Source organism: Canis aureus, chromosome 4 (assembly GCF_053574225.1).
Source record: "Canis aureus isolate CA01 chromosome 4, VMU_Caureus_v.1.0, whole genome shotgun sequence".
Lineage (NCBI taxonomy): Eukaryota > Metazoa > Chordata > Mammalia > Carnivora > Canidae > Canis > Canis aureus.
This window is the reverse complement of record NC_135614.1, coordinates 86,928,869-87,000,957: the sequence shown is the minus strand read 5'-3', so window position 1 is coordinate 87,000,957 and position 72,089 is coordinate 86,928,869. Positions and strand designations below refer to the sequence as shown.

The following is a 72,089-nucleotide window of genomic DNA, read 5'->3' as shown; positions in this document are numbered from 1 at the left end:
CAAATTTACATTCAATTGAATCTTGGCTGAGGTTAGTGATTCGATTGAGTATTGCATGACCCTTGTGCAGTCTCTCAAGAAATATTTTTTTGCATATTTTCCATAACTAAAAGGATGGTTAGTATCTGGGAAGTTCTTAGAAATCTTAAATCTAACCAACTATAATTTTATTAAGCTTTTTTCCACCTGCCATCTTTTCTATTAATACTGTTAATAACTAAATATTCCAATCTCTTTGTCCCTTCAAAAATTCTCCCATGAGAAGTCACTAAATTCAGAATTCTTTCTACAGATGGGAAGTGTAGATCACTCCCATCTCTAGTGTTCTAGGACTGGGATACTCTATCAAAATAACAGCACTAATTACTCTGCCCCTTGGTGTAACTTCCCTTAAGATTCTGCTATTGATGAACTAATCCTCTCCTTTATTTTCCCACCCTCCCAGATCACAGATTGATTCTACTAAATAGAGTAAGTCTCTATGCACTTAGGAGAGTATTATAGTAACAGTGGTATCACATATGCTTGAAGGCCAAGTGTTAACAGAGTACATTGTCTTGTAAATCCTTATAGTATTTCTCAACATATTTTTAATTGGTGAAAATAGCATCCTGGAATTATGGAGGAGAAAAGGCCAAAAGAACTATGTAATAAAATAATATGCAAATACTTCCACTCATTGCACCCTTTAATGAGAGTTTGTGTGTGATCCTAATGAGAGTTGTATGAAAGTAAACATGACCTTGGACTCCAGAGTCAGTAGTTTCCTAAGCTGATGTTAGCTCTGGGGATACTTAATAACCAGAGAAAACACTGTGAGTATGATAATTGATTCCATTGCCCTAGTTATTGCTTCCCCAAGTCAGTATGTCTACCCAAAACAAAACAACGAAAAAAACTTCATCTATTTCTCAAGCAAAAATATACACAGTCACACACACCTACATGGATACAACAAGCTATTTAAACACTAGAGAAAAGCTAGATGGATTAGACTTTTTGGCTTACTTTAATATGGCATGCTCATATTCAATGAGAATTTCTATTACCAGTGATTTTTCTTCATTAATTGAATTGTGAACAAAAAGCTCATAGAAGATAGAATCCACTTTTTGTTGATTCTCTTATTCACTCCGTCTGGTTACATTTAATGATCACTCAAATTATAAATGGAAAGTGAAATGCAGGTCAGCCTTTATTTGAAAAGTGAACTATCCGGCAATTTGGGCTCCTAGACAAATAGAAGGTAATATCTTAGTTTAATCACATAGGCTAAGTTTCAGACAGAATATAATTCAAATACACCCATCAATTATGAAATATTGCACATAAATGTTTAGCAAAATGTGTGGAAAGTGCTTGTAAATGCTATTTTTATTATTATATCAATTCTTTCATTTGTACATAATTATTTAATCGATTTTTCCAATGCCAACCCCTTAGTGTTCAGGTCTAGGTTTTACATGATATGTCTCATCCAGTTAAGTAAATCAATATTTTTCTAGCAAGAATTTTGTTTTTCTCTGGTGGATAATAACATTTCCTATGCCTCTTCAGTGAAGGTGCCAGAAGTAACAAAGCAGAAATATATTCCACTGCACAGTTGGGAAAAAGGGAAAGTATAGTGGAGCTCTAGAAAGATATAAGCAATATGGACCTAATCAAGCTGTGGGGTAATTTGAGGAAAATGTAATTATTCTAACAAATACTTTTCAATGGTGCCATTGTAAAATCACTATGCAGTGATAATTTATTCTAATATATGGTGATCATTTAATTTTAAGAAGAGATGAAACTAATAACAGTTGTCAATTGTTCATGCTGCTGATAATGTATACAATGTAATATAGGACCACATACACACACACACACCATTTAAAACATAATTTTGTATTTACAGTGTCAGTTTATATTGAAGAATTAAGAATTAAGTTTGTTTCTAGAGACTTTGTTGTTCTGACTCTTATTAACTTATATATATATATATATATATATATATATATATATATATATATATAATTTTCATGCTGTGAATTCTTAAATTTACTACAGTTTGGGAACAAAATGAGTTATAGAAAAAATTCTCTCATGTTACTCTAATATTGTAAAAACCTTTAAATCAGCTTATCAAACATATTTGTATAAAGAAAAATGAGGTGTGAAGAGATTATAACTTCTTTGATATGTACAAAGGTGTAGTTTTCAAAGGCTAAGTTTAATACCTTTTATTCATATTTCCATAAATCACAGATATTGTTTTTTATTTTTATTTTTATTTTTTAAATTTTTTTTAAATTTTTATTTATTAATGATAGTCACAGAGAGAGAGAGAGAGGCAGAGACACAAGCAGAGGGAGAAGCAGGTTCCATGCACCAGGAGCCTGATGTGGGATTCGATCCCGGGTCTCCAGGATCGCGCCCTGGGCCAAAGGCAGGCGCCAAACCACTGCGCCACCCAGGGATCCTGATATTGTTTTTTAGAATACTCAACAACAACAAAAAGTGTTCAATAAACTTGGCCTTTTGTTCCTACTAATGACTTAGTTTTAATAATTAATATGGAAAAATTTAACTCAATCTAATTTAATTTGGATTTTAATTTAAAATTTGTAGTTAAAAAATAGTCATTTCTGGGCACCCCCGGTGGCGCAGCGGTTTAGCCGCCTACAGCCTGGGGTCTGATCCTGGAGACCCAGGATCGAGTCCAGCGTCAGGCTCCCTGCATGGAGCCTGCTTCTCCCTCTGCCTGTGTCTCTGCCTCTCAGTCTCTCTCTCTCTCTCTCTCTCTCTGAATAAATAAATTTAAAAAAATACTTATAAAAAAATAGTCATTTGATTATCAAAATAGTATTTTTTCAAATACACCACATAAGATGTATTAAATATCTCTAGCACATGTCATCTCTCTTATAAACCCACCCCACAGTTCTTTTTTTTTTTTTTTTTTTTAAGATTTTATTTATTCTTGAGAGACATAGAGAGAAAGGCAGAGACATAGGCAGAAGGAAAAGCTCCCTGCGGGGAACCCAATGGGGGACTGGATCCCAGGACTCTGGGGTCATGACCTGAGCCAAAGGCAGATGCTCAACCACTAAGACACCCAGGTGCCCTCCATTAGAATATTTATTTCAAGAATAGCTAGTTATCAAGCCACAAAAGAGTTAATAATTATCAAACATAGAAATAGTAAAGATTATTTAACCATATCATACTACTTGTAAAATTTAATAGTTGAAATATTTTTTAAAAATCCCTCAAAAAATGAAAGTTTTAAAAATTTAAGTGACACTAGATTCAAGTCAGAAGCAAATCAGAAATATCAGGATATTTGAAAAAAAATAAAAATGAAATTGAATATAGCTAAAGTTTACTCATAGAAGAGTAACCACAAATTTTATTTTATTTTTTTTTCAAATTTTAAATATAAAAACAGAACAACAACAAAAAGAACAAAATTTCTCACAGGGAAAAAGATGTTAACATGCATTTTAAGTTTATATTACTAATTTATTTTTCTTATTCACTAAATAAGACTTGCTTTGTTTAACAAATTTGCAGCTGGGGAAGTTTGCTTTGGTATTTCATTCTTAATTTTCAGTTTCATTGCTTATTGTCAGAGAATATCATATAAATTATTTAAATTTTGGCATCACATTATTACCTCATATATGCTGTTCTGCTAAATTATAAGAGTTTGCTGAAACATCTGTTAATCACTCATATGCTTGAGAAATATTTGTGAACAGAAAGCATCTGTCTATACGTCTTGTGTAGCTTAAGTTCCTTTGTGGGGAGATAAGAACTGTATGATACATACTGAGTAGATGTATGAATAAATAAATTATAAAGTATATTAGAAATATATCATTGAATTTTTTAAGAAAATAATTGAATACACAATAAATAGTTTGCAAATATATGCAGGGGGACCAAGTTAGACCGCTTAGAGAAGATAATACTAAAGCAAGAACTTGACAAGTTCAAGGAGTAAGCCAGGTAAATCTAATGTTTTTATTTTTATTTATTTATTTTTTAATTTTTTTTATTTATTTATGATAGTCACACAAAGAGAGAGAGAGAGGCAGAGACACAGACAGAGGGAGAAGCAGGCTCCATGCACTGGGAGCCCAACGTGGGATTCGACCCGGGGTCTCCAGGATCGTGCCCTGGGCCAAAGGCAGGCGCTAAACCGCTGCGCCACCCAGGAATCCCTAAGCAAGGTAAATCTGTGGGGAATAAGATCCAAGCTAGTTCAAGGCCTTAGAGTGGCTGAATTATAGGGGATAAAAAAATGTGCATAGGGACAAGTAAGTGATGAGGGATATCAGAATGGAATTCAGATATACTGGGTGGTGGTATAGAAACTTTGGAGTATTATTAACCATTATAAGAAATTCAGCTTTTACTGCAACTGAAATGAGTAGTTGAATCTGGGTTTTTGAACAGAAAAGTGACATGATCTGACTTAGAGTTCTGAATGATCACGTTCGTAAGGGAACAAAGCCAAAAGCTGGGAAACCAGGAAGGAGGCTGTGGTAATTACCCAGATGATAATGATGATGTCTTATAGAGGTGAGCAGCAGGGTAATTAGTGAGAGATTCTGATTTATAATAAGACTAATGTCCACGTACAGTAGCAGTTGCCTAGGTGGGAACAAAACCAAGTGGTATCTCAGACTATTAAACAATGATGCACTTTGAGCGACGCACCAGATGAGGCTGAGCAATGACTCAGTACTTTTAGCTAAAGCTCACTCACCAGATCCTCAATGGACCTCAGCTAAGTGTCTTCCCTGGCCAACGAACGACGAGGACTTGTTTGAACCAACCAGTGCAGACTTTCTACCTCACCCAGACTACACATTTCTCAACCCTAATTAACAGATCACAAGCCCTCATCTTTCTGCTCATAAAGTCCTTGATTTTTCTCCCTTTAGTGATCCACTCGGTGAATTTCTTCATTAGTATGTGTTCCCTTGCATGACAAATAAGCAAAGTCAGTTTCAACTTTTAATTCTTCAATGAATTTATATAATTCTTTATTTGTGCTTCGCTTTTGCAGTTATTTATTTAAAGCTATATTTTAAAAGGAGTGCTAATAGAAAAAAAAATTAGTGTCAAGAGAATTTCCTGGTGAAATTGGATGAAATTGGATGAAAAGACAGAGGGAGGTAAGATTTATAGGTTACCCCAAGCTGCTTGAAACGAAAGCGTATTATATTAATCTTTAAAAACATCTGTATGTCAAGAGGGCAACTAACCCATAAGATTTAGGAATATATATTAACCAAAATCATATATAACTCTAGTAAGGCAAGTAGACATCAGACGAGTGAATATAAAGCTAATTTATTAGTCAAGTGCACTAATATTGCTAAATTGTATTGTACTAAATTGTATACATTACTAAAATGTATACAACATTGTATTGCCCTGTTTATGAATTCATCACTTCTTACTCATCTACCAAAGATTTTCCACATGGTATAACTTAGAGGTTGAAATTACAGGCTCAGAAAGAGCCTTATTGCCTATGAGAGAGTGCTGGACTTGAAAAATCAAAAGAACGCAAGTATGACTTAGATTTGTTACCTGAAGAATCAGAATGGTTTTATACATTATGCAGGTCTTCTTCAAGATATAAATTAAGAAACACAAAAAACTCCTAGATCTTCAGCAGCTTTTATTTATTTATTTATTTATTTGAGAGAGAGATACAGAGATAGTGAGAAAGGGCATGAGCCAGGAGCAGGAGGAGAAGCAGACTTAACCAACTGAGCCTCCCAGGTGCCCCATCTTCAACAGCTTTAATCCCTAACACTGTCAAGAAACAACTATTGACCCACTCAGCATTTATGATATTAAAACTAATCCAGGGGACCCTAGGTGGCTCCGTGGCTGAGTGTTTGTCTTTGGCTCAGGATGTGATCCTGGGGTCCTGGGATCAAGTCCTGCATCAGGCTCCCCCTGCAGAGAGCCTGCTTCTCCCTCTGCCTATGTCTCTGCCTCTCTCTGTGTCTCTCATGAATAAATAAATAAAATCCTTAAAAAAAAAAACCTAATCCAGCATCTTTTAGACTTTTTTGGTTTTACAGATAGTATATTTAATTTTATAAATTTTACTAAAGCCCATTTATGCCATTTACTTGCAATATCTCACTACGAAAGGCTCTAGAATCTTCTCAAATTGCCATACTACAGTCACTGGCATTAGTATCCCAGAGACTTCTCATGACATGAGGATTAGCAACCTCCACTCATACCCTCAGCAGTTTCCCGACTATCCATGACGGCTGTAAGTTGCTCAATAACTGCTATTCAAACCCTGACTTCCTCAGTCCCATGCTATCTGCTGTAAGAATGACAGGGCGCTCTACTTTATTCTCCTAGAACAGAGACATTCCCAGGCCTTGAGACCCTGAACTTCCATATTTAACTGCCCATTATGCTTTGAAACTTGAAATCAGTACCCTGCAAGCTAATCAGTCATCGAGTCCTCTTTGCTAACATGTAAATTGTAACTACAAGATGGAGCCAAACCTGAGCCTTCTGTCCGTGCCATTTCCAGAAGAGCATAGCTCCTACCTTCAGTTCCTCGTGAAAGGTCATGGTGCTGGTGGGTGTAAATCCTCTCCTCGACTCTTTGATAGTCCTTTAGATTCAACTAAATGACCACCAAAAGGGATTTGTATACTTAATGGACGAGACCATCACAATGACATGTGTTGGAGCCTGTTGAAGAGCTGTTGGTTTTCACACCTTAACCGGATCAGATGTCCCTGATAAATGATAAGAACCAATGAGCAACAAAATTCTTCAGACTTCAGGAATTTACCTTGGCCCCAAATGCTCATGCAAAACAAAATGAAACAAAACACACGATCCATTTGCAAATGTTTGCATATTCTTCATCCCTTGCCAATGGTCTGGCAGCCACGGTAATTCCTTTTCCAAGCTTGCTACCTCTGGGGTACAGAGCTCTGCAAATCTCTTGCCTCACAGCTGCCTTAATGTAACCCAGGTCGAACAAGTCTCTACCCCTTCTAATACAACTATCAAAGTCCTCTTCAAGGTATAACTTAGGCCTTTCGGAGTCCTAGGCTACCAAGTCACTCATTTAACTTCTCAAAATGCACAATGCTGGGCTCCTAAATAAGGCATTCAATGGAACTCTCATCTCCCTTACCAGCCTCAGGCTACAGGCCTCCTAGTGCACCATAATGACTTAATTAAGCAAGTCCAAATTCAATTAAATAAAACATGACACATTTCCGTTTTCTTTTAAATATCAGGGGTTAAATTTAATAAATTGTCTGACTCTATTATTGATGTTTGCCTATTTAGAGTTTCTAAACCCCATCACTCCTGTTTCCCTTTTGCCCCACATCTGGATCAGCAGATTAGAAAGCATGGGTGTTTCTTTGGTGCTGGTGGGAAACTCAAACCACAAAAGCCATGATCCATGTCAGAGAATCCTTACTCTAGTTCTACCCCCTAAAAGCCAGAAAACCCTAAGCCAGGGACCCTTCCCTGTTCTGTCAAGCTATTTCTGGACAGCTTGGGGGACCTGCCCTGTTCTCCCCAGAAAGCCTCATTATGTGAGTAATACATTTCTTCATACCCTCTTAATGCAGGTGGCATCATTAGTCTCAGTGTGTGAACCAAATTTTGTAGTGATGGGTTCCCTGCTTGTGCAGGCTAACCAGTATAGTCCGCTAGTGTCATAGATTGGGGAAATACTTAAGGTTATGACCTAATTTCTGTTCCTAGGTTGACATACATGGATGATGTGAGGATGGGAGTATTGGTCGGACATCATGCTCTGACATATCCACACAATGAGCATTGCCTAGCAGAGTGATATGTAGGAAGAGGAGACGTACATAGTGAGTCTAATGGAAAAGTTCTCAGGACATATTTTTGAACCACAGAAATCGACCCATTTATGGTAGTATCCTTGTCATAACATTGATAATGAACAAAGTTTATTTCTGATACCATCATTTCTTGAATAGAAACTGTCTATAAAACCATTGTGACGTAAGTACATGCCTTATTCCTCATGATCGTTGCTGCCTAGGTCATCACAAATGAAATATTTCTTAGTGATGATGATTTTGGGAGCCTAAATAAATACTGTTCATCAGAGGCCATCCTTCACAGTCATCCTGCGTCATCTGGGAATGTAATACTAAAATAACAACGAAAAATGAGGAAAAGTTTTGCATTGTGTTTTTTACAGCTCAAATTATTTGCTTTAAGTAGACTAAATAATAGAAATTAATAGGATCTTTTATGTGTAGTGGAAAACAAATAAAAAGCAAATATTTAATAGCCATAACATTTTTATATCTTGCTGTTTACAATAAAAATAAAATGTGAATCTGTAACATTTTGGAGATACTGAGTTTTTTTTTTCTTTTTTAAGCTTATTTTATTTAAATTCAATTAGTTAACATATAGTGTATCATTAGTTTCTAAAGTAGAGTTCAGTTATTCATCTATTGGATATCACATTCAGTGCTCATTCTATCACATGCCTGCCCATCACCTGCTTACCACAGCCCTCCACCCTCCTCCCCTCCTACAACCTTCAGTTTTTTTTCTATAGTTAAGAGTCTCTTATAGTTTGTCTCCCTCTCTGATTTCATCTTATTTTTCTCCCCCTTCCCCTATGATCCTCTACTTTGTTTCTTACATTCCACCTACAAATGAAATCATATCATAATTGTCTTTCTCTGATTGACTTGTTTTGCTTAATATAATATCCTCTAGTTCCATCCACATTGATATAAATGGTAAGATTTCATCCTTTTTGATGACTGTTATTCCATTATATATATATATATATATATATATATATATATATATATATATACCGTATCTTTATCTACTCATCTGTTGATGGACATCTGGGCTTTCTTTCAGAGTTTGGTTAAATACCTAATAGTGCAATTGCTGGGTCATAGGATCACTCCAGTTTTAACTTCTTGAGGAAACTTCATGCTGTTTAGTAAAGTGGCTTGCATTCCCACCAACATGTATGAAAAAGAAGATCCTGAGTTTTATTTATTTATATTTAAAAGAAGACGATAGAGTCAGTGTGAACTTCCTGGTTTAAATTTAAAAATTAGCTTAATCTTAATAAAGCACTAATACTCAAATTACTTTTTAGAACATAATCAGAAAATACAGTAAAATAATTAAAAATATACATCACTGTAAGTTTTATTCCAGGTCACAAACAAGATAGTGACTATTTTTATAGTAGGGCAACTTGACATTATAGTATATTTTAAATTTATTTCTGTTACATTTTTATCTTTCAATGAAAAAATCACATTTAAGATGGCTTGCTCTTCCCATGATGACATTTTTGTTCAATCTTTGTTGAAGTCAAGAATATTTTAATCATTCATATAGTAAACTAATAATTAATATTGACCACTGCCTCATGTATAGCTTTGTATTGAGCATCGTATAAGAGTACACACTATTTGAAATAAACTAAAAACAATAAAGATGTCATGCTAAAAAATAATCCAAAACTAGGGATCATGAGTCTAATTTTAATAATCAGTTTTATCTCTAGAAATGATTGTTTTTGTCAATGTCCCTTTACATTGACCCAGTTAGTACTTTCCACTCTCTAGGTGAGTAAGGTAGGAGATATTAGTATCCTAAATTCATGAGTGAGAAGTGAGTCACCTACACCTCACAGCTAGTATGTGGCAGGTCCAGGTTAAAACCAAGTTCATATGATTCCACATAAAGTACACCTTCGAGTGAACTACACTATATAGATTTACTTAAACAGAAAATTGAGACGAAATATGAAAATCTCTGTGACGTTATAACATTTCTCCAGCCTCTCTCACATCTCAATGCCAAAAAAAAAAAAAAGCATGAAGTACAAATAGAGCAGGATATAATTAACCCGATTTCAAAAACACATAGGATGTACAGAGATAACTTTGTTTCTGTTGGAAATCAGAATTAATTCTATGATTGGAATTATGGAGAATAACATTTTCAATGGGGTGTGTTGGCAAGAGTGAATTTTCCACCATAGACATTGGAAAACTTAACCCATTGATCAAAATTATGCATTCATTTATTTATCTATTCATTCTTGCATTTATTCATTTAATAAATATTGAATGAGATTTTCTTATATATAAGACACTAGGAAGGTATATAAAGATGGAAAAAAATAGATCTTGCTCTCTGAGGAACTAAAGTCCATAGGAAACAAGTAAGCAGAAAATAATACTACTAAAATATTTTACAATCTACATATTCTTTTAGAAAAATATCTATTTTAATTGTTCCAAGGGTGCTTTCAATGTAGAATACATATTATTCCCCCTATTGTACATTTGCCAACACAGACTCTTGCCAAAGGGGTTCCACGTATGACACAGCAGCAGAAGTGAGAACACCAAAACAATTTTTTGAATCCATGACATCAGGCCACGTAGTCTCACCTAATATTTACATCAGGATCCCAGCCGTTCACAGAGAGATAAATTCAACCTCTCAATAATTAAGTTGTGATTTTACAGGTTCTCTATTAATCAGACAAGGCAGGTTTTGTAGAGAAGAAATGTTTTATAATGCCTTTGCTGCACACGATCTTGTTTACAATTTTATATTCAATATATTAATTCCTTATTTCATTTTATTGCAATCTATAAATAAGGCCTTAAATATTTAAGTGCAACAATAGCTAGAAATGTAGTTAATATTCACCATATGGATGCCAACTCATTCCTCTTCTTGTCAGCACTGGATTAAATACCAAAGTAATCTATTATTTATGGCCTAAGGGAAAATCCTGCACTGCTGTAACTTTTAGCAACGTTTCTATTAACCAGCGAGGTGCTCTGTGGGATGATATTGTGTACAAACTCAACACTATCGCACTTCCCTCGACACATTTTTTTTTCTTTTAAGATAATGAGACCATACAAAGGAAAAAGGAAATAAATGTTTTAGGAAGGTATTTACTGTTCTTTTTTTTTTTTTTTTCAAGAGCCTAGTGATTGATTTCATAACTTGTGTCTAACATTAATCCAGAGGATATTTAAAGAAAAGCTTTTTTGTTTCAAGGAATTTTCAGTTTTATGGAGTTAATTTGCGAGGAAAAAAATCCTTTTAATTTATTATCACTAAGCCTAGTAAATATACAGTTCGCTTTGATTACTCTGTCCAGTTAGCACGAGAACTGTGATGTGATCTGGCGACCCGTAAAATCAACCTGACCAGTATTCAATGGCTTTACATACTTCCAGAAATAATACAAACATAGAAACAACATTTCAGAGGACCTACAGCACCTGAGGCTTCTAGACCACCCCATGGTAGATGAAGCAGACACACAACTGTGTTCAAGGACTCTCTGGGGACCATTGTTGGAAGTCCTGACAGTGATTGTGGACAATGGAGCCAGAATGAAATGTGCAAAGTTCTTTCTACGTATTTATTTTTATTTTTTTCTACATATTTTTTTTTTTACTCCACTCTTTTGTTTTTTACCCCTTATGACCTGAGTGTCTCTCTTTTGCCCCCAAGTTTACCTTCCATCATTCCCAGAGTTTGTCGTTACTGTTGTTAGCAGTGTACTTTACATAAACTGAAAACCTCCCCTCTGGTACCATGCCAAATTTATTTCTATCCACGTCACTCTTCCTTTTACCAAAACTCACATTTCTACACATTTGTATGTCCGACTAAGCTTCATTGGGTGTCTCGTCCCAGGTGGGACTGTTCTGCCTATAGCCAAGGTAAAAATAGAGGTTAAAAAAAAAATCATAGAGTCTAGAGACTGAGAAATAGTATTAAATAATTAAGTACATGTTCTTGTTTATTTGCTATTTTGATAAATTTATAATGGAGAAGTCACAGTCCTATGAACAGAAATAAATGAATCAAGTAATTTGATTAAGTTGATTCAGGTGATTTAGCTAGATTTTGTTACCCTAAAGAAGTCTTTGTTTGATCAAATAGGCAACGTCATTTTCCTCTCTCCCTGCCACTGTCTTTAGCATCTAACGATTCTTGTTCAATTATGCATTTGCATATTTATCAAGTTTACCATGGGTCAGACACTGTAGTCCCTGGTTACCAACACTTACTAGTGAATAAATTGCTTTTTATGCTACAGTAAAAGTATCATGGGTGTGAGTATATTCTGCTCTTCTAGAGGCATGTTACTTTCAAAAGATATGCATCCAAAGAGATCAATCAATATTATGTATTTTGCTTATTTTTTTGCTTTCTACCACACACAGAGCTATACAACAAATCCAGACAAAATGGTGGAGAAAAAAAGCACATTTACTTCTGAGATAAATGTTTAAAGAAATGCTAATATCATGATTAATATTTCTATTAGGCAAATATATCAAATTTCTTGTCTACTATCACTAAACACAGCTTACAATTGTTTTCTAGTCCGGATTGGATGAGGACAGTGAGTGAAATTTCCTCACTTGGTCTTCTCTTCCCCATACTACCTTTTATTTGTTTTTGAATTCACTCTCGGTATAATCTCTGCTTATAAAACTACAACAATACTAGTAAATGGAAGGTGAAAGGAAACCAGACACACTAATATAAAAGAGTTATAATAAAATGCAAAAGTGTTGAATTTGAAATGAATTGCAGAGATGTTTTTGTTTTGGTATGCTTTTTGGTGTAAAGATTATTGTGCATTCTATAAACACCTTTGAATATAAAGCATTTTCTTCTGGTGGATGAAATAAAATTGCTTTTCAAGAGTCTTCCAGTTAATCCTCAAATAAATATACAATTCAGTGAATTCCTTCCTACAATCAATATTTATTTGAGGAGCCACTAGCACTAAATACTATTCTAGGTTTGGGCAATAAATAAATGAATAAACCAAAAAAAATTAAAAGAACTAGTTACCTGCAACATTTATTCTAAGATGGAGGAAAGACATAAAGTGTTTAATTTAAATATTATATAAAATTCCATTCAATGGTAAATGCTAAAAGAATACAATACAGAAAAGGGAGATGGGAACTGCGGAAGATTTAGAATTTTTAACTAGTTTTTTTGGGGAAATTATTATAACCAAATAGGTAGAAGGTGAAGGAGCTGGTGGACATGGGGTGAGAATATTCTCAGGAGAGATTGGTACATGCAAAGGCACCAAAAGGGATCATGCTCTCCTGCCCAAGGCAAAGCTTAGAGATCAGCCCAGTTGGATTGGAGCAAGGATATAGGAAAGTGGTAGATGAGTTTAGGGGGTTAATCCTGAGGACACACCTTGTAAGCTTCCTGTAGGCATTTTGCAGACATTGGTTTTTATTATGAGTGATACGGAATCCTACTAGAAGATTTGAGTAGAGGAATTACACGACGGGTTTTAGGTTTTTGTCAGAATCATTTTGGATGCCATACAGGAAGCTATAGCCGAATGAAACAAATGAGTTAGAAGATTGTCACCATATGTTAACTCAGATGGGGTGGTAGCCAAGGAAAGGCGAGGGATTGAGAGAACACAGAGACACAGAGAGAGAAGCCCTCAGGATGTGTGGACAGATTGGATGGGGGTGGGAAGGGTCGTGTGAGACTCAGACTCAAGAGTGACTCCGATCTTTTTGGCAATTGCAAGGTTGGAATTACCATTTCGTGAAATGGGAATTGCAGGAGAAACAACTGTGGGACATATGTGAGATCAGGAAATCCATAATGAACATACTGTTGAGATGCCTTAGAAATCTTAGTAGAGATTACATTTTTCATATACTTGCAAACTCACACTATTTCCAACTGTTGGCAGCTATTATTTTTTGCCTTAGGTTCCTTGACAGGTGGAGGCGGAAGCCCAAACTGGTCAAAGCTGTGGAGGAACTAACATCGTCTTGGAGAAGCCCTCGGAATGGATAAATATTCCTGCACGTTCTCTTCATCCCTCCTGGTGGGACAACCCAGGCATATGCACTTCTCTGATTCTCATCGTTCCCCAATGGGATTTTAAGCTGATTTCTACTGATAACTTGTTTAATAACAAGTTTATTTGCCTCCATTGGTTTCCAAACTTCTCTATTTGCCTAATGCCCCTCACCCTGACCCACCTCCAGGATTTTTTTCCCAAATAAACTACTTGTACTCAAATCCTCATCTCAAGAATTCTTTTTGGGGAATCAATACTAATAAAGGCAGAGTCCAAAGTGTGCATAGTGTTTAATTCAAAGAGATGAGATAAAATCACTAAGCAATAAACCACGAAGAAGAAGAAAGAGAAGAAGAAGAAGAAGAAGAAGAAGAAGAAGAAGAAGAAGAAGAAGAAAAGAAAAGAAAAGAAAAGAAAAGAAACAGTTTGATGTCTGAATTTTGAGGACTCTAGTATAAAGTGACTGGAAAGATGAGGAGGAACCAGCAAAAGAGAGAACAATAGTGACCAGTGATCACAAATATTATGAAAGTGTAATATCCAAGAAGCCAAATGTAGAAACAAAATACAGGGCACCCCGGTGATGCTCCTCATAACTGCAGAGGGTATGAGACTTCGCGGGCAAGGAATAGGTCGGCCCTGGAGAAAAGGAGGCTCATTTATCATAGTATCAGGAGAGAAGGTAAAATTCACGGGTGTAAAGATGCTCAAGGATGGGTAGACATATGGTGGCAAAAAGGAAAAAATGAAAAATGGAAATGGAATGGAAAAAGTCCTTTCTGATCCCATTTATTGTTTAAAGACCTCTTTTTTTAGGCACAATTGTACCATCTGCAAGTAACAGGTTAATTTCTTTCTTTCCAACCTATAATCTTTTTTTTTTCTTTCTTTCTTCTTTCTTTCTTTCTTCCTTTCTTTCTTTCTTTCTTTCTTTCTTTCTTTCTTTCTTTCTTTCTTTCTTTCTTTCTTTCTTTCTTTCTTTCTTTCTTTCTTTCTTTCTTTCTTTCTTTCTTTCTTTCTTTCTTCTTTCTTTCTTTTCTTCCTTTCTTCCTTTCTCCCTTCCCTTCCCTTCCCTTCCCTTCCCTTCCCTTCCCTTCCCTTCCCTTCCCTTCCCTTCCCTTTCCTTTCTTTCTTTGCTTCATTGCTGCAAACTAAAAACTTCTAGTACTATTCTGAGAACAAATGGTGAGAGTAGACATACGTGCTTTGTTCCCAATCTTACTGGGGGGGGGTGGGTACTTTGTCTTTCAACATTAAATGTGATGTTAGCTGCAATTTTTGGTGTAGATACTCTTTACTAATTTGAAGAAATCTCCCTCGATTTCTAACATGCTGAAATTTTTTGTATCAGTAAGTGTTGAATTTTGTCAATTTTTTTTCTGTAACAATTGATAGAATCATGTGATTTGTCTTCTTATTAATTGGTATGGTGGATTCTATTGATTTTTCCAATGTTGAAGCAGACTTGCATTCAAGGAATAAATCCTACTCAGTCATGGTCTATAAACCTTCCTATATGTGGCTGGATTCAGTTACAGCTACTTGTTAAGAAATAGTTTTCTTTTCTTATGATATCCTTGTGTAGTTTTGCTCTCAGGATCATACTAGCCACACAGAATGAGTTGGGGAATGTTCCTCTCCTCTTCCGTATTTGGGAAGAGTTTGTAAAGAATTGGTATTGACTCTTGTTTAAATGTATGGTACAATTTATCAGTAAAGCTATCTGGGCCTGGATTTTTTGAGCGAGAAATTTTGAGAATTTTTTTTTCTGTCTCTAGTACTTACTGATTCATAACTACTTGATGTTATTTCTTAAGCAACTTATTTTTATAGATATAGTTTTTCATTATTTGTTTATATATTTCTCAGTAAATATTTAAACCTTTACCTACATGCTTTAGTACTTTTTAATTAAAGATTTATCTTATCTGTCAATATTGGGGCTATTTTCCAATTTCTTCCTTTGTTAAAAGACATATTTGAGGATAAGGATTCTTTTAATTTATGTTTTTACTTCCTATATTATGGTTCCCTCTAATAGATCTTATTTTTAAAAGTTGATATGTAATTTGCATATCACAAAATTCAGTGATAAAGTGTATTTGACACTTTAAAAATTTTAGTATATTTACAAAGTTATGCACTGTTTTGATATCTTGATAATATTGGCGTCAGAGAATGAGTTGGGAAGTGTTCCCTCATGTACATTTTTTGAAGCCTTTATGGTGAACTGATATTCATTCTTATTACAATATTTGGTAGAATTCCTCATACATACTTGGGCTCTCTTTTGTGGGAACTGAAATCTATCTTTTTTTAATGTGAAGCCTCATTTCAATATACTGAAGCCTGCTCTAAAAAATAATATCTATTAATTAGAAGCAACAAAAAGATGTAGGTCTGATACTTGATCATGTACAGAATTCAAGTTCTTTTTGAAAGTTCACAATGAAAATTATATTTCCAATCTCTTATATCCAGATAATTAATTTCCCTCTTTAGAGGCAGTCATGGTAATGAGTCCTTTCTAAACTATTCTGGAGATCTCTCTCTCTCTCTCTCTCTCTCTCTCGGTATTTTTTTTGTCCAAAAACATGCTACCCCATGATATCGTGAACTTTGCTTTTCTATTTAACTCTATACCTCATGGGTTAGTTCTCATTAGAACCTGTTGATCTACCTTGTTCTATTTCACAGTTTTCCAATGAATCAATGTGGCTTGATTGATTAAACCAAATTGCCTAGAAATAACACTTATGCGTATGCTAATTTTTGACACTAAAATCATAAAATTTAGCATTTGGATAACCTTTGACATCAACCTTAGGAAACTCAGTCTGTTCATTGGTTTTGAGTGTAGCCTCCAGAGCTGAAGCTGTTAGAATTTGAATCCTGCTTTCCTCACTTACCCTTGACTTATATGGTATTAATCCAGTTTTTTTAATGTCTCTATGCCTCAATTTCCTTATTTGCATCATGCCACCTATCTCATAGAGAGGATACAAGGGTTAAATACCCTGGTATATAGAGAGCTTATAGACCCATGGTAGGCATCTATATAGATCTGTATATACTGCTAGTTGTAGTATTTAAAACACATGGAAATTATGACTATTTCTCTTAAGGAGTGTTTATCTCTGTATTGTTTTTGAAAAATCTCAATTTATTCTGGAACCCATAATACATGTTTGAATCAGATTTTTCTTAAAATTCTGTTTCTTGTTTTTCTTCTTTTCTTTCTATTTTCCTTGTTGCTTTTGTGTGATATTCTAGAAGAGAAGGGAAAAAATTGTATTTTAGGCTACATCAAACATATATACAAACCTTTCTAAGGCATTAAATATGTTGACATCAGTAATTACTTTGTCACAAATGATTTAATTTCTATCTTGTGTACCTTAATTAATCTAGAACACTTAAATATCTTCTCTTTTGATCTTTATATAACTAATTTATATATGTGCATTCATGTATAACTCAATCAATATTTATTAAGGTGATATTGTAAGGACTCATAATGGGAGCTATATTATTATCTCTTTGCTGTACACTTTTCCTATAACCAACATTTAGAATAATTTGTACAGATATATGCTACTTTTTGCAAATAAAAATTGGTAAGCGATCATAAACTCAAAATATTCATATTTAGATTTACTCTGAGGGATTTTTTTCTATTTCCACTCAACTACTGCTTATCCAAAATTTCCCTCCCCCCCCCCTTTTTCTTTGGAACTCATTCAGTTGTGTATAGTAATAAGAAGGCTATCCTTCAAAAAGAGAACATGCCAATTCATCTTTTTTCAAGAGGGTACCATTCTGCAACTTAGTCTAAAATAAGATAGCCCCTTCCTAGCTGTGGGTAAGAGACAGGAACCTAGTATTCATATTCATGGAAGATAAGGGTGCTGAAGCTCTCAGTTTAACTATCTCCTTTTGTGCTTAAAGCAAAACCTTACTTCCTTCTCAGGGTTTGCAGCTGAAATTAATCTGCAGGTCCTTCAGCTTGTGTATTTGTTGTAGTGCTTTACGTCTATCGATTCTGTTCTCTAACATTATTGCCTTCTACCGAGACCATTGTTTCTAGGTAAAGACTGCATTTGTGTAATAAAGAAGTGGTAAAAGATCATCAATATGGAGCTTAAGAGCATCACAGAATCCAACATTAAAGTAGGAGGATGAGAATTCATGATCTTCATACTTAGCCATTTCCCATGGTCCCCTCCACTAGATTTTTATTGGAGAAAATAAAATATACAAGACAGCTGTTGTAGAAATACTATAGTGTATATTGAATATAATATCTTCATTTGTAGTCAAATTACATAAGTTCTTGAAGCTTCTAAACTCCTCTGGAAAAAAAATGTCATAAGGATAGTTAATCCATATGATTAACTTTTAAAAGTTATTTTAAAGTTATTAAAAGTTATTTTAAACGTTATTAAAAACACACACGTATTACAATGTACTTAGTTAATCCCTTTCAATTAAGGTACTGTAATACTTAAATGTCATATTGACTAATGTTATTTCTTCAGGTATTTGAAAACTGAACAAACATGGGCTTTCCAACAAAACATAACCAAGTTTAATCATGAGTACTACCCTATATTAATTTATCTAAGCTTTCATTGCAGTGTGTAAAAAGGAAACTATCTTTTCAATATTTCAAAGAATTTCTGCCCATGGGGCTCTTTACTGGCCCTCATTTGAATATAACTAAGTAAAACTGAGTCAAGCAGCATGAAAACACAGATAAATATTGCCAAGTACTAACTGACACCTAAGGGGGCGTTTGAAGTTCACTGCCACATTTGGAGGGGAAAAAAAGCAGTGAAAACAACTCTCTCTGTCTCTACACACACACACACACACACACACACACACACATCACTGTTCTAATTAATGACTCTAAAGTTAATTTTTCTTTTTAGCAAAATATGTGCAAAATGAGGTTTATTAGCATATCACTTTATCATGGGAGAGCTATGGAAATAAAATTCACAAATTTGATCATCATAAGAATCTAAAAACAAATTCATAGAATATATGATCATATAGGGTTGATGAAAAACAAACTTTTGTATTTAGAGAAGAAAATGTATGCATTTTTTAGATTGTAAATTTATTTTAAAATGTAAGCTCTCTGACAAGGTGAACTAGTTCTTATTCAACAAAGCCCAGCAGGATGCCTTGACAATAGTAAATACTTTACAAAAATAGCTGTTATGTGAATAAATGAACTGCTAACTATCATAAGGGAGAAAATGCAAGGAGACTGCAGTTTTGCAAATATTAAACGTTTGCATATTAATATTCTAGTTAAGCTATATTTTCTTGCAGCTTTCCTGACCCTATCCCTTCTCCTCTCCATAACCCAAAAAGAAAGAAGATTTCATTCTTGACTTTCTTAGTGATATAGAAGACATAGTGTCCAGACACTGTTGATAAAAGAAAAAAAAAAGGAATGTTTCATCTTTTTAACTATCACTTTTGCCTCTGATTTTAGTAGAAGAAAGCCCCCCAAAACCTGATATTCTATGCAGTGTTTTATATGAGAATTTTCTACTAGGTGTGAATAAAAAGGACAACAAGCTACCTCTTCCGTTCTTGGTGGGTTATAAACAGAAAAAGGAAGAGAGAAATATACAATATACCAGATGCCAAGCTCCTTGTTCCTTCTATTCAGCAGAAGGTAGTTGTAGGGTCAAGAGATGCTTTGGAATCTCAGAATGTGAATAAGATGGAATGAAAACATGATTAAGAGTGTTGTTTCATGGGGTCTTTGGAAGGGAGACTTTAGCAAAACTCCCTGTGACCAATAATAAATGATTATTATTGTGGTTTAATAGCTATGTATAACTATTGGCTGAAAGTATTTGAATATAATTGGTGTATGGCTTGAGTTCAGTGTGAAGAGAACAAAAGTTCTCATAGATGATCACAATGAGATGTCTAATTGCTGAAAGTTACAGTATCTAGCAAGAGGATTCAGGGTCAGAAAGAAGAGATTCAATGAATTAAGGATTTCAAGATCACGAGTAATAAGCTAAAGTCACAGAGCAACGGTGAGCAGAAGTCCAACAAACTCAGAGATCTACAAGAACATAGTCATGATTAGCAGCCACAATTCTGAATCTTGAATAATTATTTATTCATAATCTGAGACCAGAATGAGCAAGAACATACCTTTTGTTTCTGAAAACCCTGCCTTCTGTATCACAAGGTCACAAAAGCCACATTCAATCTCATATGTATTACATCATCTTGCATAGTATAATGGGAATGGAGAGCCAATAAGTTAGCCAAGCAAATACTTTTCAAAATTCCTACTAGTGATTTGTACTAATTTAGTGCTTTTCTCTTTTTTTATCCTGGTGGTGGTGACTATACAGGAGATTAGATCAATTATAAATAATAAGTTACATGTCCTCCCACATCTGAATGTAGTTTGAGTAAATTGTTTAATCTTATAACACTAGCCAACTAATCTGATTACTGATTTACTAATATATGACCTTATTGATATAAGAATACAAGTGTAATCAAAGTGCTTTAGAGATTAGAATCCTAGATAGTGGAAAAATTTTATTAATAAACTATTCTTCTCACCGAAGTAGTACCATGTACTTACCAATAGGTCCCATGGAGACGAATGGAAAAATTCTTATTAAGAAAGTTAAGACTAATAATTAGGGACACAAATATACATTTGGATTTTATAATAGGATGTTGTCATCAAAGGAACAGAGAAAGAGAACCAACTAGGGTGGATTGGACCAAAGGTCTCCCTCAAAGGATAAAATTGTTCAAGGTAATGAGAGTTTTCACAGTCCATATGCTTTAACCAATTTATCTTTGATTTACTCCAAACTAAAAAAGATTTCTAGGGACGCCTGGGTGGCTCAGCGGTTGAGCATCTGCCTTTGGCTCAGGGCGTGATCCTGGAGTCTCAGGATTGAGTCTCACATCGGACTCCCTGCTTGGAGCCTGCTTCTACCTCTGTCTGTGTCTCTGCCTCTCTCTCTGTGTCTCTCATGAATACATAAATAAAATCTTAAAAAACATTTCTTCTTCCTAAACTTATAATTTCAACATAAAAAGTGCTATAGTTCTAAGCTACTAAGGTATAAAAATTCAACCTCTAGGATTTATCTGATAGATACATGATGTAGTAATGAATCTTATTTATATAGTTATTCTAGCCCAACACAAGGCAAATATTGTAGCAAATCATGGCTCCTAAATTATTATTGTAGCAATTTAATAGCTATATCTAATATATACGGTAAATTCATTTTGAGCTATTTTTTTTAATTTCTTAGGAATAGAGATCGGTTTTAGAAATGAAATATTGGAAAAGGCTATTTTTTTCCAATTCTGTTTAAAGTGATATATGATATGTTGGATTTCTACCAAGACTGGAAAAGTGCAGGTGATGGTTATTTAAAGTGTCAATTTCTTTTATTAGATTAAGTCTATAAGAGAAATCTGAGGTGTTTAATTCTAGAGCTGCTCAGATGGCAATCATCTTAGAGCAAAGGGTTTCATTTTAGGATCTTCTTATTGATCAGTATCTTAACTTCATGATAAAACTTGGTATTGCAATTGGGAGGGATCATAAAGAAAGATTATATGGTTCTGTAATTTCTACTTCACTAAACACATATGAATTCAGGTTGAAATCTAGGGGAAAATTGAAGAGTAATCTTTTGAGTAGCAATTAATAAATTTTTATTAAAATACTTTTCAATTATTTTAATTAAATTGTATTTAACTAGAATTTAATTTCCATTTTTATAGGATATTTTTGGCCTTTGAATTAAAAAGGAAAAGACTGGACACAAATGCGTGTTCCTTCTAAGTCCCAGATAACCAATCCAAATGAAAACAAAGACAATCACATACTTACAAAGACAGAAATTAAAAATGATAATAATAGAAATGAAAAGAACGAGAGGATCCAGTAGATGAGATTTAAATATTAATATGGATATTTATCAGACTGATGATGCTGAAAGAGTGAATCACAAATAAAATATGCGTTGGGAGAGACTCACAGGAAGAAGATGAAGTCACAAAATAAAATATGGGTAGGGAGAGATCACAGGAAGAAAGCTCAACCCTCCAGAATTCTGGAAAGAGTCAAGACTTCACCGGTAAGGAAGCAGGTAGACTTGAGGATTTGCTGTGATCACTTGATATTGAAAGGAGCCGACAGTGGGTGTTGTATGTAAGTGTTGAATCACTATCTGCTATACGTGAAACTAAATTTACACTGCATCTTAACTAACTGGCATTTAAATAAAAAATTGGAAGGAAAAAAAAAGAAAAAAACGAAGGAGCCAAAGTAATATTTTCTTAATATTTTATGTTCATGTTGTTCCTGGCTTGAAGTATTATTTTGAGTCAGGCTACAGCAGGTCAAAATCGGGACTCCTCCTCTTTGTGGAAATCTCTCCCTCCCTCTCTCTCTCATTCTCTCTTTCTTCCTTGGTGGGATTTTAAAGTACTTGCAAAGGTTAGCTCTTTCAATACCAAGACTAAATACAGAAGCCTGTATTGTTTAAATTGTTTTTTAAAGAATGCTTGCCACCGCCTTTCCTCATTATTCCATGTTAATAAAATAATTGCACATGGCAAATTATATCAGTAGTAATTTCCACTGAACAAGCCCAGCATGTCATTTAGAATAAATTAACTCCTAGATTGCTTGTTTCTGGAGTACAAGAAAGTTAATTGCTAGGAATCTTTCTATTTTAAAGCCACTTGCAAACCATGAAAAGCTTAAAAAGAATACAATGGATGGTTCTTTTAAACACCAAGATAGTTTTCTAGAAAGTGAGCTTTCTCATGCCAGAATCTTGCACATCTATAAATTGTAGAGTACACAATGGCTTCAATAAATGTAATTACATGCTGTGCAGCTCAAAAATTTAAAAACACATTGTTTTAAAATTGTTAAAAAGTATGAAAACATGTTTTTAAGCTAATTATATGGTTTTCATAACAAGTGAATATGTTTTGATGCAAATAAATGTTACCAGAAATTTTTGTTGTGAGAATTTTTCTTAGTCTATTTTTTATTGCATCATTTTTTGTTTTGCTATGTTCTATCATCTAATGTTAAATTGCTTTGAGATAAAATATTTCATCAGACCCATACAATAAAAAAGTATGATTTCCTTGCATAATAACATTAACCATCCAATATGATTTAATTTCTACTCTTTTCACAAAAGAATAAATTTTAAAAATTTCAAAAAAATCGAGTCAATATCTGAATGATAGGTAGTGGTAAGGGAAGTAGGATCAAATTTATTAAGTTCAAACATCTCTGCAAAGTAAAGGATATTATTCTATAGCCAGTCTCTGTATTAAAACTTGTTTCCAATCCTACACACAATCTAAACTTAATTTAAGGTTTCACATACTGTTGCTAGAACATCCTCATAGTATCTTTGACATTGCACAATTAGGCATCTTCTTTCCTCATGCATTTGTGTCAAGATCTAGTTGCAGGGTAAATATTTTCAGATATGTTGTGTTAATTTTTTTCTATTATTTCTCTCACTCTATGCTATACTAAAAGGGTTATTCCTATCTACTTAAAGAGATGTCAACTAGAAAATTATATAAGCTTAAAATTTCAAGAAGTTGAATGAAGGATGAAATTCACATATCCCTTTCTTTTTAAATTTTTGAGAAAAAAAAAATCCCATTTGAAAGGGTACTCCTGAGGATACTAGAAAGGACCCAGAGTTTACATGTAATACAATGTCATGCTACTGATTTTAACAATAACTTAATCTATTTTAGTCTATTTTAGAGGTTAAAGTTAGTTCAATAAAATATTTACCAAGCTGTCTTATTTATTTATTCCTGAGAGACACAGAGAGAGAGGCAGAGACACAGGCAGAGGGAGAAGCAGGCTCCATGCAGGAAGCCTGACACGGGACTCAATCCCAGGACTTCAGGGTCATTCCCTGAGTGGAAAGCAGATGCTCAACTGCTGAGCCACCCCGGTGTCCCTACAATTAATTTTGTAAAATATTTTATTTATTTTTTTGAGAGAGACAGGGAGTGACACAGGTAGTGAGAGAGGGCAAGAGACCAGGGAGGAGAGGTGGAAGCATGCCCCCTCCCTCCAAGGAGCCCACTGGGGGCCTAGATCCCAGGGTCCTGGGATCAAGACCTGAGTCAAAGGCACACACTTAACTGACTGAGCCACCTAGGTGCCCCAGTATACACTTAATTAATAGTAGAATTGATAAAAAAAAGATTGTATGTAACTGTGAAGAAGATAATTTCAGTTCCCAGTAAATGGAATATGCCACTTTTGGTTAATAAAACAAGTTCTGTGAATTTCATCTTACTTATTTCTATTAGAAGTATAAAAGTAGAAAAACCCAAGAGTAAATCTTAGGAAAAAATAAATCAGCAATTGTGCAGAGAAGCTGATCCCACACCAATTAGAAGCATGAGCCTGGTTTTAAGTCATATGAATTTGAATGAGTAGCAAGGAGTCACCATGACCTATCTCATATTCCCTTGAAATGATACAGCTGTGAAATATGATGTCATTCTAAGCCAACTCAACTATCTTTTTTCTTGGTGGAAGTTAATTTTTTTTCTTTTATTATCTTCATCCACTTCTATTTTTCCTGTTTCCCTTGAGTTTTGTGAAAATATTAACTCTCTTTTCCTAACTTAGTGCATCCGTATAGACTATATTTTTTTGTAGGAAATTTCTTTAGCATAGATTCTAAAATCTACAGATTAGGTATTCCAAAAAAGTGATTTTGTAATCAAAATATGTCACCACACCATATGAAACCTTATGTAAAATACAAATAACAAACTCTATTAAACTGTCTAAAAATGGGATATTATGTAAAATATAATTTACATAATAGTTCTGTTTTCCTTTCCAAAAATGTAATGCTATATAAAGACATGTTCAGAGGACACATAATATATTGCTTAAATTCAGGATATCAAGATTCTCAACGGAGATATCTTTTTTTAAAAGATTATTTATTTACTTATTCGTGAGAGACACACAGAGAGAGGCAGAGACATAGGCAGAGGGAGAAGCAGGCTCCATGCAGGGAGCCTGAAGCGGGACTCGATCCCAGGACCCCAGGTCATGGCCTGAGCTGAAGGCAGATTCTCAACCACTGAGCCACCCAGGGTCCCAGAGATATCTTCATATATATATAGATACACACATAAATTGGTGTTTGTAGCAATCAGATTATTGGAAGAAAGAAAGGTATTAAGTACACCTAAAATTTTAACTTAAGGCAGTTTTTAAAGGGACCAGTTACAGAATTATGGGCCAACAAGGAAATGGCGAAGTACTTGTGGAGAGTGATAGTAGGAAACCATTAGTACCAGTAGGTCCGAGGGAGCAGGGTATGCTCTGGAGTCTCTGGCCATAGATGGAGATGGACAAACACAGTCACCATGAACATAATGGTCTGACGGGTGCAATCATGTGAAATCAATACTCCATTGTCTCCCTTAATACCTAATACCTAGTAGGTTCTCTCTTCGCCCCCCTCATTTGTGTTCTCTCTCTTTCTCTTTCTCTCTCTCTCTCTCTCTCTCTCTCTCTCTCCATCTCTGTCCTTCTCTGTCCCTACAATCTCCTGGCACTCCCTTCTATTGTCCCAATCCAGTTGGGAGCTAGAGACGGGTATCTGAGTAATGTAGTCTATAGAAGCCCATCTACAGCATCTACAGGACATTGGACATTGATCAGAATGGACAAGGGTAGACAAAGGACATGAAAGAGGAAACAAAAATTATATAATTATATAACACAACATTGACTTAAAATTTTACTTGGAGAATACTGGCTTCTTTGTAAAGAGATGATGCCTTCAGGCCTCCAACAGTAACAGCTGTATTACCATATATGTTGGGGTATTGGAAATGAACTACGGTGGTCTCAGAAACGTTTCTTAGCACAGCAGTCAAGGAAGCAAACCTAATGAACAGAGTTAATTCTTCTGAGATGATTTTATATCAGAGATATTCTGACAGAATTAGTATACCTCATGATCTTCAGAGTCATAAAGAACCTAAATTTGACAAAGCAACAGACATAAATGGAACAGATATAAATTCCATTGGCTAGCCTGAAAACCTGTAAGGTCAAAGTAGAGTAAGGCACCTAGCAGGACTAGAGGGAAAATATTCTCAGGAAACTCTGCCTTCGGTGCGTCAGCAACTTCAGGAACCAACAGAAGTTTGTGGGGGTTTGGTGTGGAAATCAAATCCATAGCTAGAGGTGATGACACGGGATATAGAGCTCTTGTTTATTTTGGATTTATCGTGATCTACTGTAAATCCACTTTCTTGGTAATTTCGCTAGTAGTAGTAGTAGTTTTCCATGATGACTTATTTCAAATGTTTAGTTCCATGAATCTCAAATGTCATGGTGAAATAAACTTTAAAATTATAAATCACCCAATTCCACAAGGATTTATTGAACAAGTACCATAAATAACTCACTACTCTAGAGAAGATGAATATAAAGGTGGATATTTATAGCCAATGCCTGTAGGTAAAAGTGCAAAATTAATGACTAACATACTGAGAATCTACTCTGAATCAAAGTGACCTTTAGCATGTTCTGCACAGTATATAACTGCTATAAAGAAACTACTATGTAGACATTCTAACATTCTCAAGGCACAGATGAGGAGGCTGGTACGAAGAGCCCAATGCCCTGCTCAAGAACACAGGGTTAGTGGGAAGGCTAGCAATCTAGTTCTAGAACCCATGTTCTAATCATTATGTTACACTATCTCCCCATTAGTGATCTTTATACGCTAGGACAGATTGAGTCAAATCAAACTTTTGGTATATGATGGATCAGGAATACTTTCCAAGAGGTTGAAATTCTTATGTGCTTTTTGAAACAAAATTCTTATATGCTTTTTGAGACGATGAGTTGGACACCCTTCTCCCTGATTATGTCCTGACATTTCCACGATTCCTTCTCATGTGATGTTAGTGTTCTGGAAGATTCAGTCCTCCCACTGCCCTCGTTCAGTCAGAGGAAGTCATTCTGTAGTTTCCCTGGTTGCTCTGGTCCCAAATCAGTCCATCAAACATGAGTGAGAAGTCTACAACCTCATATCTCTGTTTTCAGTCCAGCTTTGCCACGCTCCATTGTAAGAGGCTCAGGACTCTACGTTTTGATGTCTCAAAGTGCTGCATTTTCACCATGTCTGGAACTGAAATACCTCCTCAAACCTACTCTGAATTTACAACAATGAAAACAACTGCTAGTACTACTACCATTAATACAACCCACACGAAGGCCTGTGGTAAAATTCCATTAAATCAGGATCTATGTCTGTCTTTTTTCACTTCTGAATTTATACAATTCAGTACAGATCCTGAAATATATTCTGTACATATTCAAAAGTATTTACTGAATCACAAATGAAAAAAATGCAGAAAAGATGAAGCAAAATGGATGCCAATAGTACCTGTATCTACTGCATATACTTAATATACCTAAACTATACATGTTTACCTCTCAGGTTTCCTGTCTACAAACCATAGACATCAACTGAGTATTTTGGCTCACAGGCATGTTTAATCCATGTCTGTTTTAAATACCTACAGTACTTTGTGTTTTCCTTACTGGACACTGACTGGTACACTGGAAGACCATTCAACACCACAGGAGGTGTCCGAAGAAGCCTGGGGACCTCAGTATCGTTTCTGACATCTGTATGCCTGGTACCATGGCACTTTGCTCATGAGTCCCCTCAGCTAAAGTGGAGATGACTGACAACTACAAAATGAGAGAATCCTGTTAGATGTGCGCAACACATGGTTTTGTACCCTAGCTAAAGCCCAGCTCCCAATAGGCAGCTACAGTTGCATGAATTTTTCTTTCTTTTTAAAGATTTTATTTATTTATTCATGAGAGACACAGAGAGAGAGGCAGAGACACAGGCAGAGGGAGAACAGGGAGACAGACATGGGACTCATTCCTGGGACCCCAGAATCACACCCTGGGCTGAAGGCGGCGCTAAACTGCTGAGCCACCCAGGCTGCTGCAGAATTTTTGTTCTGATGGTCAGTTGCTTATTATCTATTAGAGCCAAAGGACAAGCCAGAAGCAGTTTCTTATGAGAATAGGGTGTTTTTTTTTACCAAACAAGGTATGGCTTTTCTCCAAAAACACAGGCACTTGACGTGGGCATATCCTATCACAGCTCACCCCAGACTCTACACTGCATACTGCATGGCATTTTGCCACACACGATTTGAGTAGAGCTGGATCAAATTGGTCATAAAGGCCAAGTGAAAAATTTCTTTGAATTGCACCCTAGACCAGTTCAATAAATCTTTCTTACCCTAGGGCCTATTCAAAGTCTTAAATAGGTCAGAGCTGCACAACCAAACATTGCAAACATTCCCTTAAAAATCAGTAAGGCCCTCAAATAATCGTTCTTCTTTCTTTATGATAGGAGAGTCAGTACAAAGTGGAGCATCAGGTTCTTTACTTTGGCTTGACAAAGCACTTTCCAACTTGGTAGCCGGCCCACTCACTGTGGGAAGGGGCATATTTCCATTTTCTACCACGCATATCCTCAAGGAAGGTAGCTGGAGTACTTCATATTTTTTGTCTATCAGGTCCTAGAAACACAATATCATTTATAAAGTGGATTCTGTGATATTCTGGTAAGACAATCAATTTCTCTCTTTAGTAAAACACAGAGAGTGGTATCAACTTAAGTCACAGCAAAGGAGTACTGTGACCTATGTTAATTGGCTTCCTATGTCCTCAAGTTGTACATCGAGTGCCAGGAACTGCATTAACTTGCTTCAGGAAAGGGATAACAATGAGAAATTGTCAGAAGCAGTATTGTTGCATGGTTTCAGATTCTGACTTCAGTAGTTTTAATGAACTACTGTAGGTTGTCACTTTGTTTTCTTTCGTTGTTCGTTGCTATCACACCGACCAGTGTTTTTTAAGTCCATGTGCCGTACGGACTGTATATTGATGATTGCCATTGGTTCCATGAGCCTCACCTTCGATCTGAAATTTATTTAAGGTAACATTTGCCATGTTCTGGTACGAGATAGGGGCTTGAGCCAGCATAACAGCAGTAGAGGCAGTGAGATGGGGTCAATGCTGTGGGGCTTTGAGAAGAGATTTCTGGTCATTTGTATATGAAAATCCAATGGGACCTTTGTGCAACCAATAGCATATGTCTGATAACTGATGATGCCTACAACAAAAATGAACTGGTGATAATAGATTATATAAATTGGATCTTTACTAAATACTGGCTATAGGCAGAGTGTCACATGTATTATGCCCATGATTCATCCTCTCTAGAAGTTTACAAGTTGTGCTGTTAAAATTCAACCAATGAAAAGCTAAGTAGATTTGCATGAGCTCAACATGGGTAGAACCTGGTAATATAGAAGTGGCTTCTAGTCTTTCAGATCCAAATAAAGCATTGTCCTGATGTGTATGTATGTATGTATGTATGTATGTATTTGTAGACAACATTTGTCTAAGCCATTTAATTCCCAATGCTTAATGGTGGCTTTCCTGAAACTCGCAAAATAAGTTTACATTTTTTTTTTCATTTTCCTTTTTTTGTGCAGGAAAAAAGCCACTTTTACTTCTTAGAAAATATTATAAAACTCATGCTTTTATTGTATTATTACTATGTCTAAAATCAAAAAGCTAAGTTAACGAGAAATCTTCTGGTATAAATAGATCTCATTCTCCATGACTTTACTGCATATAATAAGATTCATGTGAAACAGAGGAATAATTGTGTACAATGCAGCAAATCTAGGTGTGTATTAAGTGCTTGGAATGTTCTTCCTCATATACAAAATGATCATAATTAGAAGACAGTATCATCTAACTATTATTTTTTTTAATAATAGCACTATTAAAAAATGTTTGAGTACACTGAGGGGGGCACTTGATGGGATGAGCACTAGGTGTTATTCTGTATGTACACCAATAAAAAATAAATTTATTTTATTTTATTTTATTATTTAAAAAACATTCTTTTTTTTTATAAATTTTTATTTATTTATGATAATCTCACAGAGAGAGAGAGAGAGGCAGAGACACAGGCAGAGGGAGAAGCAGGCTCCATGCACCGGGAGCCCGATGTGGGATTCGATCCCGGGTCTCCAGGATCGTGCCCTGGGCCAAAGGCAGGCTCCAAACCGCTGCGCCACCCAAGGATCCCTATTTAAAAAACATTCTTAAAAAAACAAAAAAATGTTTGAGTGATGAGATAAAAAATCAAACTTCTCATAAATACATACATCAAAATATTAGTACAACCATCATTTTAGAATAACAGAATTTTGATTCAATGTGAATACAATAATTTAGAAAATGACCAAAACCAACTAGAAATTCAAGTTAACTTAAGACAGTTATCTGGAAAAGGAAATAGAATCATAGCTTATAAATAAACAGAAATGAAAGTCTAGCTGCCTATTTATTAAATAAATATTTCTTACACACTTGTTTTCTGTGAGATACTAATTTGGATGCTGGAGATAAGGTGCTAAAGTTGAGACAAAGTTAGTCACTGACCTCAGTGAACTTTCCTTTGGTAGCAGAAGACATAAAACACCCAAGTAAACAAAGAGATAAATAAGTGAACTTCACATTGTGGAAAATCCTGGGACATAAATAAAACTGAGTTTAGGAAGGGGAACATTTAAGAAAATACGTGATGAGAAGCAACTGTGAAAAGATACAGAGGCTAAGTGTTGCACACTAGAAAAATGGGTAATGCCTGTGACTCAGAGGTGCAAGCTTTCCTGCCGTGTTAAGCACTGAAGGACAACTAGTATGGATGGGTGTCATGAGTGAGGCTCAGGGCTGGTTGGCAAGGCTCTTGAGGAAGGAGAGATTATATCTATCCTAGGTGATTTCATAGGCTGGTTATGGTAAGACATTTCAAATTCATTCTAATTTTAAAGGGGAACCTTGGTGCTTTTGCTGCAAAGAACTCTCAATTTCAGTAAATTGATACGGCTGTTCTATAGAGAATTTGGAACTGCAGATGGACCAAGAAAGAAATCGGGAAGGCCTCATAGAAGGCTATTGCCACAGTCCCAGTATGACCCAGTGGCTTGAGCCAACATAACAGTAGTAGAGGTAGTGATACGGGGTCAGATGCTGTCACACATTGAGAAAAGAGATTTCTGGTCATTTGCATATGAGAAGGGAGAAGGAAACAAAAACCTGTGATTTTGATCAGAACTAAAAATATGGTGCTACCATACAAATGAGAAATAATGTGAGAACAGGTTATGAGGTGGAGTCAAAATTTTTAGCTGTATGATGTTTACCCCAGAATGTCCATTTCTAACCAGATTCATACAGAAGCACCCCCACCCAGGTAAATAAATGGTGATAAGTTTATGTTTTGTTAAATATAAGGCCACTAAAGTTTTGAAAGGGATCATTTGGTATCTTGCAAAATGTAAAAATCATAAAACCAACTGTTTTTGGCTTATCAAATTTTGAGTAAACAATTATATCATGTTACCCGAGAAACAGGCAAAGAGTCGGCCACATTTGGGATGAAACCTGAAAGGAAAGGCCGTGGATATTGGGTCCATGAGTCAGGTTTCAGAGCAGAGGAGGTGTGTATGAATTGGGAAGGTGAGTAGGGACCAGTCTCCACCACAGAACAGACCAGGAACAGATGATGTGAGCACTAGCACAAGGGGATGGCGAGGTGCAGAACACAGATGGGTAAAGAGGGAGTCTGGCCCGGAATTGCACAACGAAGAGTCAAAGGGGGTGACATGGGACCGAGGTTCACTCCACCAGGTGTCTTTCCAGTGTTCTAGCAGGTGTACTTTGCAATATTCCCCACGGACTTGAGCGAGGTAGATCCTATCCACAGTGTCCTTTCAAAGCTGCCAAGTGACTCATGTAGACCTTATAATTCTCAAAGTCTCAAACTGTGAAATGGACCGTTTCGACAATGCCGTGGGAGACATTTTATCAGTTTAGATTCTTAACGACAGAAAATCTCCCAAATCCCACAAAGTCATAGTGTGGCTGTCACATTTTGCCTTGCTTCAATATCACCCAATTATCTGCAAAAGTTAACCCTCTAGAGAGAAATTTCAAACACTTTCATCAACACATAGGCAAGGGATACCTAATTAACATGAAATGCCAGTGTAGATTTCTGGGACTTCACTTGACATGGTCACTGAGCATTGCACAATGGGCTCTGAGCAAACACAGGTGTTCACAAAGTGTTAGCTCTCCGGGACACACGGCCTAGATAAGCGTTCAAAAACAATTCTCTGTAACCAGATCAAGTCATAGATCCTTTACAAAAAGTCCTCTGTCTTCATTCTGGAAAATGGATTTATTCGCACTATGGCCTCTCTTATCCTCCCTCCAATATCACATCTATGTGAGGTATACATTTTTGTTTGAGGAAATGCAATGAGGAAAAGGGTCCCATCTACACACTGTGCTCGGGAATGGATATATATTTTTTTAATTCAGAAAAATTATTCCACTCTAAAATTCCCCACCCAATAGAAAATACATTTTATTGGAATCTACTTGTAAATACGTGTGCTCTTTCTCCTTATTTAAGTAATATTTTAGAGCACACACGATGGAAATATAAAAGCTAGTTATAGAAAATGGAGAATTTGATCCATTATAAACCACAGGTAATTACGAAAAGAAAAACAAAGATTTTAAAGGTCAAGGAAACAGCCATCTGCTTAACAACCTGGCCATCTGTGAAAGATAATTCAAGGCCAGTTAAAAGCTAGGAAAGCACAAACGGCTACCCTGAAAGATGTCTCATATGTTAGTCTGTATCTAAACTCAAAGTATAAAGCACAGACTGGGTGAACATTAATATCATCCATTTTTATCTTTAAATCGATTTAAATTTGCCTTGTTAATTAGAGATAACATCCAGTTTCTCATAATTAAATTACCATGAAGAGGCAATAAAGTGAAAAAAATCATATTAAATTCCATATTCATTATCGTTAGAAAATAATCTACTATCTGATATTTTTGATGTAATTGGATATTTATAAAAGTATACATTTGACTCACAGGTTGTACTATATTTTCATTGTATTTTTAAAATGTAGGTTTACATAAGACATTTGTAAAAGCATTTAAGAGGAAAACTGAGTTAACTAATCAGCCACATGATAAAAAGTAACCCCCCCATTGATCCCTTCCCAGGACATTCAATCAGACCAAATAAGTAGATACATGCCTAAATAAAAAATAAACATAAATGTGGGGCTGGTATTTTGAATGGCTGGATTTGAAATTATACATTATTTTAAAACACCTTAAAACCTTTGAAATTTCTTAAGCAAGAATAAGGTTCATTCTTCCATTTGTACATTTCTCTTATTAGATCCTTTAAGTGATGTTTACTATAAAAAAATGATATGGTTTCTGCACTTCTAAACATATTCCTAGCATTTGTAACTTTTCTTTATGGCCTACAGCTATCATTTTTCTTCCATTATTAACCCCAGTTATTTACTGATGTTCTTAAAGAATATCCATTATTTATTTGAGGGTGAATTAGCCTAACAAATAAACAATGAATTATTCCATAATTGTTAGTTTCTAGGTGAATCTTAGTTCATTAAACAACAAAATCACACCATTTTAGAGCATCCTTCAGTACCAGCAAGTACGAGGCACCCAGTCTGCACTGGCTATAGTAGTGAACCGCGAGACAGGGCTCTTATTCTCATGGAGCTTGCCTTCTAAAGGGAAGATTCAAGGGATCAATGAATGATTTTGAGATTAAATAGGAAAATCAGTATTTTTAAAATACTAAGAATTATGATCCAAAGATAAAGCATGAATTTCTCTTTTCTTATCTGTTATTTTCTCAATTAAGTCTAGATACATGTGCAGTTTTTTAAAATATGTTATTTATTTATTCATGAGACACATACAGAGAGAGAGAGAGAGAGAGAGAGAGAGGCAGAGACACAGGCAGAGGGAGAAGCAGGCTCCACGCAGGGAGCCTGATGTGGGACTGGATCCCTGGTCTCCAGGATCACACACCGGGCTGAAGGCTAAGCTACCAAGGCTGCCCCCAATCAATTTTTTATGACTAATTTTGTTACATCTTACTAAAGAAATCTTTCAAGACCCCAATGTATTAAAGATTTCAACTCTACTAATCAGTATTTCTAAGGTTTTTGTGTTTTTCTGTTATTGTTGGTGTTTTCGTCTTTAAGACTTTATTCCATCTGAAGTTGATCTTTGAGTAGAGGATGCATTGCTGAATCAAGGCCATGGTTTTTTCTATGTCATGTTTTTCCAGCTCCAATTTTTTTTTCAACTGTCCCTTCTTTCCTCCTTGACCTGACAACCACCTTTTGTCATCTACCAAACTTGCCTGTTTATGAGATGTCTATTTTACTCCATTGATTAATCCTGAGTTAATGCCACAATATCAACCTTAATACTGCTTCATACTAAATCCTGGTATGATGAATTGCCAGTTGTCCATTTTGGTCCCTTTCAGAAATTACCGCTCTATACTAATATTTTATATATTTAAGAATTTTCTTGTATATTTATTATTTTTATTTTTGAGAGAGGGAGAGAGAAGAGGGAGGGGTGGGGCTGAGGGAGAGGGAGAATCTCAAGCACGCTCCACACTCAGCGCAGAGCCCCACACAAGGCCTGATCTCACGACCTTGAGATCATGACCTCAGCTGAAATCAAGAGTCAGCTACTTCACAGACTAAGCCACCCAGATGGCCCCTGAGAATTTTCTTAATAAGCCTCATGAATTATTGCATTTTGAAGCCTACACAGCATTAAATATATTTAAATTTAGGGAAAATCCATAGCTCCAATGTATTCTTTGTATTCATAATGTAGTATATATCTTTCTTCAGTTATGTCTTTACAGTATCTTTCAATAAAGTTTTATAATTTTACCTGATTGAAGTCTTACAGTTGCTCTTATATCATAAAAATTAAAATAAAATAACAAGAAACATAGAGCTCTGAATCTAGAATTTTATTACGTTTTGATTGAATATTTGTTATGCTGAATTTGTGGAAAGCTTAGAATGTTTATGTGGCACATTGGTACTTATAAGAAGGCAACTAAAATACATTATTTTATTTTCACCAGAATTTTTTTTTAAAGAGCATGAGTATAAATAAAAGTATCCACTTTTTTCTAGCACCTAGTTATATATACACCAGAAAATCCAGAAATAATCATAACTCCTTAATTTGTCTTTTCTTTATTTTATCATTTATTTATTATGTAGTAATTTACTGAGAAAGTCCTACATATTTAACATCATCATAAACATATATGTATTACATTACAACAATAACACCTACATATTGTAATATCGGAATCTTATTTAACTTTCTTGCTCTTAAAGTATATATTTTATACACATTATTTAATTAAAAAGAAAGTAACTCTGGGCATAAGCCCATGTAAATGAATAAAAGTAGTTTACTGGTGAAATATGTGACCTCTCTGTCTCTCTATATATATATGCACATATATGCGCATAGATGTGCATATATATGCACATATACATTTAGATATTCAAATATATATGGAAAAATGAGGAACAAAGCAAAATTCTTGCAAGGATAAAGTGTTCAGAAAATGAAACTCTGTTGCTAGTTGAGTTTGGAGAAGAAAGGGTCTGGCTAGGAAAAAAATGAAATGCATCTGAGAATGGGTAGACATTTATGTATTTTATAAATACCCATTTAGGTATTTTATTTATGTTTGTTATGTTTGTATTATTACAAAAGCTTCATGAGTTTGATGGACACATACATAGGCATGTTGTTAATGATAGTCTCAGGCTCTTTGGAAAAAAAAAATAGCTAATTGCTGACAAAGTATGTTTATGACCTAGAAATGACACCGCCACTGGTGATTAAGACTTACATGTAAGACCAGCTCGTGCCTGTAATTTGAAACTTGCTTGAGCATCAGATACCTTTTATGTGTGTAGAAAAGCCAGGAAAGTAATTGCTAATTTGCTAAAAGTAGAACCTTTTAGCAAAAGCAAGTTCAGCATTTTGAGTTTTTTTTTTTTTTTTTTTCTAACTGGTGTACATTTTCTCTCTACTCAGCTGAGACAAATGAAAAAAAAGACAGAGGTCTGACTCAGCATTTGTGCTCAGATTCATTAGTGTTATGAACTGAAGAGGAGGGAAATCTAAACCATTTCTCCTCTCTGCTTAAAAATTCAAATGCTTTAAGATAAAAATATTTCCAGAGTATATTAAAGTACACAGGGGGGAAAAAAGGTAGTAATTATTAAGCTAAATTTTTCCTGGCGTTAATGCAATGGTTTATAACTAGATACCCCATTTCTCTTAAGATTTAGGTAATATTTGGGGAAATTTTCCATCACTTAGGGAGCAATTTAGAAAATTCTATTTCCAGGACATGCACTCAGAGATTATGTTTTAATTGGTCTGTTATGAAGACTAGCATCATATTTCCAAGAGCTGCCAATGCATTTCTACTGCTCAGCCAAGGTTGAGAACTATTATTTGAACATATCCCCCTACTGTTCTGACTTATTTTGGAAGTCATTAATTTCCGTAGGCCATTAGGACATTAGAGACAGCTGTAGATTAGCTAAACCCACATGCCTAATCTCTGATAATGAATCAGCAAAAGATTATTTGTCTTTGGCTTTTGAATTTGAGATTCATATTCAAGCAGAGACACGCCAAGGAGCCCTACATAAAAGCAATTATATGATCAATCTGACTTCCATTCCTGACTTAGCCCTACTGTCAGCAGCTTGAGACATACTCTGATGACAAAGAGAGTGGGGAAGCCATAAATCTTTTGTAAAAATGTTATCAAGGATGAGCCCTATTTAGCGTACTTACTACCTGATGAGTGTCACTTTCCCTCTCATCTTGGGTAAAATGGAGTCTCGTGGGGGAAGAATCACAATTTTACCTCCTAAGATGTATAATTTCCCATCTATATCTTCTCTATATTCTTCACTTGAAGACAGCCGGCCACAAAGAAAATGTCTAAAAGACCCTTACATTTTGGGGATTCTAGAAGTAAAAATAGTATCCACAGCATCTGTAGAGAAATGCCAAGAAGAACGTGATGGAAGAAAAGGCATATTTTTTACTTTTAAGATATGAAAAATGGGGCAACCCCGGTGGCTCAGGGGTTTAGTGCCACCTTCGGCCTGGGGTGTGATCCTGGAGACCCGGGATCAAGTCCCATGTCAGGCTCCCTGCATGGAGCCTGCTTCTCCATCTGCCCGTGTCTCTGCCTCTCTCTCTCTCTGTGTCTCTCATGAATAAATAAATAAAATCTTTAAAAAAATAAAATAAAATATGAAAAAGGCTTAGGAGATGAACATGAGGATACTTTCTTCTGAACATGATACAAATAACCATAACCACTGACAGGTGCTATTTCCACACTATTGTTTGCTGTGGGCTTGTAGGATTTGTCTTCCCAGAACCCACCCCTAACATACAAATACAAATGCCTTTAGGGGCTGTTTCTCCTTCCTGTGGTTTCACTAGAGACCACTTAGTCATGAAGTCATGATACTATCGTGCAGTGGCCACAGGGGAGGGTCTAGGACCAGACCAACACGCTCAGTGTCCTTCTCTGTGGGTTAAGAGCAAGCAATGAGACACATCTTAGCAGGCTCTTACTGGATCCCGAGCATTGCTAATTCCCAGATAATGCACTCTCTTCTGTAAGTTTCTTGACTATTATAGAATCTCCACCGTTTGCTTCTGCCAATTTGAGCTGTTATTCTACTACTTGCAACCCAAAGAGTCCTGATCACTGTGGTAATTCAAAAGCACACACCATTTCATACCAGATTCAGGTGGATGATAAACAGTATAGGAATAAAAGATCGTGGCTTTTTCACTCACCAGCCATAAAAGACATTTAAGCAAGAGCTTTAATTCCTGCTAATTCTTCATGTTTTCATGCCTGCAGTAGAGGTTCCATGAGCACTTTGCTTGAGGTATCGTCACGAATGCTAGATGGAACTCCACACGTAGCGCACAAGGACTGGCACTTCAAAAGATGTAAAGATGTTAGGGATTTTATTGTTCACAGAACTCATACTTCAGTAATACATTCCTGACCTTCACACGTGAGGAAACAAGCTCAGAGAGGTTAAAGAACTTGTCCGATGTTCTCATAAGGTAGAAGTACTTAAGAATTGAAAGTGTACGTGGCTCGTACAAGCCCCTAAATCTGTATGTTTTTTGTTTGCTTTATTTTGAACTCAAGCATGAATGTAGGCCCACAGATATAAACATATAAAGTAGAGTCGTTTACGCGAGTGAATACACACGGTAGCAATTTCTAAATGTGGAGTAAGCACGCCTATGTAACCTCTGCCCTTATAAGGAAATAGAACTCTTCCAGTGCCCCAAAGCAGCCCTTAGGGGGCCTGCCACAAATTCTCGCTTGGGATAACTAGCCATCATGCCTTCGTCTTCCCTGTTGTTAAACCTTATATGAGTTAAATCATACAATATTTATTATTGTGCATCAAGATCTTTTCCAAGATTTATCCACACCATATGTAAGATTAGTTGGTCCCCTTAAGGCCTATTTAGTATCACAGTGAACAGATATTCCAAAATGTACTTACTGAGTGTACTTAAGATAAATATATTTTTCCAGATGGGGGATACCACAAATACTGCTTTTATGAGTATCCCCACATATACATTGGTCTGTGTTTTTATGCATTGTTGTTATATTCAGAGTGAAATTTCTGAGTCACGGGTTAACCATGTGTTCATTATAGCGGATTTGTCGAACTATTGACTTCCCCCACCAATAATGTATGTTAGTTCTAATTGTTCCATTTCCTCACCAACACATAGTATTTTCAGCCCCAACCTCACTATACCATATACACCATGTGTTCATCTTCCAGTGATTGTGTGGTGACACGTCATCTCAAGGTTTACTATTCCTCTTGTACATTCATTGACATTTTAGCTATTCTTATTTGGTAAACTGCCATTTACAGCTTCTTGATGATTTAGGTTTATTTTTTTTTCTTTTTCCTTTTTTTAAGATGTTATTTATTTATTCCTGAGAGACATAGAGAGAGAGGCAGAGACACAGGCAGAGGGGACAAGCAGGCTGCTCATGGGGACCTGATGCGGGACTCAATCCTAGGACCCCGGGGTCACAACCTGAGCCAAAAGCTGATACTCAACCACTGAGCCTCCTGGGCATCTCGACCATTTAGGTTTCTGTTTTCTAATTTATCTGAAAACATTTGCATATATTCTCAATATGATCTGGATATTAGCATTTTCTTTGTGATACTTACTCCAAAAATATTTTTTTCTATTCTCTGGCTTTTTTTTTTTTTTTTCCCTTAAGAGTGTAATTTCATGAACAGAGGTTTTTATCTTTAATATTCAATTCATCAATCTTTTCCTTTTGGTGTCCAGTTCAAGAAGCCTTTGACAGTCTTATGGTCATGAAATATATTTTATCTTCAAATATCTATAATTTACTGTTTTATATTTCATATTTTGTCCCATAGTCTACTGAATTTATTGTTGTTGGTTTGCATGTGTGGTGTGGGATAAAATACCTCTCCTTTCATATAGATAGACAATGAACCTAGACAACTTATTGATGAGATTAGCCTTTTTCCATTGTCATACAAGGCCATCTCTTTCTCTCTCTTTCTTTTTCTTTCTTTCTTTCTTTCTTTCTTTCTTTCTTTCTTTCTTTCTTTCTTTCTTTTTCTTCTTCTTCTTCTTCTTCTTCTTCTTCTTCTTCTTCTTCTTCCTTCCTTTCCTCTTTCTTTCTTTCTTTCTTTCTTTCTTTCTTTCTTTCTTTCTTTCTTCTTTCTTTCTTTCTTCTTTCTTTCTTCTTTTTCTCTTTCTTATAAATCAAGGGCTCACATAAGAATAGGTATATTTGTGGACTAACAATTATAATTTTTAAAAATCTCTTTATCCTTATACCAATGCACATTCATAAAATTATTGTTGAATTATGTCTTGATATATGGTGACATATACCATCCAGCATTGTCTTGTTTAAAGACTCACCTGTGATATTATACTGTAGTTCATGACCCAGGGTCCTCCACCAGTATGTAAAACCCTGGATGAAAATATTAAATAGATACCAATTAGATTGATATAGTTTGATTGCCAGAACAAGAGACCTTCAACATCATTAAATTGCTACCAGTAGCCTCGAGCAGTAAGTCAATAGCCTCTGAAGGACTAGCAGAGGGAAAATTGGCATTTTTTTTTCTCTAACTGCACTTTTAAAAAAGCAGTGTTACTAAAACTAATTTTTCTTAAACTTATTTTTCTGTTACATCAGAAATTTAATTTTTAAGACATAAAAAAAGACCCTTTTTGTTCTCCTTCACTACTTTAATCTATCAAAAATTATATCTAAAACTACTGTATCTCCGATAGCTAGAGCAGAGTAGAAACCATGACAGGTGCTGTATGCTCTATAAATATTTGTTCAAAAATGAATAAACATAGGCCAATTTAAAAAAATTATTTAGGTCCATAAGTGTTAAGAACTTACCAACAAAAATGCAAACAAAGGTGCTGATTTATTCTATAAATGCACTAGTGCTATTAAATGACAAACTTCCCCAAAGTACAGAACTCCAATAGTTATGTAAATAACTTGTGGATGGAGTGCGTGGTTTCCCTTCAGGCAGATATGCAAACATGATTCATATTCTATAAGATGCCACCTCCAGCCTTCCTGAGCACATAATGAAGTATAGAAGACAGAAAATTATAATTTCATTTATATTAGCAGTTAGGGAATGAGGAGGGGACTCAAATGACAGAGTTATGAGGGAAATAAAGCACTCAAATTCATTGTGTTAATCTCAGACTAGACTAGTATTTCTCTAAATTCTGGTTCTAAAATTTTGGCTACACACACACACACACACACACACACACGCACACACGGAGACGATAGGCAGAGTGGTCCTTCCGTATATGTAGGGAATACTTTGCAGATGCAATTAGGTTTATGGAACCTAAAAGAAAGGGACCGTTCCCCTGGATGACACCGTTGGACCCAATCTAATCTCATGATCCTTAAAAGCAGAGAACTTTCTCCTGCAGGAGGTGAGAATGATGAGGCAGGAGGGGAGTGACTCGCTGGTGCTGACCAGGAGGATGGAGCCCATGAGGCAGGGAGGGAATGCAAATGGCTGAGAATAATTCCCGGTGGGCAGCCAGCAAAAGAACAGGACCTCAGTCCTACGACACTTGGAACCGAGTTCTACCAACAACCCAAATTTTCTTGACGTAGATTCTTCTTCACAGCTCCCAGATAAACTCTAGGCCAGGCAACTCCTTGATTTCTATCTTGAGGGACCCTGAGCACAGAAACTAGTTGAGCCCAGCAGGATTTACCTGGAATTTCTGAGCACCGGAACTGCAAAATAATTGGTGTTGTTTTAAGCCACTAAATTTGTGAGAATTTGCTACATCAGCAATAGAAAATGAATATGATATCCATCCAAAGTCAAGTTTTACTGTGACCTGAGTGTTTGTTTCAAGATCTAGGTTCCATCTGTACTATTTCTCTCTCTTTCTGAACACATGTATCATGCCTGACTTTACTATAGTTCCTCTAATACTTAAATCCATAAAAGTGTTATGCTCCCTAATTTCCATAGTTCTAAGATGTCCAACAGAGAAAGAGATCTCTTTACTGAGCAACGCCATATGAGTGGAAATGGAAAGTTACGCTGGGTGGCTTCTCGTGGTTATTTTGCGACCAAATCAAACTACATCATCCAGGTTGGGTTATAGCGACAGTGGTATCCGGCTCTTGTCCTTAATGTGAGGCATATTTTATGGCATTTCAGGACCCAACAGGACATCTCTCTACTATCCTTTAATTTTTCCAGTGTTTTGTCTGAGAGACATCAGCTTCTCCCTCCATCCTCCCTGCCAATGCACCACATAGAATCCCATCTTCCCATGCTATAGTATACACTTTGACTTGCTACCTAACTCTGTCTATTACTTAATTCCATCATCCCGTCTTCCCAAGCTCCTGTTAAAAAAAACAAAACGAAAAAAAACTTCCACCCAGAAAAATGACCAGTGCTTGCAGACTCCCCAACTGTCTGTGGAAGTAGAATATAAAGTATCTATAAATATGAATAGTATAGATGTATATAGTGTTTACATATGTAGTATTTATATTCATTACCATACATAGTTTAGTATTTCTATATAGTATACATAGTGCATGTATAAATACCATATCACATAATTTAGTATATTAATATGTATTCACATGACAAATTAATATCATAATTTATAATAATAACTTATATTCTTTGATAATCAGTAATATTGTTTATTAATATTATGCTTTGATATTTGGAATGATAATTAAAACAACAGCACAGCTTAAAATCAATGGCATCCTGAATTTGATGAAGTATGAGTATGAATGGGTATTTATTTACGTACTTATTTTTATAGATTTTTTAAAAGTTATTTATTCATAAGAGACACAAAGAGAGAAGCAGAGACATAGGCAGAGGGAGAAGCAGGGAGCCCGATGTAGGACTCGATCCCGGGACTCCAGGATCACACCCTGGGCCAAAGGCAGACGCTTAATCACGGAGCCACCCAGGTGCTCCTGAATGTGTATCTAATAGACAATGAACATGTGCATGAGAATATTATGTATATATGCACATATACATATGTGTGTCCTCAGAAGAGAGAGTTTACTAACAGAATGTTCACACATTGATAACAGGTAACAAAAGCATCTGCTTCCTGAATTTAGCAGCAGTACTGCTTTACCAGTGGACTGGAATGATTAGGGCAAGTATTCTTATGCTATGGTGAGAGTCATTTTTGCTCCAGGAAATATTCTTTGGCCTTCTGAGCAAGTTATTCATATATGGAGCATGGGGAAATATTCTGAGATGGAAGCAAAACCTAGTCTTCCTATTATTGTACAATTTTTCATCCATGGAGAAGTGACTGTTAAACATTTGAGCCCAAATATAAATTCTGGAGGCAGGAGAGAATGTATCTAATAAAGAACATAAAAAAGAACACGGGATCTTTAAGGCCGAGGAAGAGAAAGCAATCAGGAAGAATTAGTTGTGAGCTTTGAAGGGGAAGAAAGCTATGTACCAGAGAATCCAAAGAAATGAGTTTCTAATGAGGACTGTCATTCAAATGCTACGTTTAACTTGACTCTCTCCTAAGGGATGTATTTAATGAGAAATCCAATATCAGTAATCAATATTTTTAAGTTATGCACAAGTGCATGACCAGATCTTAGAAGTTATTAAGGCAAAAAACAATGTACAAAATATGTAAAGAGCTAGGCTTATGACCCTGACTTCTGAATGCTGTAGATTTTGAAACTAAAATTGACAGGTTAAACACGGAACATCAGCTCCAAGTTTCTAAAATATGTCATTTACTATAGGGAATAAAATAACCCTAAAATACTTCAGTCAAAAATCTTTAATATAATAAAATTGTTTAAATATGTCATTTATCCATTAGGCTGTCAGACAACACTCCCACACACAATGAAATGCCCGCTGTTTCTTTTTTATTATTTATTTATTTATTTATTTATTTATTTATTTATTTATTTTTGAAATGCCTGCTTTTTGACAGCTGGATTTTTGTCGGGAGAGCTCCACATCACAAAGGCTAAAACAAATGCCCTAAGTATATTGCACAGAAGATACTTCCAGGAAAACTAATCTGGGATTAATTTAAATAAATTCCACATCTGAAATTGTGGGGAAAAAATACATATACATAAACTCTTAAGCAATTTATTTGTTAGTGAAGAAAAGTGAGAATTAGATGATAATAAAGTAGATATTAATATGATTGAGTAAAATTCATAGCACAAAATTGGAATGAAAAGAGAGGAATATGATTAATTTCTTGACAGAAGGATTATTTGACTTAGAAGCAAAGATACAATTTTTTTGATAAATAGAAACACATTTATTGATAATAAAACAAATTGCTTTTTCTAGAAGTAATATATAATTCATTCCTAACATACCTTTGCAAGAGAGCCATGCTGAGAAATATGATCTGTCATTAGAGAGCTAATTAGAGTCCTCCCCACCCCAGACAGCCATAAGGGTTGCATTCTAAGATCCCCAATGGATGCCTGAAAACCATGGACAGTATTGAACCTTACATATTTTGTGTTGTTTTTCTTATGCGCACATGCCTATGATAAAGTTTAATTTGTAAATTAGGCACAGTAAGAGGTTAACAATCAAATAATAAAATAGAATGATTTTATATAACAATGTTCTGTAATAAATGTTACGTGAATGTGGTCTCTTTCATTCTCTCTCAAAATAGCTTATGACTCACCTTTCTTCTTTTTGTGATGATGCAAGATGATAAAATGCCTGTGTGATATGAGGAAGTGAGAAGAATGACATAGGCATTGTGATGTAGTGTTAGGCTACTACTCGCCTTCTGAGGATACATTGGAAATAGGATCATCCGCTTCTGGACCACAGTTGACTGTGGGTAACTAAAACCAAGGCAGGTGAAATAATGGAGGAGGGCTACTGTAAATAAAAACATTTGACTATTTCAAATTGGGCTCAAAGTATCAGTAATAACCCCAAACAACACCATCAGCCCCACCAACACCACCATAAACGTATCGCTTATTTAAGTTTGTTGTGACATATGTTCACTATTGGGCACTTCCCATGGAAAGTGGATAAATTGTGCCGCAAATTTGCAAGGGAAATTCTATTACTGTTATTTAACGGATTGAAGAACTAAAACTCAAAATGTTTAAGTGATCTTCCCAAGATCGCATAGTTTAAAAAAAAAAAAAAAGATGGTTACAGAGTTTTGAGACAGATGCATCTCATTTCATAGCCAATTGTCTTTCCATCGAAATATATAGAAAATGTCCATCTGTTTGATGCATGGTGTAAAGCAGTATGGATTTGGAACTGAAATTTTATTTTAGGACTTGCTATGAAATGATTTTGTGATAGTCTTAAATATTTGGCTTATTTTCTTCAGTTCTAAGCTTTTTTACCTATAAAAAATTCAAGAAGTTGGTATAAAATACACCCACTTGAATACATTCTACCCTTTTCTCTAAGCTCTAAATTTGACAAACCTTCCATTTACTTAGTCAATGAGTGTTTGAAATATCATTGTTATTTTTTGACTGTTGTAGGTGCTAAAAATTTGTGGTTGTGAAGACCATCAAAAGCCGGGAGTTTATGACTCACTTGATTATAAATGGTATGAAATAAATAAATACATTACATAATAATATTAGTCATATGTATGGGTGCGTATACCTGCATGTATACGATAGATGTATCTTCCATGTATATACTACCGATATCATACATGTGAGATAAAGTAAAATCAGGTTGTGAAACAGACTGTGATAGATGGGGAGTATTTAAAGGTGTATGAAGATGGCTTCTCTGAGGAGATATTTGCGTAGACTGTAACAAAGTGAGGTGATGCTCTGGAAAAGAACTGAGGAATATCTCAAAAGCAAGAGAACCACAAAGGAACAAGCGCTAAAGCAAGAGTGAGCTCCTTGCATTTTGGGATTAGCATGAAACCCTGGGTGGCCAGATAGGAAGGAGCATCTGGAGGGACACCCACTTTTCATCTATTTTACTGGAATCACCCAAATTTGTACTAATATTTTATTTCACTTTGATATTGAAATAATCTCCCTGAATTCGTCCTGCTTCCATGAGTGCCCCACTTCAATCAATTCATTAGCAATAGACATGTGTTCAAGTCAAATTCTTTTCTCTATTCAAAATTTTCCAGTGGATTATAATCATATGCAGAATAAACAACAAACTGCTTAAAATGAGCTAATGGCATCTACATGTCTACCTATTGTAGGACTTGCTGATGAGTAAGTAACGAAGTGTAAGTGAAGGAAGAGTCAGGGAGGCTCCGAGATTTTGATCTCACTAGATAAATGACAAGGTCATTAATTCAGATGTGGAAGATCAAGAGAACCATCTTAGAGAAGAGTATTAGGCACTAAAGATCACATGTTGGACCAATTATGGAGGAATTCTTAGTTGTAATCCAAGTATGCAGGAGAAATAAAGAAAGACAGTCAAATCAAGGAGCAAATATTTTCTAAAATGAAGAATTCCCTGGAAAAGTTATTAATTAGTACAGTGATAAGAAATAATATGTATATAGTCTCAAGCAACATCTTAGAGTAGGGTTTTTGAAAACAAAAAATATCCAAGAAGTAGCAATGCATTCTAAGGAATTTACCTATGCCACCCTCAGCCACATGGAGAACAAAAGCACCTATAGGCACTCATACACACACACACACACACACACTCACACACGCACGTGTTTGCACACACACGCATGCACAGCTAAGACTTCAAAAAAAGGAAACTGTTGCCCTCAGGACATAATAACTAGGTTCCAATTAAAGCAAAAGTTAAAGGGGGATTTATAAAACGGATGGAGATCATTGTAAGAATTGATTGTACTTAAGGCAGATTTTAAATTCCAGAAATGAGAGGGATTATTTGAGAAAAAGAAAGGAGTATTAGACCAAGTCAAACTAGGATATGTAAGTGCTCTGCAGGGAAGAGAATCTTGCATATCTGGTCCAAACTGTGGTAAATGAGCATAAATGTCCTCTTAGGCAGAGTGTTTAAGGAGGACAGAGTGGAAGGTAGACTCCTTCTGAGGTTGATGTATGGGTAGGGACTGAGGTGGGGAGGGTTTGGGGGGGTCTGGGGTGGGGAGGAAAGATAGCACAGCAGGAGTGCTGAGAGAGCCTCAGGAAGGTGTGAATGCATGTCTTAACATTGTTCCTTTTAGTTGCCCATACTTCCCTTTCATGGTAGAAAATGCAAATGTATTCCCTTCAATTATCTTTCAAGGACCAACAAGCTACGGGCTTTTAAGACAAATTAACTAGAGAATCTTGAAGATGGGAATTAACATCGAATCCAACATGGTATTAGATATATAAATAGAATAAATGCATCTTTCACTGTGAATTGAATGTTACATTTTGGTGCTCCTCTCTTTTATGTGGTTTCCGTTACTATAGAAACTTCCTCTGTGGAGCCATATATCTATTTTAATCTCGTCAAGCCTTTCCTGAGGGGGGAAAAATCATTAACAGTAAAAAAAAGAAGAACGATTCCATGGAAAAATCTTACAGAATTACAAAGGAAGGCCTAAGGAAGCAAGTATTATATCTATGGTCGTGTTTACATAGGATCCTATGTAACTGCTATCTGGAAGCAAGCTAAGCACTTCACATTTCTGCATGTGAAATGAGAAAAATAGTGCTCTTTCCTCTCTCGAAATCATTTGCAACATGCAATTGTCAAAAGTTGGTGACTGACTTCACTCCGTGTGGCAACGCGCTGTGTAAATTACACGTGTCTTGGAGTAGGATAACTCAGGGCATTAGGATCCAGCATAGTGTAGCAGTGAGGTGGAGCCTGCTGACCTGCTAACCCTGGGGACTTGCCCTCTGTTTAATTTCTTTCTCACTCAACCCTCATCAGTAAAATGTATATACCAGATGTAATACCTATATCGCAGGCTTAATGTGGGAGTTAATAAATGTAAAGCACTTAAAACTTTATAATAAATTATAGAACCTCAATAAATATTTATTACTCTAGATGATATGACCCTTACAGAGTTCAATAAAATATATCACTTTAATGATCCATATATAAATAATCATAGATTTTTATCAACAGTATGGTAAGAAATATAAATACACTTGGATATCATTTTTGTCAGTTATTTATAATTGTAACGGGCTAAAAATCCCATTTTTGGCGGGAGAGAGCCAAAAATGCACAACATTGAGTCAATGTTCTGAATGAAGAGATTAGGCAACTGCAGCAAGCCACTATTTTTTAAATTGTGAAATGACACTCAATGGAATATTCTCATCAATATCCAGAAAGACATATTATCATTATTAAGAAGGAATCTAAAAATTACAGATGAGCTGTCAGTGGCTGAATGAAATTCTGAAGGAATTATTTCAAAAATATGCTTTTTGAAAGAAAGGAAGTAACATGAAGAAAATGAGAGGGAGAGGAAATAGCAATGAGCTTATGCATGATTATGATTATCATCACAGGATGATAGTGAATCTTCAACCTGAGATATTAATGTGGGGCAAGGCTCTTTAGCCACCTTTATCAGAATTTTGTAGAGGGAATAGGCCAAAAATGGAACACAAAACCTATACCTGTCCTGTTACTCAATAAGCCTTCATGACACTTGACCATCTTACAGTCTAGGCTTGGGGGTAAAAAGAGAACAGGATGGTTCGCAAGACAACAAAAAATTCTAGTCACCACATAATCCACTGGCTGCTCTGTTGTAAGTTAGAAGTGTCCATATGGGAAATGTTTGCACTGCAAGGTTGGATCTTTGATTTCCTTACCTAGATCTTCTAAAACTATTGCATAAATACCAAAATGCATTCACGAGTAAGCCGCAAAAGCTGTTTGCAATTTTGTATTTTAGAAACACAAAATTAAAGGAAATAAGAGAGGAGGTGGATTATGTTTTAATTTTCCTATTTGAAGACGAGGATGAATAGGGTGAAACAGGCCTTCCTCTTGCATGGAAACATCCAGTCTCTTAGTTCATTCTGTCGTCTGCTCTTCTCCCAGCATCTACTGCGATGACACATAATATTAATGTTGGCTCCATAAAATTTCTTGAAAGAAAGGAGGAAATCATGAAAGAATAAGTAAGGTAAAAAAGAAAGGAAAAGAAAAGGAAAGGGTGGAGAGAGGGAGAAAATGGACTCTCCTTTACAACAGAACACTTGCTATTTTCCTGATTTCCAGTAGACTTTGAGCACTATGTCAGGTCACAGCTTTTGAATCCAGCCAGCGACCTAAGCAACTGCACCCATGCAATCCCAGACAAATTACTTAACTTTGCTACCACCAATCTCCTCTGAAATGTATATAATATAAATACATAAGTAATAATAGTTGTAGCAAAGCAATGTTTTGTGGATTAAATGACGTAACTCCAGCAAAGAGCTGCGCATACCATCAAACTGTCTGAGGAAGCGTGTAATAGAAGGTACAATGATAATAAAATCACAGAGCAATTGAGGCAAAAACACAATGATGATTTAAAAAGCTATGGAGTGAGAAGGAAATAACTCCGCCAGAGAACCTAGCCCAGGAAGAGCAACTGGAAATGAGCAGAGATCTTTGTGCTAGGTTCCGTGACAGGAAAGGCAAGACCATAAACATGCTGAGTTTCATGGGTCTAATTATCCTATAAAAGGATGCTTACCAAACCATCAGGGGAAGACAGCGTTTTCATAGAATAATAAAGTCTGCGTGAAATTTTCATATGGGGCCCCGAAATGACAAAATGGATCATGTCTTCAAAAGTACTGTCAAGATGCAAATGGAGACAGTCGTCACAAGACTCTTAACATTTAAACAAAGACCATAATCCTAAAACCGGGTTCTGTGTAATTGTTATTATAGAAGCTAGAGTATTGTCATTATGTGACATCCTAGTAAAAAACTTGTCAAATCTAATGTCCCATAAATGGGTTCGGGAAGAGAGAGTTTAATATTTTTCATATAAAGAACTAAAACTCGGTTATGTTTTGGCATTTTAAATGCAATATCCTTTAAACAACAAGAGTAATACGTTCTACACATTGTACAATGCCCTATGTAAAATTATAAGCTGATGAGTTTTCATGACTCTCATTGCTCGTTCATAACATCTCTGTGTAATGATAGAGTTTGCTTTTTCAGTCGTGATACAGAGGAGGAAAGGAAGAAGTCTATCCAGGGTCTGTTTCATCTCTTATTTCTCATTAACATGAATACAACTGACAGCTTTGCCTTCACGTGCGTGTGTATGGGAACCTGGCGCAGGATGAGAGCGGCATTCAACGTTAAAGGAAAATCGTGCCACCATCGTAGCACAGCATGGGTTCTGCTTGGGGTTTGCATCTGACCCCGATTGCAGCTCCCTGGGAATTCCACTGAAATCCACTGTTTGCACATAACAAATACTGGAAGGTTTTCATATGCAGACAAACGATTGCGTCTGGAGTCTTTGCAGTTGGTGACTTTGCCCTATCATTATAGATAAGGGGGTGATGACATGAGCGGCGACGCAACCATGAGAACAAGTTCACTTATTACAATTTGCAAAGATTTTTTTTATTATAAATTTGAGGTTCTTTCAGGTTTCTGGTTTGCTCTGATCACTTGTGTCAATTCCACTGAGCATATGAAATGCTATTTTTATAGTATTTATATCTCTTAAAACACAGATATCCACACAGTACCCTTTATTTAGCTCCCAGAGGAAATAACGATTAAAGGCTTTACAGAATATCATGATTTATTTTGGTTCATCACAAAGTAAATGGGATGGCGTTTAGGCAGGGCACAGGGGAGTGGCAAATTTCTAAGGTCTACAGAGCTCGTACAGTACACGGATGAGAGAAAAAAAAACATTATTATTCAGAAAAATAGTGTCTCATTTTTTTGAGTTCCCAAATGAAAAATATCCATATATGTCTTGAAATCCCCAAGATTGAAGTTTGAATGAGAAATTAATGTGAGATGGGATTAGAAAATGATTGTCTCTTAGTGACAAATGACAGCTCTGTGAAATACGGTACATTCAGGCTGTTGCTACAGTGACTTATATATTCTTTTTTCCCCCATTATTTACTTCTGTAGAAATAGGAATGTACATATTTCTTCTTGCTAACTTCTAGGGTTTAAATATTGGGAGAAGCAAGTTGTTGTCACGAGAAGAAAAGATGGCAAACAATCATGTAGAGTGTGATATTTGATAGCCCGGGAGCAAAGTAATGGTTGAGTCAGCGCACATAAATCTCCCAAATCTTATTCCCACAAGAAAAAGACGCTGCCAAAATCCAAGGCCTGGGCTAGCTGCGCCTGCCATTATTGATTTCTCTCTAAGCGTCAGCAGCTCATTATCTGGATACATAGTGTTAATGATACCTCCTGTCCTTCCATTTTCCTCACCATTGGAAGACATGCTTCCTCCTGCAATACCCCAGGGTCCCTTTATTATCAAGTAAGACGGAGTTGTATCCTGAAAACCTAATGGAAGGGTGGTGGGTGACTCACTCTTCCACCTGCACCTGTAATTGATGCAACAGAATTCGTCTTGAGACTTTCAGAATGGACGCAGTGATTGACCACACCCCCGCATCAGAGCTGAACATTGATTCATACTGCACCTGTTCTGAAAAAACTTCGGAGGCACTTCAAGAATTCACATAAAAATTAAACAAAAAATAGGTGCTGAGATTGGAAAGATGAGAATTGGAGCAGGAAAGAAATAAGGTGGAGGCAAGAAATAGAAACATGCACAACATGAATGAACATGTGAATGATGGGAAATATTCCGGAGGTAAGGTGAGGGAGTACCAATTATACCTGGCCCTCTGTGTGCGTCTGTGTGTGCATACGTATCACTAAGATCTCTACACCTATATTGTAAATTTTTAATTCTTAATACGGTTCTCTACAGCTCTGCACATTTTTTTTAACCATTTTGTCCTTTGACTAACGAGGGTTCAGACATAATAAAGCCATTGTTTGAAACTTATTCCTAATAATAATTCCTTTTTTAACACATCAAGAAACAGTTTCAAAGTTGCGTTAAGACACACAAATGCTTAAGACCAACGCGGTCTCAGAAATCTAACGCGTGTGAAAAGGACGTGGAGTTTTAGCTCTTCTCTTGCATTTACTCTCTGAAGTATTTTGGTTCCACATTTCCCGTGTTTGTCGTAAGGTGCTGATCTTATTTAAAGTGCTTAGTCTGCGATCGATGTTATTTTCCCAATTATGGAAGATAAACCATTTGCACATATTTCATCAAAAATAGCATTCAGCACGAGGCAAGCATCTATTGCTTTAAATGAAAACATACATGAAGTCGAATATAGAAACATTACACTTGAGATAGAGCTTACTCCCCTGGAATAGATCAATCTGTATTATCTTGGTTTGGTTTAAAAAAGGGGAAAGGAAAGAAGGACTCTGCGCTCTATGTGCATACGGTAGGTGATATACCATTACGAGTTACATTGCCTTATATGAAAGCCTAATTTGAAAATATATCTGAATATCCGCTTACATGAACCATGGTACATATCATGGAAGAATTTTAGGAGTCATTGGTGAGATGCTCTTTAGTGAGTATGACTGAGTTCTCACACGAATTGAGATCTGGGGAGCAATACTTGCTCCGCGTATTACCCTACACGTTGGACACCCCCCACGCCTTAGCCTCTTTACCCTGAAGTGAGGGAGAAGAGGAAGTATTCACTGTCACAGGTGAGGGCAGAGGTCGGGGTGGTCGCAGTGGCAGCGGTGGCGGTAGCAGTGGTGTTCCTCACCTTCAGGTTGTCACAGACCACTTAGGGACCGAAGGAAATGCTCATGACACAGCATAAACTGAAAAAAGCAGATGTTGGGACAGGTCAGGGCCTTGTCAGATTTCAGAAAGACTCACTTCCTTGAGCCAGAATACACTTGGAATATACTGCTTTAAAGCATAAGAAATATGTGTACATCCTTTAAAGCATAATAATACGAATATCACTTCAATATCAGAAAGCCAGCCCCGCTGAAGGCTCTGTGTGTATGTTATCATTTTTTTTTCTCCCTTTGCTATGAAAATGTCAAGTGACATGTTGACATTATACTTTCTTCAGTCATCAGTTAATGATAGGATTTGTTCACATGTCAAAGCAATTCAGTGCAACAAAGCACAGCTGCTATTTTTTTTTTTTTTTTGCTTTTTTTTTTTCTTCTAACGGGCTTACTAGGGACCAATGGCCAAGGTCTTTGCTCACTAACAGGTGGTTTTTGTAGATGGTGTTTTGAAACTATTTATTACCTCCAATGAGATGTAAACTGTGGATCACGAAGCCATCCAAAATCCTGACTCTGTTCCATCCCTTGAGGCAAGTTCAATGGACACATCATCCTGTGCTCTCCTATATGCATAGCAACGAGAAACTAGAATTTCTAGAAAAAAGTGAGTCTCCACGGATACTGTGTTAAATACTTCACGATATGCGTTACCCTTGTTGGAACGTGTATGGTCATTCCTGATGTAATTTAGATAATAGCCACTTTTAAGATATACCTTCTTAGGCATTATAGCAATTTTTTTTTTTTTAAATAAATACTTGTTAAGTCTCAGGGGACCTTCAGAGAGATTTGGCTTAGGTTCCACAGGGAACCTCCTTATCTATACATGTAAACAAAGACGCAGAAATAGACTCAGGGACGTAGCATGTTTGTGAGAGATGCAAGCCGGGATATTGGCTCAATTCAAACCTTCCCTAAGGCAAGGTTTATCCCATAAAGTCAGATGTTTCTCTAGTTCAGCTTAAGTGGTGGAGTCACGTGGCAACATCTAAACACTTTTGCAATTTGCTGAGCTCCACAACTCCAAAATTAATTAATTTTAACAAAACTCTAATCTGTGGGGAAGTCACATTATTTTGAATTTTGTGGATAATTTATATTGAATTGTGATTGAAATTTTACAATACGCTAATGCAAATTGACATGCTAATTCTCATTAAATGCAACTGGCACTGCACATAAACTTGACCCAAAGGGAAAATAGCAGACTATTAACAACAGTTGTATCTTGATGATAGGATTAAATATAATTTCTATTTTTTTATACAGCATTTTTAAAATTTAGAGTGAACTGATATTTTCAAATTAACTGTGTAAATTAAAACATTTTATTAGATGTTCGCTAAGTAGAGAGATAAATCTAAATAGAATTTGAGAGTAGCCTAGCTAGGATTATCAGTATATTATATTCTATGAAATACTTGCACACACACACACACACACACACACATAGAAGCCAACATGTCATGAGAAATGTCACTTTTCAGCGATGATTTTTGGAAATGTTAATCATTATCTCGTTTAGATATTCAGTACCTCACTTTTAAACATGATAATCTTTATGCTTCCTGTTTGTTTCTGAAATATTTTTCCCTCCATTAAATCCTACAACCAGTGCCCAGATTCCAAAGTAAACAAGTCATGTCTATGAACACTATTTCTAGCAGATGACAACAGTGATTATTTGTGCCATCCTGAAAATGTTAAGACACTTGCTTTCATTATTTTCCTTAAAGTGATGTCATCTTCCTCTGTAGAGGTACACAAATTGCTGTGTTTCTATGTCAGAATGTAGAAATTATATTTCCGCAGACATAATCTCATACCCACAGAGTTAAATAGTCCATAATGAAAAAATTCTTAGATATTGGGCTTCAAAATGCAGTTAGTGGGGGTCTGTTTCAAATCCTATTCATTATAACGTACTGAGGAGACAACAGAAACATGTTACATTAAGGATTTCATAGGGAAGATACAGTGATGGCAGAAAAAGGTTTCGAAAGAATCGATGGGTTGGGAGATTTGCTGCTAGGAGAACTCTCCCTCTCATCCCCTGGAGAGCCACCTGGAAACCAAATCAAGAGATTCTAAAAAAAAAACAAAAAACAAAAAAAAAAAAAACAAAACAAAAAAAAACAAACAAAAAAACAAGAGATTCTTCAGTTAACCTTTTCCCCTAAACTGACGTGGTCCGGGATCTGCTTGGGAACCTCCCACTGGATGTTAAGGACATAGCAGTTTCCTCTCCATGTTTCCCGGCCTTCTCTGCTGTGAACAGTGGAAGACTCCATCTGTGACTACCCTTGGATCCTCTGCTAGACACCTGCACTCATCCGTCCCCTGGGAGAAGCTCCTAGCACAGGGTAGGACGTCGCAATTAATTGTAAAATTCTTTGCATTTGAACAAAATGAGAGGAGCATTCCAGACACTCAGACAAATACCTAGACTAAAACATTTTTTCTCCTAATTTCCTCCTATTCACAAACCTACATACCGACCCTGCTTTCTCATGGTCCTAACCTGGATCTAACACCTATCCTGGATTAAATAACCTCTGTGTGTGTTTTTGTTTGTTTTTGTTTTGTTTTGTTTTGTTTTGTTGTTTTTCGTAATCAAGAGAACCACCTTTACTACCCATTATCTGGCATTATATTAATATACAGCTTCTTTTTTTTTTTTCCCTCTTCCCAGTGGAAGCCCAATCTCATGGGCTCTTAGGGGCTCTGTTGGGACTGGCAGGAAAGTCCTGGGATGGGAAATACCTGGTTGCCTCTGCTTCTGAAGGCCCTTCCTCCTAAGACTTGCCTGTAAGGAATCTGGCTCCTACCACCCACTGTCCCAGTACGCTAGAGCGGCCCTCCCCCTAGAGTCACAGTACGGTGGTGACTCACCTCGGGGCCCCCACTTGGTTCCAAGAGTAGGTCTCTGGCCTAAAGTCTGTGCAGGCCAGGGCACGCCTGAGGCCAGAATGTGGGAGTGAACCCCACATGCACCAGCTTCAAATCCAGCCTTCCAGGAGCTCAAGGGCCAGGGGCAGCCACTTGGGCTTCCGGCACTGAAGCCTGGGTCCCCAGTCTGACATTTGCCAGAGTCCCAGGCCAGACAAACACGCCGCTCCATTCCAGTGCATGGCATGTCCAACACGTGCACTTTTCTTCATATACCTCAACCATAACGTTTTGCCACAGTTTGGATGCAGAAGCAGGCGTGACAATGTGACAGTTTTCTCTTCAGCCAGGCATTGAACAGAAAGGCAAAAACTTAAAACAGTGACATTATGCTCATCATCTTTGTTTGTGTTAGAAGAATGTAGTTATTTAAAAAAAAAATCCAAATGACAACCACTTATCATTGATTCTCTGCATGTAGGTGACAGCGGTTTGGATTTAAAAATTGAGTACGAGGTAGAAAACTGTAAGAGCATAAACAAACAATGACAGATAAAGATGCTTCATTCTTCCAGTTGAATTAAGAGAAGACATTCCCCTCCTCTTTTTTTCTTAGATCATTCCGTCTGTGTCTTCGAAATATGTGCAAACATTTTAAAAGCTAAATAAACCTCTGCCAGCGTTAGAGCCCAGGGATATCTTCTTCAGGAGCCGAGAATCATCTCTTTGTCATATAATCATCAAGGGAGCTAGAGACCCTATGTCTCAGCTCCTGATTTCTGTGGGAGCCTCACTCCAACTTACAATATGGTGTTTTGTTTATATATATTTTTCCATTGCACAAAGCCAATTAGTTAACGCAGATGGTCAACCCCGATTACCCAGAATCTAGGAGGATCTATGGGTGGAAAAATGTGCCACTGAGTCCTCTTAGTGTAGGGTTAGTCATTGTTTGTCTTGAGGACATGTATGGAACTGGTCGCAGCTGTCTGACGACATAAAAGGGTGACATGTCCTTCTGCCTTGGGTTCGCATCCTGGCTTACCGTGTATTCAATAATGAAATTATTTTCTTTCTTTTTTTTTTTAATTTATTTTTTATTGGTGTTCAATTTACTAACATACAGAATAACCCCCAGTGCCCGTCACCCATTCACTCCCACCCCCCGCCCTTCTCCCCTTCCATCACCCCTAGTTCGTTTCCCAGAGTTAGGAGTCTTTATGTTCTGTCTCCCTTTCTGATATTTCCCACACATTTCTTCTCCCTTCCCTTATATTCCCTTTCACTATTATGTATATTCCCCAAATGAATGAGAACATATAATGTTTGTTCTTTCTCTTCTACCGCTGGAGACTTTTGGGGGGTTGGGTGGGGAGAGATTTTGTTTTAATCACATTTCTCCAACTTAAGAAAATCTTTATGGGATTTAGCTGCAATCCTTTTCTGTTGTCTATTATGCAGGAGCTTAGTGTTCCTGGATTTCAGAGGAAGTATGTTGTCGTGGGAGGAAGTGAGCAGGTGAGGCTAGACTTCTAATTCCGCTAGGCTGGGCTCATCAGTACTCAAAGGGCTGCTTCAATGCACCGTGAGCATTCCTCTTCTCTTTCTCTCCTCCTTTTTTTTATCTGACAGTTCCATTTCTTTTGTCCTTATGGCCCCTGTCCTGCTCCCATTGAGCTTTATATTTTCTGCCTTTGCTCTTCTGTACTGCCTTGGAAAGTTCTACTAGTTGTCAGATTTACCATAACCCAAGACTCCATCACCCACATCCATGGATTGGATGATGCAAATACCCTTACCCTATCGGCTGCTTATCCTAAATTGATCACCCCCAATTTTTGTGAGTACCTCTTAGCTCTTTGGGGGTGTATATGTGGCCTGTCTCCCAGCCACAGGTGTACATGCTGCCCATTCGCTTGGGTCTGCTTTCTTCTTCACAGACATCGGTACCACGCCGGACTGGTGGCATAACCAGTCATCTGTCAGTGAGGTACTTGGTCTAATTATTGTATTTAGCTCCTCTGTGATGGGTTGACACCACTGTCATCTGTGCTGTACCTTCAAATCGTTGGTTTTCTTGCAGGGGGGGATTATTATAATTTGCTTCCGAAATTTAATAGTTTCTTCATATTTTACATTTGTCTCTTAATTTCTCTTTTACTGTCTTTTGCCATTTTTTTTTTCCTAGTGAAAACTCAGGTCACTGAATTTTTCCTCACATAGGAAATGTGATTTCCATCCCCAAAGGCCAGAAAAATTCATTTTTTATTATAAACATTCTGTAAACATTGTTGGCTTATTTACCTAATTCCATTCTTTTTTTTTTCCTAATTCCATCCTAAAATTCAGTGACATCTCTATCTTAGAAAAAATTTTCCAACCCAGAAATCTCTTTTATTTCCTCTATTTCATACTTTACTCCTTTCAGCATCATTACTTTCTCAAGGTACCTCCACGTCACTGACTCTGACCTCAGGGTCATAAGTTATTGCTTTGGTTCTGTGGACCTCTACTGTACTTTATATCACTACTGCTTTTTAATATTATTTAATTTTTTCCTATACCCTTCCAGCTCATGTGTCATATCCTGTTGTGCTTTTATCATAATAAAGATTATTTTGCAATGTCTATGTGGTCTATGATATTTGTTAAAGGCAAAGTAAAATAAGAATTCTTATACACATTCAATACATGACAAATATTGTATTTAACCTAGGAATTAATGAAGGAACCAGGAAGATATTACAATTGGCTCAGAGTCAATTTTTTTTTCAGAGTCAAATTTAAAACACACACACACACACACACACACACACACACTCACCATTAGTGGCCTTAAAATAAATTTACAGGGGACGGCTGGGTGGCTCAGTGGGGTAAATGTCTGCCTTCGGCTCAGGTCATGATTGCAGGGTGTTGGGATTGAGCCCCACGTGGGGCTCCCTCCTTAGTGGAGAGTCTGCTTCTCTCTCTCCCTCTGACCCTCCCTCCATCCTCATGCTCTCTTTCTCTCTCTCTCTCTCCTTAAGTTAATAAATATCTTTAAAAATAAAGATAAATAAATTTACAAATTAGAACAAAATTTGTGGGCATTCACAGGGCAATAATCCACTGAATACTACTGGCTGTGATATGCATTTCTAAATACAATGAAAAGCAGAGATAATTCAGAAAAGTACAATAGACAGGAAATTGAATAAACTTTTGCTCATTTTTGAGGCTTCTTACAATTTGGGAAAAAATGAAGAACTATTGGCCTTAACATTTTTAGTTTCTCAAAATAATAGTTCCTCTGAACATTTTTCTTGCTGGTGATTATCCCTTCCCCTTTTCTTGTCTTAACATATATGGTGTATTCTGTGCAGATTGGGATAGGAAAATATTAAATAATGTCATTTTCCTCCCATATTTCACGTTAGTTAATTTAAATTTCTATGTTATTTCTGTGTCTTATATTAATTTTATTTTACTAGCTGTTAGAAGGAGACATGGAGGAGGGAAAAACATGCTACTACTGTTTTTCTTTTTTAAGAATGTGTTTTTAAGTAATGTGTTTTTAAGTAATTCCCAACGTGGGACTTGAACTTAAAACCATGAGGTCAAGAGAGTTAGTTACAGGCTCCATCTACTGAGCCAGTCAGGAGTCAGTGTTTAACCTCACAATAAAAGACAGCAGCCAATACAGGAATTTACATTCTGTTTCTTATTTTTAGAAAGCTCATTTCGCCACTCGCTCTTTAGTTGTTAGCCATTGGAAGACTACTCTATTGACTCTCTAGCCATGGCTCTTTTGTACCAGAAAATTTCTATTTTATTAGAAGCAATAAAAGTTACTCAAAGATATTATGAGCGCTGAGGCACTGAAGCCATGTCCAACAGGATTAATGAAGATAAAATTATAGAAAATGTATAGCTTATATTTTAGAGGGCTGTTTTTCCCTGACTAGCTCTTGCTTCTTTTCAGGCCCCACTAACAAGTACACTAGTGTTTCCGCAGAAGCCTGGACTCAAGGTCAACTGATACGGTCCCAGCCTATGAAGAAGCAAGGCCCTACATTTTAAGTCCTTAGTCTGAATGATCTTAGACCACAGAACAGCCCTAGCCTACCTACCGCAGACAAAGAACTTGCCAGCCTTAGCCAGCCTCAACCAGCTTGAGCCCAGTCACCAAGTCAACGTTCCATACATGAGCCCAGGTGTGTCTCACAGTTACCTCTGCTACATTATGATGTTAAAGTGTCTGCCTTAGGAGGACCACACGCTTTATTGACATAACATAGGGTGCACAGGGTGTACATGTAGGTGTCTTCTCCAAATATGTCTGTATAAACTTGCACCTACCTTTACCTGCGATGACTAAGTTCCCCTTTCTAAATATTCATCTTGTATCCTAAATGAAAAGAACCCACTCACCTCTGCTCAGGGAGTCATGGCTTTGGAAATTATTCCCTGTGATCTCCTTATTTACTGGAAAATAAAGATTACTTTGTGCAACCACTCCACTTGCTGTAGCCTCTATAAGTAACTCACTAAGGAGCGGAGTCACATGTCCGCTTACAAGCTGGAAACTGTCTTTCAGGGGTGCATGTAAGAAGTATCCTTTAATTTAAAAATAACAATTCTCTTCTTGTTTAAGTCACAGGTCTTCGGGATTGACAGCTCTAATTACTCCTCATGAGTAGATGAGTCCCCTTGTGTTTTTGGAGAGGAAGGGATCATTCAGATATTGAGGTAAGGCGGTACCTGATTCCTTAGCTACCGAGTAAGTGTTGGGAGGACAGCCTGTGGTTTTTAAGATGTCACAGAAATTAATTCAACGGACCACCCTTCTGTAGTACAAGTCTATATAATTCTTCCCTTTTCCCCTACCCACTCCAAATTACTTTCATGCAGCCCAGGACTAGAAATGCATTTTAAGGTACACACGCTCTACAGATAAAACAGATTTATTCAACTGCACTGCACATTTAATATCTGCCCTACCAAAATATTTATACTCTATCTGAGAAAAAACACTCATAGGAGTTGTTTAAAAAGCTTTGAATCATGAAGTTGTGAAACATTTGGATTATGTGGATTAAAAAAATATATAAATTCAATAAAATAAAATCCCCAAAGCCATTTTCCCTACCCTAAGTAAATGTTTTCCAAGATTCATAAATAGTTTTTAAGCATAACAATGTTCATATAGCTTCTTTTGCTACGGAAGAGTATCTGCTAAAATTTATCAGGAAAGAAGAAAAGAACTCAGGGTGATTTGGGATCATGTAGTAACAAAGGAATGATGGTAAAATATTGCCTGTTTAAAATCAAGTGGGAAAATGAATTTACACAGATGCACACACACATACACGTATGCACACTGACCAAAGGATGTTTGAAAAATTCCTATGAAATCCAATTTGTTATTGCAGAAGATGAAGAGTGAAAGCAGATTTTACATGTCTTCAAACATATATTTTTATACTGTTCTTTTTATATATAAATAGTTAGAATTAATCTATGATTATAAATGTCATTATTCAAAGATTTCTACATTTCCATTTCATTTTACTTTGATTTTAATCATCTGAACAAAAGAAATTGATGACTTTAGTAAAACAACTTTGATACAGGTAAGATATTACTCATATACAAAGGTGGAGAGATAGGCTAATATCATGAACACACACTCACAATCACACTTATGTGGTTTGCCTCCAATTCTGCTGTAGAAGCAGTGACACAAATTGCAAAGGGTTGCCCATAATTGTAGCAAATACTTTGTAGAAACAAGCTCTTCAGAACAGCATATGGCACTTTAATTCAAATTCACTGTAGGGTAAGCAAAATGCTTCACAGTGGATTATAATGGAAAAGAAATAGGTATCTGAAGGTGTTTAGTATAGGAAAATACTTTTGTGTAAGAAGATATAGCTATACTTAAACACATGAGGTACACTGAATATATTTCCTCTTTGGGAGGAAAAATCCTAGGAGAATCTTAGTTTTATCATTACACATTTAGATGCACTTCTTTCCTTTAAATTCTATTTTCTTACCTTTATTCTTTCCCTCTTTTTATTTTATTATTATTTTTTGTTTGTTTGTTTTCACCGGGCATACATCTAGGTGCTAGGGACATAGCACTCACCCTTAGGAAGTGTCTATTCCATCAGCCGATAACCATGATTTGTGTGAATCCAATAATTGAAGACATAAAATCACAGTAACATCAGGTGGGTTTGTATTAATTAATATATATTTTTTCTGGAATAAAAAGTGCAAGTGAAGTAATATTATTTAAGGTCTCTATGCTTTTATTTTTTACATGAAAAATGAGGCTGGCTGCTGCCCTACCAACTTGGCAGAGTTGCTATGAGCTCCGCTTCAGAAAAACACCATTAAATGTATATTTACTTTGGGTGATTATAATACACGGGTGATGAGTTATAATAATAACTAGCCATAAAGCGTTGCATACCTCTCCCAATAGAGCCCCATTTCAGAAATATATGTGAACCTTTTTCGTTTTTTCATCTAATGGATTAAAAACAAAACAACCCCTCAATTCTCTACAACTTTCTTTTTCTTTTTCTTTTCATGATACTCGTCTTAACGTGCATACTTAGTCAGGCAGCTAAACTTCAAAAGCCAGTGAGAAAAGATAGCTGCGGTTAGGATTCAGCTAATCACGTAGGTAGTATTGAAATGTCAATCAATGCCAAATGTGATGACTTCTTCACTTATCTTGTTTCTTTAAGATATTTACACAGAAGATACATATTTCTCTATTAATTATTTTGAGCACATAATACTGGTTTTCAGGTCAGTTGTCAGTTGTTACCTCTCCTTTTGCCTGAGCTTCAGGAAGCATCAAGAGATGCTCTATATGGGTTTAGTTGCTGTTGACCATGACATTTGCAAAAATAATGTGTCGAAGGTCTATGCAGCTGTTAACTGTGGTTTTCTTACTGGCTGAGAAAAAAACTAAAGAATACTGGCAAATGCAATTGAATTCAATCATCCAATTTCTGCAAAATGATCTTATCTCTATCACTGGACTTTTTCCTTGGTAGTTGAAGGCGTGTAGATATTTCCTTACAAAGTGGAAACTACAGTATATGCTAAAGCAACCTCCCTACCCTAATCTTGACCATGTGGAAAACATGACAATTAAGTGAGTAATCTTTTTAAATCTAGTTTGCACATTTTGTAGATGTGATTTCACCAAATTAAAAAAGTACCTTCCTTTTTCTATTTTGTCCCTGGACAATAGTATATCTCCTACAAAGTTGTCTTCTAGTAGCCATATGGAACGCTAGGTAAGTAGATAGAAAGATAGAAAGGTATATATGTTCATATATATATGAATATATATATGAAAAGTAAATGTAATACCAATGTCTTGATATTATTTCTTATATTTTAAAAATGTTTGCATTGAACATATTTCTAGAAAATGCCAACTTGTTGTAGTCTTATAATGTGCCGTTTGTTTTCCATTATGGATTCAGGAAATGTTGGGTAAACTATGTACAAATGCTTTTGGAGCTCTATAATTCAGTCTGTTTTGAACATTACTTGATAAGAAAAAAAAAAAACATTTGGAGACCACTTGGTTAATGAAGTTCATGGACATTTATTTAATGTGAAATATTTAAAGAGATAATTACTTGTTATGAAAAAATACTGAAGTATTCACAGATAAAATGTCACAAATATAGGAATTAGATGATTTATGGCTATAATATACTTCTCTGATGTAGAAGTAATGATTTTATTATACAAAAATTAAAAACAAAAAAATTTCTGAAGCAGTAAAATACTGTACAAGATCATAAATATGTATTATTAATATTTTGGTGTATTTCTAAAATGAAAGTCACACAGTATATCCAGGTTTTAACAGACTTTCTCCTGGGAACATATTACAGATAATTACATATACTCCCAGATTATGAATTTTAATTATTGTGTAGCATCTCATCCTTTACACATATCATAATTTATTTAAATTATTTATCTTGATGCTATACATCTGTTTCTGATATTTTCCTCCTAAAATACATAATGAGGTGAGAATCACAATTATAAAATGGTTTATATGCTTCTTAGGGTAAATCCTTTAGATACATTTTTGCAAGTACAGGTATTGTAACAAAGGGTTATTTGACAATTATTTTCAAATTACTCTTCAGAGAAGGGAGCAGCATATTAGGAAATCAGAAACAATAGAATTGTTTGCAAAAACTTAATTATAAAAAAGTCAGACAAATTTTGATTTAGTGCATTCTCTACACACTAGGTATTACTTGTTAATTTAAAGTAATATATTTAATTGTATTTATTAAATTATATATTAATCAGAGTTTCTCAGAAAGTGGAATCTGAGGCAAACATCTCTGGTGCTGTCATCTCATTAATCAGAATCCAGAGAAGAGGACAAGAGGAGGATGGCCCAACAGGAGATCACTTTAACAAAGTGGATGCCCCTCTAAGTGAGCAATTGTCCCAACCATAGGCATGTGCCATGGTAGCTTAGTAAAGTACACCTGAGGAACACTGATCATGGGAAAGAAAGGGAGAAGGATGTATCCACCGGCTCTGCTCTTCCATTGGTAAAACATTCTCTTGTCATTAACTCCTCCAACCTGCCACGTGACATATGAGTGGATACCTAGGGCTTCCTGTAATAGCATCAAGAGTGGTATTTAGGAAATTTGATGAGAGTCATGATGAACTGGACAGAAGTCAGGTGTAGTCAGGTTGAACCTGTGTCCAGAAAGAACTAGCTAGGGCAAAACTAGCTACCTGGGGCAGCTGCCACAAGACTGGTAAGGCAAAGTATATATGAAATGCTGTATTTGAGGTTTCTGATGCAGTTTAGCCCTTGTACCCCTAGGACCCACGTTTCCTTTATTATAGTGGGCTCCCATGGTATATCTGGATACCATTTTAATGAGGATATGAGGTCTGCAATTGTTTTACAAGAGTAAAAGTAACAGTTTAATTAACCACAGCATCTTTTCTGTTTTTCAAATATTTTATTTATTTATTTTATTTATTAACTTATTTGAGAGAGAGAGAGCGCACGTGAGTGCTTGCACACATGAGAGGGGGAAGGGGCAGAGAGAGAGAAGAAGCAGACTCCTTGTGGAGCAGAGGGCCCAACAGGGGGCTGGATCCCAGGACTTGGAGATCATGACCTGATCTCCAAGGCAGACGCTTAACTTACTGAGCCACCCAGGCACCCGACCACAGCATCTTTTCAAGGGTGGTAACCATATGCAATAGATCCCTGGAAGACTTTCGGAAGCCTCATTCCTCATCATTGCAGCTGGTTACAGGTGTTAATAAAGATCTGTCATCTCCATTTTTCTCCACCACAGGTTCTAAATTACCCTAAATCTTGGTCGTTGAATTGTACAGCCTGGGTTATTTGCTATTAGGGATATTTAGACCTTAATCCCTGGAAGAACACAATCCTCCATTATCTTTACTTAAATGTGCATATTTTGAATCTTCTTGAATGTTTAAGGGACACGTGGAATTTAAGAGTCTAAGGCTTCTCATCCATATGCCTATTCCAGCTTTGAGTCATGTTTCTTTTCCAGTGTAGCCTGGCTTTGACATAAGAGATCTGTCAACATTTCTTTGCATATCAACTATACTTATATTCTGAAGCTGGCCCTGATTTTCAGCACAAACTTCTCAATAGCTATAGAAGGTGAATCTGCTTAAAAGTCACCTTAAAGATCTTATGACTTTCATAAAAAAAGAATGAAATCTTGCTACTTACAATGACGCAGATGGAGATAGCATTATGCTAACAGAAACAAGTCAGTCAGAGAAAGACAAATACCATATGATTTCTCTCATATGGGGAATTTAAGAAACAAAACAAATGATCATCGGGGGAGAAAAGAAAGAGGCAAAGCAAGACACAAACTCAACTATAGAGACCATCTGGTGATGGTTACCAGAGGGGAGGTGGGGGTGCGTGGGTTAGTTGATGGGGGTTAAAGAGTGCACTTGTGATATGCACCAGGTGTTGTATGGAAGTGCTGAATCTCTAAATTGTTCACCAGAAACTAATATTACTCTGTATGTTAACTAACTGGAATTTAAATAAAAGCTTTAAAAAATCTTATGGGTTTCTCATTTAGTTGAATTTTGTTGCTTCCAGAGTAACATTTTTCATTTCTAAGACTTTCAATAAGCAAATGGAAGCCATCCTTATATTTATTTCTCCCGTGCCGGTAAAGTGCACAGTGATTGGACACTACAATTGTTCATTTCCCTCCTTAGACCATCCAACTTATGCACAGGTAAAAGCCACACAAGTCATGATGCCCTTGAATACCAGCGTTTATCGCCACACACCTCCTCCATGAACATCCCGATTGCTCTTCTGCTTGTTCATAATTCAGGTACAAACTCTTATCCTGAGGATCTGCTTTCTAGAACCATCGCTGATGCTGTCTTTGCATAGGTTACCTACTAAGCAGAACATGAAACAAATGACATATGTGCCATTACTTTGCTTGAATGTATAATTTCAAGGTGTAAGGGTCAAAGATACAATTTTGAGCTGTTCACGGTGTTACATGATCCCAGTGAAACTGCATAAAATGCATGTCAGGACTCTCATTTGGAAAAGAGAAAGGAGCAGAACTTTTCCTCTGGTTCTCACTTCCTAGTCCGCCAACTTTCATCTCGCATTGGCATTAAAAGCTCACAATCTCAGAGTGTGCATGTGAGGATGCTAAGCAAGTTCTCACCATGATGCCAAAAGAAACCCTGTAACAAGAAGCATGTGACACTGAATCACAGTGCGGCATGCCGAGTGGTGACTGGGGCTCTCGGTGGGGGCCATGTGGAGATGCTTGCTGCGTGATGTCTGCAACAAGAGAGGAGTTTGGAAGAGAGGACCAGAAATAATGCAAGAGGGGTCTCCTACAGGTGGTCTGCGAGTTGAGCGTTCTATACTGCAGAACCAAGAATTGAGTCTGGGCTGTCTTGTGCTGATGATGATCCATTGATGTGCATCACTTAGTCAAATTCGTAAATCCCATCCCGAGGCAATCTCTATTTGGAAGTGAGACTAGGAAGTGAGAACCAGAGGAAAAGTTCTTCTCCTTTCTCTTCTCCAAATAAGAGTCCTGACATGCATTTTATGCAGTTTCACTGGGATCATGTAACACCGTGAACAGCTCAAAATTGTATCTTTGACCCTTACACCTTGAAATTATGCATTCAAGCAAAGTAATGGCACATGTGTCATTTGTTTCATGTTCTGCTTAGTAGCTAACCTATGCAAAGACAGCATCAGCGATGGTTCTAGAAAGCAGATCCTCAGGATAAGAGTTTGTACCTGAATTATGAACAAGCAGAAGAGCAATCGGGATGTTCATGGAGGAGGTGTGTGGCGATAAATGCTGGCATTCAATGGCATCATGACTTGTGTGGCTTTTACCTGTGCATAAGTAGGATGGTCTATGGAGGGAAGTGAACAATTGTGATGGCGTGGTCCAGTTACATCAATGCATCATTAAAGATCTCTCTGAGGGGTATATTCCAAGAACTTATGGAGGAAAGTGAAGAATGATGGCTGCATTGAAGAATTCATTAAAAAAGTATGGCTTCCACCAACATGAGAATAAGATCTCTGGAAGAAAGATGGAAGGTGAGAGAAGAAAAGAAGGGCCCTTGGCAGGACACCTTGGATTATGCCAGTATGTTTTTAAGAGCAGGGTATATTCACAAGCAATATTATATTAAAAAAATAGAATAGTCCAGCCAAACTACTAATTTGAATTTTGATTTTGTGAGTGAATAATATCAGACAAGAGTTAAACCTCTCGGCATGCAGAGGACTGAAGTTCAGAATCCGATCTTACAAAGTGCGGGCGGGGGGGGAAGGTTAGGACATACTTAAATTTAATCAGTGTAAAGTTATGGGCAAAAGAGAAATGCCTAGAGAAGGAGCAAATTTTTAGCAGCTGCACCATCCATGATGCATTTGCTCATAAAATAAAACAATCTATCCTGCTTTTCAGGCAAAACATTATATGATTAACTGTTAGAAGTAATCTGTTCTCTTGAAAATCCTGTTAACCATGATTTATATCTTACCATTAAAATTTCAAAAATTGTTTATTATTGAGAAGTTCTCACCAGCCCTAATTTGGTCTTTCAGCACATAACTATTCTATGTAGGTCAAGCAAAGAAGAGAATGTTTCTCCCTCTATCACAACTGTGAGAAAAATCTGCCTCAGCCTTGTCTATAATGAGGGTAGAGTGGGGACATTTATCATTGACTTCACTTCAGACACAGAATCAGTTGGAATTGGCGTATCATTCAATGTAAGATTTTCCTAAATACATGTAAATTCCTGCGGAGGTATCAGAATAATATTTTCATTCTTTTCTTCTCATTAAATACATGTTGTTGTAAAACCTGTCTACGGATAGGCCTTCATGGCCCGTTGCCATATGTTGTACAGGCAGGTGACTTACCCCATCAACCCCCCAGCTAATAACCTACATAGATTTCAGCTCGAATCTAAAATGTAGGCGGTCACCATACACACGTCTTTGTGACATATTAACACAAAGAGTAAGGGCACATTAGCAATAGCAGAAGAGATATTTCATAGAAAACACTGGCAAGTGTTGGCAGAGTCCCATGGGAAACAGCGAGGGGATGAAATGGTGCAGGTGAGAAGCATAGGTAACAGGAGTTGAAAAAGCAAGCATGGCCGGCAGGACACAAACACCTGGATTTTCTTCCCTGAGTGCTATTATCACATATTAAAATAATTTTTTTCAGGGCCCCTGAGCAACTCACTCAGTTAAGCATCTGCCTTCAGCTCAGGTCATGATCTCTGGGTCCTGAGATCGAGCCCCGCATCAGGTTCCCTGCTCAGTAGGGAGTCTGCCTCTCTCTTTCCCTCTGCCCCTCCCCACTGCCCATTCTCAATCTCTTTCTCTGTCTCTCAAATAAATAAAATATTTTCTTTAGAAAAGTAAATATTTTTTTCAAACAAATGCATTTCATTTGACAATTATTATGTGATTTCAATAGTTTCAAGTTCTAGTTCTTCTCTTTCCTTCAAAGTTATTAACTGTTAGATCTCATCACCCACTACTATACGACTCACCCAGTGTACACTTGAAGCCTCTCGACTGCCCTTCTTCAGTCTGATTTTCTCTTTCAGGAGTGGTAGCACCTTTTTTGCCCTTTTGGGCACAGTTGTATACGTCAGCATCCTCCGAGGCCTTTAACCACAGACGACTGAGAACTTGCTTACATCCCCCAGGGCTAGCATGAGCGCCTTCCCCGACAATCCACACACCCCCAGTGCGACTCCTTCATTTGAGTGACCCTGCCACACAGTCCAGGCACATTCAGGGGAAGAGAAGCAACTGTCAAGGATTGCCATCCGCCCCATGCTGTGATCTTCAAGGAGAAAAGGTTCCATCTCCCACGTGATGCAAATTTGAGAAGATTCCAGCTCGAAGCATTGAAGCTTGAGATTCCTGAAATTAGGACACGGTCTTTCCTTTGTAGAGGCCTAGTGGAGGCAGTTGTGAAACAGAGAGGGTAATGGACAGCAGGGCAGGTGCTGGAGGCCCTGTGATCGTTGACATGCAGGGCGCTCGGCGTGAGGAGTCACCTGCAGGGGGCTTTAGGAAGAAAGTATATAGCAACCAGAGAACAGGACACAAGAACAGCATAAGCAGCTTAGGGACTCGCAGAGAAACTTCTCACACAAGGCCGACAGGGACATGACAGCTTCCTGTTTTTTGTTTTGTTTTGTTTTGTTTTGTTTGACAGCTTCCTGTTTTTAATGGTGATGTGATTCCTTGCTCATTGCACACTATTGCTTCATAAGGGATTCCGAATTAAATATATTTCTTAATCTTTATATTATATATATGAGCATAATAGGCATATATTAGCCTGATAAGCTATACCAGATATTTGAAAAAGGGTCTCTAAATTAAATTTAGCTTTCTCCCATTACTTACAGAGGAATTACATTGATGAAAAATTTTCATGAATCGCCATGATGATACGTTGTTATTGTTGTAAGATTTTGAATTTATACCAGCTAATATTTAATTTAGTCAGTATAATCTAGTCCTAAATAATTGGCTTAAATATATCTACTGTTCACATTCAAAAATCTCAAATACCTGGAAAGTGGTGTGCTGCAGGGAAAGAGTTATTAGTAAAACAGTGAATTTATCAAATCGTGACAACTATCACCCCATTTTCCTTAATTGAAAGAATGATCCATATCTTAATTTTAAGCAATCTTTCATCTGTATATGAGAAAAGCCTCTAACTGAATACATCCCTACACTCTCCTTGAGATATATTTTGTTTCAAACTGTGTGTATCAATTTTTATGTTAATCATTATATCATAACCTGCACTCCTTCTTAAATGTATTAAATTAGCATTCCAAAGTGCAACACATACGTTGTCAAATAAAAATATATGTGTTATGGGATCCCTGGGTGGCGCAGCAGTTTGGCGCCTGCCTTTGGCCCAGGGTGCGATCCTGGAGACGTGGGATTGAATCCCACATCGGGCTCCTAGTGCATGGAGCCTGCTTCTCCCTCTGCCTGTGTCTCTGCCTCTCTCTCTCTCTCTCTCTCTCTCTGACTATAAATAAATAAAAATTTAAATATATATATATATATATATATATATATATATATATATATGTGTTAGACGAGGTCATTGAGAGGACATGACCACTAGTTGACTTACTAGCTGGACCTGGGCAATCAGAGGCTTCTCCCCTGCTCCCCATCCTTAGAATGTGGGGTCCGCTTGCCTTCCCTGCTCCCAGTAGCATCCCCAAGGATATAGCCTTGAGTTAGTCAAGTAGTATTGAGACTACCTGGATGGTATTTGCGACTGAATCCAGTTAAGAACTATATACAACCATTTCTAAGATTCTAATGGGTGAGTAGTGATCTACACATCTGGCAGCTGCCCAAGACAAGCCTCATATGTAAGCTCCCGTGCTTATACCACCTGCTCCCTACCAATCTGGAGTGGTCTTCCTCTTTCTCTAGTTTCTCCCTGACCTTCTCCAGGGTCAGTTTCAGACCACACCTGGGAATTTTCTCAGGAGCTTGCAAATCAACATTTGGCAAGCTGGAGAACAAAGAAATGGGCCTTGGGAATGAGGTATCTGTGGGGGAAATCCCGAGCTGGCCACTGGCCTCTATGTGGGGCGGGGGGGTGGGTGGCCCTATGTTAGATGTGTGGACCACAATGTGAGTATGGGGATGCCCTGAAAACACCACCCAGTTTGATTCTGCTTGTTCCTTGGAGGAACTACACATAGCGCACTGCAGCAAAGAAGAGAACTGCATGGCTACCACCGCAGGCTGGCCTCCACCCTGGGCAGAGCAACTGCCACCTCTGCCCAACGAGAGGCCAAGCTTGAGTTAGCAAATTGGAAGAGAAGCTGGAGTTAGAGAAGCACATGCAGGTGTCTGCTACTCTGTTAGCTTCAGGGCTGGCAGACAAGCTGGGCGGGCAGGATGACAAGTCGGAGACTTGGGTGTGCAGTTGTGCAAGACTAGGAGGGCACATATGCCAGGTAGTAAGGTCACAGCACTTGTGACTAAGACTGATTGGGGCACTAAGAAGGGGAATCTCTGGAAAACTGATGAGAGTGAAGAGGAGGATGCCACGGTAATTAATAGTGAAATGGATGGAGCACCCCATGCCCTTCTACCCCAAATCTGCATAGAAAGCAAAAACACAGCAATAGTAACCCCAGCCAGTGGGACAGCCCCCAGTTTAGGAAACATTCATGTTGAGAGAATATATTCCCACTGATTATTGATCCAGCTGCTGAGTTCCAGGAACTGCTCAGTATCCAGGCTGAGTTAGGGCAGCTGCGGGATACTGGAGGTGATGATATTTCTCTGACCAGGTAAAAGGCAGAGAAAGTGAGAACCATCTCCACACACTGTGCCCTCCGGCACCATGGTGCTTGAAGGACTTGAGACACTTATTCCCTTATGGATTGGATTATTCTAGCCTGCTATGAGGCCTGGCCCAAGGAGTGGGATCTCCCTGAACACTGGGGACCCTGGAAATACATAGAGGAGCTACAACACATTTTTAGGGAGCTGAGAAAGAAGCAGGATATTGACACCTCTGTTACGGAAGGCCCCGATTGGGCCACATTTACAGCAAGAATGAGAGCCAAGATTCTCCTATCAACCCCCAACAGGTGGTGTGGGATGCTGGTATCCATGCTGGGCCCCGCTGGGGGACACATATTTGTAATATTGGGTGATCCACTGCTGATCCAGGTTATCCGAATCACCTGTAAATGTCCTGGTAAAAATAACCCAGTAGAAAATGGGGTTTGACCTCATTGCGTCAGTGACCCTACATGAAGAGATGCCCAACAAACCAACACTGTGTCGGTTGCCCCGTGGAAAGCCTCAACACCTGGAACACAGTTCAGACCTTCCCCACCTACCTCTTTTTTTTTTTTTTAATTTTTTTTATTTATTTATGATAGGCACACAGAGAGAGGCAGAGACACAGGCAGAGGGAGAAGCAGGCTCCATGCACCAGGAGCCCGATGTGGGACTCGATCCCGGGTCTCCAGGATCGCACCCTGGGCCAAAGGCAGGCGC

The 72,089-nt window shown here is 36.8% G+C and overlaps 1 long non-coding RNA gene across 1 annotated transcript; it reads left to right on the top strand.

Annotated features, from left to right (window-relative positions):
* Positions 1-22,024: 22,024 nt before the first annotated feature.
* On the top strand, positions 22,025-60,145 carry LOC144311964 (uncharacterized). The gene is made up of 3 exons (XR_013377439.1): positions 22,025-22,160; positions 59,385-59,616; positions 60,057-60,145. It is a non-coding gene; the product is annotated as an uncharacterized LOC144311964 (long non-coding RNA).
* Positions 60,146-72,089: the final 11,944 nt, after the last annotated feature.